Source organism: Nicotiana sylvestris, chromosome 12, assembly GCF_000393655.2.
Source record: "Nicotiana sylvestris chromosome 12, ASM39365v2, whole genome shotgun sequence".
Taxonomy (NCBI): domain Eukaryota; kingdom Viridiplantae; phylum Streptophyta; class Magnoliopsida; order Solanales; family Solanaceae; genus Nicotiana; species Nicotiana sylvestris.
Window position 1 is genome coordinate 704,151 of NC_091068.1, and position 72,089 is coordinate 776,239.

General features: G+C 38.3%; 3 protein-coding genes and 2 non-coding genes across 6 annotated transcripts; 3 read left to right on the forward strand and 2 right to left on the reverse strand.

The window, feature by feature from the left end:
• The first annotated feature begins 18,126 nt into the window (after positions 1 to 18,126).
• Positions 18,127 to 19,635, forward strand: LOC104236186 (uncharacterized). The gene has a single exon (XM_009790067.2). It carries the CDS (start codon positions 18,200 to 18,202, stop codon positions 19,238 to 19,240), a length of 1,041 nt encoding a protein of 346 aa, XP_009788369.1. The 5' UTR covers positions 18,127 to 18,199; the 3' UTR covers positions 19,241 to 19,635.
• Positions 19,636 to 23,410: 3,775 nt separating this feature from the next.
• Positions 23,411 to 25,623, forward strand: LOC104236185 (protein yippee-like At4g27745). Of its 2 annotated transcripts, none has more exons than XM_009790066.2 (4): positions 23,411 to 23,564; positions 24,071 to 24,147; positions 24,252 to 24,387; positions 25,176 to 25,623. In XM_009790066.2, the coding sequence occupies exons 3-4, from the start codon at positions 24,295 to 24,297 to the stop codon at positions 25,401 to 25,403; spliced, it is 321 nt and encodes a 106-aa protein (XP_009788368.1). In that variant the 5' UTR covers positions 23,411 to 23,564; positions 24,071 to 24,147; positions 24,252 to 24,294; the 3' UTR covers positions 25,404 to 25,623. The 2 variants fall into 2 exon arrangements, with proteins under 2 accessions (XP_009788368.1, XP_009788367.1); XM_009790065.2 differs by having other exon boundaries at positions 23,413 to 23,564; positions 24,249 to 24,387.
• A 1,668-nt stretch (positions 25,624 to 27,291) lies between these two features.
• TRNAV-AAC (transfer RNA valine (anticodon AAC)) lies at positions 27,292 to 27,365 on the reverse strand. The gene has a single exon. It is a non-coding gene; the product is annotated as a tRNA-Val (tRNA).
• Positions 27,366 to 27,673: 308 nt separating this feature from the next.
• On the forward strand, positions 27,674 to 27,747 carry TRNAV-AAC (transfer RNA valine (anticodon AAC)). Its single transcript has one exon. It is a non-coding gene; the product is annotated as a tRNA-Val (tRNA).
• Positions 27,748 to 28,343: 596 nt separating this feature from the next.
• On the reverse strand, positions 28,344 to 32,876 carry LOC104236184 (plant UBX domain-containing protein 10-like). Its single transcript, XM_009790064.2, has 4 exons — positions 31,823 to 32,876; positions 29,648 to 29,818; positions 29,344 to 29,547; positions 28,344 to 28,845 (listed from the first exon to the last, which is right to left on the reverse strand). The coding sequence occupies exons 1-4, from the start codon at positions 32,594 to 32,596 to the stop codon at positions 28,615 to 28,617; spliced, it is 1,380 nt and encodes a 459-aa protein (XP_009788366.1). The 5' UTR covers positions 32,597 to 32,876; the 3' UTR covers positions 28,344 to 28,614.
• Between the last annotated feature and the right edge of the window lie 39,213 nt (positions 32,877 to 72,089).

Genomic DNA, 72,089 nt, shown 5'->3' on the forward strand with positions numbered 1-72,089 from the left:
TCTGAACTTAGTATAACAAAGCCACATGCCGGATCCCTAGTAGGAACGTTTATTTGCATCATGTGCATTTGACTTAGGGGACTCAACACAGGGGTTGGGTCCGTCTAGGACAAGCAACCTGAAAATAATAGACCATCTTTTGGCATCCTATGTGCTACATGTTGTACTTATTCAAGGGTGAATTGTTATGTTGATCACGTTTAATAAGAAGGCCGCACGCTTTTCCAGCATGATCTTATTTTAATCAAAAGCATGGGGAACGTTTGTGGAATTCAAGAGGCCTTGGTATTCCCAATGTCCCCCATGCTTCATTTTTGGGAAAAGCACATGGGGAACATTCGCGGAATCCAAGAAGTCTTGGAATTCCCTATGTTCTCCATGCCACATTTTTGAAAAAATACAATAAATATAAAATATATATATATATATATATATATATATATATATATATAAAGAGCATGAAAATTCAAAAGATTTTGTATGTTGTCATCATTTTCCATAAATTAGAAAATCGTGAAAAAGAGGAGAAAATAACAGTGTAGAGATATAACTACTTATTTTTAGAAAAAAAGCAATGTCCAAGTAGTATCGAAACTCTGCCGAAATTTTGAGAAAATAAAAAAAATGTCTTATTAGTTTGTTATATTAAAAGCAAAGGAAAAATAGAAGAAAAAAATCATCATTGTTCTGTCTTGTTTTTTTTTCTTCCAAAAAGAAAATAGTTCGTTGTGCCATTAAATAAAAATCAAAAAAAGTCTGTTTTTTTTTTAAAAAAAATGTTTTTTTAATCTTATTTTGGTTGTCTATGAAAATGCCAAATAAAAATAAAAAGAGTCGGGCGTTAACGTGATTTTATTATCTGTTCCAAAATAAATATATATATATAATCAAAAAAAATTCAAAAGAAAATTCAAAATTAAAAAAAAAATCCGAAAACATTTTGATTCTTCTTTAAAATCCAAAATCCAAAAAAATATTTTTTAAGCAAGGTAAAAATTCCAAATTTTTTTTTTCTTTAGAATAAGAAAAACAAAGGAAAAAGAAGGAATGTTTTATGTTTTTTGTATGTTTTTTTTGTTAATTTGTTTGTTTGTTATGAATGAAAAATAATAGTCTATTTGATTGTTGTGGAAAAAATATAATAAAAAAACATAAAAAATGGAAAAGGGTCTTCTTCAAGTTAGTTTATAACCCGAACTACGCGGGTTTGAATCTCACCGGATGTGAGATACGTAGGCAACCCTCATCGGGTCCAACCCCACCTTTTGCTAAAAAGCCAAAAACAAATAATAATAAAAGAATAATATGTCAAATTTTAATTTTGTCATAAAGAAGTCGGGTGACATTGTTTTATCAAGACATAGCCGAATGTTCCCGAGAGGGACGCCGGAAGGCTGACTTTGCATAAACAACCACCTTTGGGTCATTTTTTTAAGATTTGGTCCAGTTGACCCACACAGGCTTGAAAATCTTCGCCCCCGAGGCGTTGAAAGGCCGTGTTTTCAATATTGACTTTTCTAATTCGAAAAACGATAAAAAGAGTCATAAATAAGTCGGGTGATGCTGTTTTGTCAGAAATAGCCGAATGTTCCCGAAAGGGACGCCGGAAGGCTGACTTTGCATAAACAGCCACTTTTGGGTCATATTTAAGATTTGGTCCAGTTGACCCACACAGCCTTAAAAATCTTCGTCCCCGAGACGTTGAAAGGCCGTGTTTGCAGTATTGAGTTTTCTAATTTGAAAATCGATAAAAAGAGTCATAAATAAGTCAGGTGATGTTGTTTTGTCATAAATAGCCGAATGTTCCCGAAAGGGACGCCGGAAGGCTGACTTTGCATAAACAGCCACCTTTTGGGTCATGTTTAGGAGTTTGGTCCAGTTGACCCGCACAGCCTTAATAATCTTCGTCCCCGAGGCGCTGAAGGGCCGTGTTTGCAACTCCACGTTTTCATTGTAATTTGAAAAAAAAAACAAAGAGTCAGCAGTTAGGTGAATACCGTTCGGATTTTTTGTCATAATAAGCCGAGCCAGCCTCGGCCGCGTCTTAAACCGTTCTTGCCGAAATAGCCTTAGAGTATCTTTCAGTTGTCGAAAGGTTATTTTCGTAAAAGAACGGACAAGTTTGTAAGGTGTCATAAAATAATCCTCCCCGGCCTCAAAATTCATGTGAAATTTGGAAGGGGCCACATTTGCAAAAATAGCCGTTTGGTTGCATTTGTCAAACGGGGAAAGAAACTGGCCGTTTGTAAATCTTTTGATTAGAATATGTGGGTTGTTTGATTTTCGAGTATGTAGGTCATCTTCAAACCTTTGAAACCCAATTTGTTTTAGTATGGAAATTGTGAAAAAATGTTTATTATTGTTTATCTTTTATTGGCCCGAACTACGCAAGGTCTGATTCATGCGGGGTCATGATACGTAGGCAATCTCCATAAGATTCGACCACAACAAAAAGAAAGGCAAAAAAAAAGAGAATGAAAAAAAAAAGAGAATGGAAAAAAAACGAAATGAAAAAAATGAAAAAATGAAAAAGAAAAAAGAAAGAAAAAAAATCGAAAAAAATCGAAAAAAAAGAAAAATGAAAAAAAAAATGTTGTTAATAATGGGGACGGACTGAGTCCATTTTAACCTGTTTCGTTTTGAATCACAAAGTTAAGGTGGTTGGTTTGTGATAAGCCGGACAATGACACCCAGAATCCTTTACTTGCACCTCATGATGCACACTCTGCGGGGATCAGGCCTGATGACAGAAGCATTCGAATCCTGTTGGAAATTTGTTGACAAAGATTGATGATATTGAAGCTGGTAATGGTCTTGACAGTATTGATGCGAAGCTCAGTGGCTAAGATGCCAGTTTTGATAAAGTGGGAGCACGCTCCGTTCCTTGGTTAGCAAAAGAGAAGCTGGTGGTGGCTTATTTTGTTGTCATTTCTGTTGTCCGGATTATTCTTAGAGTTGTAATCCGAGTATTTTCTGGCGTCAAACTTTCTTATCTTTCCATTTTTGTCATATCAGTTTGTTTAAGTTTTGTCGAGGTTGTGTTAGGATTTTATTTTGGTTGTTTTGTTTGTTTTATTATTCAAACCATTTCGCCGGTAGTCTAATGCAAAGCCGGTCTTTTGTTAAGTTCCAGTCGTCTTTTTGTTTAGTCCTTTTATCATTTCGTTAAATGCCGATTCTAGGGACATGACATGCACACAGTTTGGGCCTAATCTTAAAAGTTAATCATAAAACCCTGGGAAGGTGATCAGACCATTTAAAGGAAATAAGAACGGTTTGAGATTATTCAGAGCCCGAGTCATGTGGAACTGGGGCAAGTTAAGCAGAAAGGAAACCGTTCAAAGCAAGATTCGCCAAATTGGCATGAGGGTCGGTCATGATAATGAGAGTGTCGCCCGACGGTGATTTAGAAATGACAAAGGAAAAATAAAACGTTTAACATAATTGTCAAGTCCAGCACCATCAGAAGAGACTACAAGTTTAAATTGTGTTGTTTGCACTTGGCGTGTTTTGAAGACTGGAATGACGAAGGCATTTTGTTCTGCTACCCAAACACTTTATCCTTCGTTACCCCTTTTGAGCCTTATTTATTTTCTTTCATACCCCTCATTCGGAATTAGTAGCAGCGATTAGAATACGCAAGCATGGCAGGTAAGAGAAAAGAAAGAAAAGAAAACAACAAAACGGAAAAGAAGAATAAAAGAAAAAAGAGAGAAAAAAAAACGACAAAAGAAAGGAGAAATGAGAAAAGAAAAAGGCAAAAGAAAAAGAAAACAAAGATAAGAAATGAGTGAAAAGAAAGTCACAAGAAAAAAAGAGGAATTGGGAACTACGTTTGACCTGATTCCTCAAAGAGGATACGTAGGCGCTTCACGGCTCGGTCATAGTTTTGAAAAATGAAAAAAAAATCAATTAAAATATCCCCAAGCAAGAAACTGGGGCAAAAGTTGCGTTTGTTGTAAATAAATCTAATTCCGAAGGTTGTAACTAATAACCCAAAATTAATGCATTTTTGAGCCTTTAATACCCTTTCTTTCTAGCCCTATCCAAAACCCACATTACGGTCCAAAGAAAGACCTTCTGATCAGTCTTCAAAAGATGCCAAGTCAGACAAATGAAGAGTCTTACCGGCGAACATAACATTCTGTTCCACAGCAGAAAGGACTCTAATCTCCAACAGAGAGAGTCATACCGGCAACACTCCAAATCCCCAGCTGGAAAGTGATACAAATGAGAGAGTCTTATCGGTGAAAACCTTCACAGACACCATAAGGCGATGAAAGCTGAGAGAAGAACCAAAAATGAGAGAGACTTGCTAGTGAAAACCCTGCGGGCACTACAAGTCGAATAAGATTGAGAATCAGATGGGGAATCGCCAATTGAAGATCTTGAAAGATGATTGACGGTAGGCCACATACGCATGTCATGGCCATTAGAGTCGGTATCTGCATTTGATAGGTTTTTATTTATAGTTTCTTTTGTTAAAGAGTCATTTTTTTCCTGTCTTTTTATTCTGTTCCCTTTTATCTTTTTCTTTTCATAGAAAAATCCCCAATAGAGTCTGTCTGGTCAGAACAAGTATGAAATGACTTCAAATATGCCATCAGCTTTTCAAGATGAGATCTGACTAGTACATCCAAATGGTATAGTCAGCAAGGAACAAGCGCGAGGCCAGTGTCAATAAAGATATCCCCAGCAAAAGGGAATTGACAAAAGGATTGACGAGCGTCAAGAGGGATATCCTTGCCAAAACCAAGGTTATAAACCTCAAAGACAAGGCCCGTGAACAAAGCAAGGAGAGCAGTGAGCATATTTGGGAAATTCATGCTAGACTAAAAGGTTGGGGAAATACCAGTTTCCGAGCTATGTCACAAAAGAAGAGTGATATCCCCAGCAGGAAGGGATTATCCCCAGCAAATAATATCATCCCCAACAAGTTGTGGAGCGCAGAGCAAGGAAGGAGAAAGGGAAAGCCCTCCCAGTAGGAGTATCACAACCAACCACCATGTTTTAAACTAACAAATTTTGTTTGATTTGAAACAGGTAAAGGAAATGGCATTGATGCAGAAACGCATGCCACAAGGGATATTATCAAACTGGGGCAGAAAATTTTCCTTCCATTTAGAAAATTTTCTGGAAGTCGGGTACCCCCAGCTGATAACATTTTACCCCCCAACAGGTAAGTAAATAATCCCCACCAAGTTTTCCAGATAAGACATTTTCAAGTCTTAAGGATATATTGGGTCCATCCGCCCGCAAAACAGGATATGTTGGGTTCATCCGCCCTCAAATAGGATATGTCGGGTTCATCCGCCCTCAAACAGGATATGTTGGGTTAATCCGCCCTCAAATAGGATATGTCGGGTTCATCCGCCCTCAAACAGGATATGTTGGGTTAATCCGCCCTCAAATAGGATATGTTGGGTTCATCCGCCCTCAAATAGGATATGTTGGGTTCATCCGCCCTCAAATAGGATATGTCGGGTTCATCCGCCCTCAAACAGGATATGTCGGGTTCATCCGCCCTCAAACAGGATATGTTGGGTTAATCCGCCCTCAAATAGGATATGTCGGGTTCATCCGCCCTCAAACAGGATATGTTGGGTTAATCCGCCCTCAAATAGGATATGTTGGGTTCATCCGCCCTCAAATAGGATGTTACTTTCAAAATTATTAATGAAGGCAGGCGCCCACCTGAATAACGAGAGGAATACATTTCTGTCTTTTCATTTCTGTTCTAGGTCACCCACCAGTATAATGCGGGCATATCATTTTTCATGTCTTTACCACCAGGCGCCCACCTGTATAACGAGAGGAATACGTTTCAGTCTTTAAATTTCATACCAGGCGCCCACCTGTATAACGAGAGGAATACATTTCAGTCTTTAAATTTCATACCAGGCGCCCACCTGTATAACGAGAGGAATACTTTTATGTCTTAGTTTAAACAGGCGCCCACCTGAATAACGAGAGGAATACTTTTGTCTGTGCATTTCATATTTTAGGCGCCCACCTGTATAACAAGGGAATACATTCCACGTCTTTACCCATAGGAGATGCATTTCCTCCTAAGTTTGTTTTAGTTTTACCCATAGGAGATGCATTTCCTCCTAAGTTTGTTTTAGTTGCACTCATAGGAGATGCATTTCCTCCTAAGTTTGTTTTAGTTTCACCCATAGGAGATGCATTTCCTCCTAAGTTGGTTTTAGTTTCACCCATAGGAGATGCATTTCCTCCTAAAGTTGTTTTACCCATAGGAGATGCATTTCCTCCTAAGTTTGTTTTAGTTTCACCCATAGGAGATGCATTTCCTCCTAAGTTTGTTTTAGTTTCACCCATAGGAGATGCATTTCCTCCTAAGTCTATTTCACCCAATAGGAGACGCACTTCCTAAAAAGTTTCACCAATAGGAGACGCACATCCTAAGTTGAGTTTCACCGATAGGAGACGCACTTCCTAAGTTAAGTTTTACCAATAGGAGACGCACTTCCTAGATCCATTGTACCAATAGGAGACGCACTTCCTAAGAAGTTTCACCAATAGGAGACGCACTTCCTAAGAATAGTTGTACCAATAGGAGACGCACTTCCTAAATTCAGTTTTACCATAGGAGACGCACTTCCTAAGTTCAGTTTATCATAGGAGACGCACTTCCTAAGTTCAGTTTTACCATAGGAGACGCACTTCCTAAGTTCAGTTCTACCAATAGGAGACGCACTTCCTAAGTTTATTGTACCCAATAGGAGACGCACTTCCTAAGTTCAGTTTTACCAATAGGAGACGCACTTCCTAAGAATAGTCGCACTTCCTAAATTTAGTTTTACCATAGGAGACGCACTTCCTAAGTTCAGTTTATCATAGGAGACGCACTTCCTAAGTTCAGTTTTACAATAGGAGACGCACTTCCTAAAAAGTTTCACCGATAGGAGACGCACATCCTAAGTTAAGTTCACCGATAGGAGACGCACTTCCTAAAAAGTTTCACCGATAGGAGACGCACTTCCTAAGTTAAGTTTTACCAATAGGAGACGCACTTCCTAGATCCATTGTACCAATAGGAGACGCACTTCCTAAGAAGTTTCACCAATAGGAGACGCACTTCCTAAGAACAGTTTTTACCATAGGAGACGCACTTCCTAAATTCGTTTTACCCAATAGGAGACGCACTTCCTAAGTCCATTTTACCCAATAGGAGACGCACTTCCTAAGTTTAGTTTTACCATAGGAGACGCACTTCCTAAGTTCAGTTTTACCATAGGAGACGCACTTCCTGAGGAGACGCACTTCCTAAGCAAGTTTTACCAGTAGGAGACGCACTTCCTAAGACAAGTTTCACCAGTAGGAGACGCACTTCCTAAGTAAGTTTCACTAAGAGGAGACGCACTTCCTAAGATAAGTTTCACCCAGAGGAGACGCACTTCCTAAAAATAATTTCACCAATAGGAGACGCACTTCCTAAGCAAGTTTTACCAGTAGGAGACGCACTTCCTAAGACAAGTTTTACCATAGGAGACGCACTTCCTAAGTTCAGTTCTACCAATAGGAGACGCACTTCCTAAGTTTATTGTACCCAATAGGAGACGCACTTCCTAAAGTTCAGTTTTACCATAGGAGACGCACTTCCTAAGCTCAGTTTTACCATAGGAGACGCACTTCCTAAGTTCAGTTTTACCATAGGAGACGCACTTCCTAAAGTTCAGTTTTACCGATAGGAGACGCACTTCCTAAGGACAGTTTTTCCCAATAGGAGACGCACTTCCTAAGTTTATTGTATCCAATAGGAGACGCACTTCCTTAAGTTTAGTTTTTCCCATAGGAGACGCACTTCCAAAGTTTACTTTTACCCCATAGGAGACGCACTTCCTAAATTTAAGATTTCACGCATAGGAGACGCACTTCCTAAATTATTTTCATTCATAGGAGACACACTTCCTAGTTCAAAATCATAAGGTTTCACCCATAGGAGACGCACTTCCTAAGACTATTTCATTATTAGGAGACACACTTCCTAGTCTGGTTCACTCAGGTTATACTTTTGCTTTAGGAGACGCACTTCCTAGTTTGGCTTTTAGATTATATTTTATTTCAGGAGACGCACTTCCGGAATCGATATTTCGCCCTTAAGAGATGCACTTCTTAGTCTGATTCATTTTAAGTTCGACCATAGGAGACACAATTCCTAGTCCAGTTTTTGAAGTTTACCCGTAGGAGACGCACTTCCTAATCGAGGTCTTTCAAGTTTTTTAGGAGACGCACTTCCTAAATCGAAATTTTATTCATAGGAGACGCACTTCCTAGTTCTAGTCACTGAAGTTTGCACCCTTAGGAGATGCACTTCCTAGTTTAGCTCATTCCGATTCAACCATAGAAGACACACTTTCTAGTTTGATTCATGGAGGTTTTTATTTTAGCAGACACATTTGCTAGCAAGAGTTTTGGTTTTACTCATAGGAGATGCATCCTAGCCTAGTTTAGTTTACTCTCATCATTGCATCAGTAGTGTAAGTGAGTTACAATTTTGCTAACGACTCACAAATCTTCCCAGTACAAACTGGGTTAGGAAATTTTGTTTGTTTTGATTGTCAGGGACCCGCCTGTAGAACGGAGGTTGTTGCATGTCGAAGATAGAAGAAGTCAGGAGTCCGCCTGTAGAACGGAGAAACATTTTTCAAGATCAAGCAGTGACCCACTGGAAAGCAGAAGGTTACAACAAAATCCCCAGCACTCAATCCAAGATAGAAGCAACAAGAAGCTCGCCCCAAGAATGCAAGTCAACAGTCTGGGATGATCAACAGAAGCTGGTCACAAAAAACAAAAACAAAAAGAAAAAAAGAGGAAAAAAAAAGAAAAAGAAAAAGAACCCAAATTACGGAAGTGGAGAACAGATGTGGTCTGCTCAAGAACTAGCACCTACAACTAGCAAGTCAAGGTTCAAATCCAAAGTCTGTATGAAGCACCATTCAAGACTCAAGACCAAGTTTCAGAAGACTTAAAGATAGGAATCCTTGTAACTAGTAGTTGATAGGCTTAGTTAGTCTTTTTCAGTTTTCATTTTTGTTGTAATGACAGGACCGCGGACCAGAACCTCAATGGAACGGCACCTCGATCGGCTCTTCGCCTCGGTACACTTTACCATCTCTCTCATTCCCGAACTACACGTGGCCTGATTCCTGTATAACCAAGGATATGTAGGCAGCTCAGATGCCAGGGCTCGGTCACATTCCCTCCCTTTCCTTAAGTGTAGTCCGTCCAAGTAATGGTCGGGTCAAAAACACGTCTAGTCGTTCTTTGTCGGAAAACTCTTCGTGTTTCCAGTCAAAGAGGGGCAGCTGTAAGCACGTGATTTTTGACCCTCCCCGAGGATTTTCACATTTCTTTTTAGCATAAATATGAAATTGGGTCTAATATAGCCATTTTAACTATTTTACTTTATTTTGTTGCAAAAAGAAAAAAATCACAAAAATATATATATAAATTTTAGTTTATGTATTTCTCATAAACTTGAAAAATACAAAAATTATACTTTATTTTGGTACTTTATATGAATTCGAAAATTACAAAAAAATATAATGCTATTAATGTTTTGTAGTCGTTTTAATTTTGGAAAAATACAAAAAATATTACTTTATATTTTTTATCTTAATATTTAAAAAACGAAAATTACAAAAAAACATAGCAAGGAACCCTAATCCCTCACGTCCAAACCCACCATCCTTCCACTACCAAACACCACCACCAAATGACCCTTCCGGCGAACATCTCCATAACCCACGACCCCTCGTCCTTTTGAGCAGCAACCACCATTGCTGCATCACCGTCACTGCCCCAGTCGGAACTCCCACCTCCGTCACCACCTGCTGAACCAACCAGCCTCACAACCAGCAGAAAACCTTCACCAACCCACGTCCAAACGTCCCTCCATAGCTCCCCTTTCCTCACCTCCAACGACCCCTTATGTTGTAGCTTCACGCAACAGTTGTTGCGTCGAAAAATACAGCAGCTGTTGCTACATCGCTGCGTTGCTGAGCAGCTCAGCCGTTGCTTCAGTCCAGTGAGGTTGTTTTGCTCGTCGAGGTCCGGTACGTCGAGGTCGCTGTCCGAGGCGTCAAGGTCCGCCTACGGTTCGTCGCGTGTCAAGGATAACGCTGCCTCGCGGTTAGTTGTTTTTTTTTCAGATTTGTTTGAGGCATTGTTGGCATTTTCCCTCGTTGCTTCAGTAGACTTTTAGTTGTTCTTGCTCATATGTATATGGTTATTCACTTGCTTCGTTTGATATGAGCCCATGGTTGAGATTCTGGCAAAAGGTGCATAATTATGCCTAGTTTTCTTTTTGTTGTTGTTTTGTTTAAGTTTTGTTTCTGTTACTTTTATTATTAGGGAACATTGAAGTTAGGTTATAGATTTATTTTTACGCGATTTTGCTCAATGGACATAGTCTAGTGCCATGCTCTTAGGAGTTGCGTAAATATGGGCTTAAACCGTTGGTAGGAGTAATCCTTTGAAATCAGAATCCTAAGTGTGTCATTTTAGCAAATTCTATGTCCATCGCAAAGTAAAAAAAAAAAGAAAAAAAAAAGAAAAACGAGGCAAGCTTCGCCAAAAAATAAAAATGCACAGATTGCGGAGCCCTCACAAAATATATGTATTAAATACTTAGATTCCGGGATGGGCCGTTTAGTAAATTTCGCGGCCCTACCAAAAAAAATAATAATGCGCTAGTTGCTTTAGGCGCGCCTTTAATAATGTTATCTCCCTAAACTCGGGTGCACATTTATGTGACCCAAATCCAAATCTCAACGGAGTCGAAATATGTCTCTAGTCACGGGCACATTGATTGTGACGTGGCCCGAGATGCATGTCCATGACGTTGCAAATTCCTTTTAAAAAATAAGAATGAGATGAGCCTCGCCGAATAAAAACACAAATTGCGGGGCCCTCAGTAAATACTTGTTTAAAATTACTTAGAATTCAGGAGGGTCGTTTAGCGAATTTCACGGCCTCCGCAAAATAATAACGCGATAGTCTCTTTAGGCGCGTGTTTAATAATTTACTTTCTTAAGCTCGGGTGTGCATTTCATGCGACCCAAATCCAAATCTCAAAACATCAAATAAAATGCGTTCCGGATTGTGGGTGCATTTCATGTGACGCAGTCCAAAGACGTGTTTTAAGCGATGTTCACATTCTTGTAAAAACAATAATAATAAAGCGGTTAAAAGTTAAAATTTGCACATAAGTTCATATTCGTATAAAATCAGATAATCAAGCCAAATATAACAGTTGAGCGACCGTGCTAGAACCACGGAACTCGGGAATGCCTAACACCTTCTCCCGGGTTAACAGAATTCCTTATCCGGATTTCTGGTACGCAGACTGTAATATGGAGTCATTTATTTCCTCGATTCGGGATTAAAATTGATGACTTGGGACACCCTAAATCTCCCAAGTGGCGACTCTGAAATAAATAAACAAATCCCATTTCGATTGTCCTTTAATTGGAAAAAACTCCTTTGCGCCCTAGCGGGTGCGGAAAAAGGAGGTGTGACAAGTGTGTTCTGTTTTGAAGAGGTCTAAAAGAAATGAAAGGAACTTCAAAAGGTATGCAGACTAGTAAAAGAGATTTCACGAACTTATCAGAAAAAGAGAGTTTCAGAAAATGCCAGTTTGTTTAGGAAATGTTTGTTAAATTACGAGGTTCAGAAAATCATAGAAGACTGCCAGTTTTACCAAAAGTATTTATTAATTAAACGGTTGGTGCTGTCTTGCACAAGAATGAGATAGTTCAAATTCAAAATTCCTATAGGCATGCTTTCTATATGTCAACTGATTTTAACACTTTTTTTAACATAGGAGTCTTACAAACATGATGTCTATATGCAACCTTGTTGTTAAACCTACAGTTTGCCTAATTGTATCATTATGCGCAGAAAATATAAACCCTTATGAGCATGGTATCTATATGCGTAGTTGCAGAAAGTTTAGAAGTTAATCCCTATAGACATGCTTTCTACGTGTAGAGTTGCATAGACCAAAAATTAAATCCTATAGGCATGATATCTATTCTTTGTGCATAAAGTAACCCCCTCCCTTTTCACTAAATCCTCATGAGTTTATACAAATTATTACAGGCCAATAAAAAATAAGACAGAAATTAAAAGTACATCAGAAATCACAGCTACATCCGAGCAGCCTAATTCAGACTTAATGTCTAACAATATGAAATTGAACCACTTCCGAAATCCAGATTTCAAAAGCCTTCTCTTATCTGGGGTGTTTCAGAGATCCAAGGAATTTCAGGAACTCCAGGCAGTGCTTACACCCCAAATATATTGCAGATTTAGATTATAGTGTAGTGTGGAAATGCCAGCTCTCAGATGTCCAAGTTCAGAGGGAACTCAAGGTCCCAAAGCAAGGGTCAAGAGAGAGGGGCAGAACTTAAGATTCTAGGAATAGGTGTAAGTGCACAAGGGGGGAAGGGAATCAAAGAGAGACAGGGCAAGCTAGTGGTCATGCCTAGCAATTGGGATGCTGGAACACCCCTGACCAGCCTGCTAGTCAAGCATTGAGAGTTAGGATCCATTGTGGATCAAGCCAAGGCCTGGACAGTAATTAGGATAATGTCAGGCCAAGAACTTAACTCAGCACATAGAAGAGGATATGGGTAGAGGATTCATAACAGAAATAGAAGCAAGGAAGAAAAATATTTAACACAAATTACTGAACATATGCAGTAGAGTAAACAACAGTCTGAAGCACATAAGGGTGAGGCAGAAAATTAAATAAAGGACATACCAGTTTCAGGGAAACAAGAAAAGAAAAGTAGTAGTCTTGTAAAGCCAACAAATAGGCAGAAGATCTTAGTAGAGAGTTGTGAGATTATGTGTGTAACGTGCTGAATTGAGGGTATGTGTGTAAGAGTATGCAATTCGAAGTGTGTTGTAAAAGTATTGAATTGTAAGTTAAGGATGATCAAAGTGCAGAAGGGTTGTGCCCCTTTTATAGTGTAGAAAACAAGTGAGAAAAGGTAAGGAAATAACATTGAAATCAATCTCCCTTTAGTTAAGGGATTCTGATTTCAATGGGTAAAAGCCAATTAAGGAAAGCAGTTTTGATTAAAACCTTTTCAAAGTAGCACAAAAGGGGTAAATACAGAGAAGTTATTAAAGGAAAGAATTCAATAGTACACGGCTTGGAAAAAATAAGGAAAGGGAATCAATCAAACAGCCAGGGAAATCAAAATTACAATTCAATTCGAATGAACCAAGTCAGGAAAAGGTAAAGGAGGTTCAATTAAAGAAAAATCAGTAACAATCAATCAAACCCCATTAGAGGATTTCAGAATCAATCAAAAACCTTTGAAGGCAGAGTCCTTATATATAAAGCACACAAATATGTGAATACCAGAGGGGTTTGTCAAATTATTTAGAAGAAAGTTTAACAAAGAAAGGTTCAGAATCATAAGCAAGAAGAGGTATAAGTCTAGTTCGTAGACTCACAATGAGTCTGAGAGTCCAGGGTCCCGAAGTGGAACCTAACTCGCACACAAAAGATCAAAATGCCAAGAAATCCCCGAACCTTAGGGCTTCGAGTTGAGTCAGACAATAGAGATGAGAAGGCAAACCATTCAATAGAGGCTCAAGAGTTTTTTCCAAAGACTTATGAGAAACAAACAGATATGATACACAGTCAAAAGCATGGAGAACACGTTTTGAGAAAAACTCAGAACTTAAACAAGTTCAGAAGAAAAAGTGATACAAACTTAAGAAGCAGTAGATGAAACACATTTAGCAAGAACACGAACAAAGTCCAGTAAAGCAAACAAAAATCGAAGAACTTAACAGTAAACGCATATAGTAGAAGAGTAATGAAAATATAATAAGGATAATCATGTGAGCACAGGAGTAACATTTATAAAAGAAAAGTAGAAGGACAATACAGGCGTGGTAGAAAAGAAAACATACGAACATAGTATAGACACGTACATACAAAGAAAAGAAAAGGAAGAGTCAGAAAAACATTTTAAGCTTTTCAGAAACCCTAGATCGGAAAGAAGTAATTTTTGAAAGAAAAATTGGGGAAAGCATTTTAAAACTCCAGTAAAGCACAGATATAGCATAGATTTAAAAGAACAATCAGAGAAACCCTCGAATAGCTAGGGTTTCAGAGGAACCCTAGAATGAGAAAGGCTTGGAAAGAGGTCCGATCTAAGTTGGATGAGGTCAGAAACAGGCTCAGAAGACCAAGAGCCACCGGAGCAAAGTCGGAGATGGCCGGAATCTTCGAATCTGTGAAGGTCTGAGTGAAGACCTTTGAGGTCTGGCCTCGAACCTTCGAGCATCAGGCTTGCAATAGCCGGAGGAGGTGAATATAGGTTGTCCATGGCTTTAGAAGCCATGGATTCCGGTGAAAACACGGTGGAACAAGGCAGGAGGAGGCTAGGGTTTGAGAACCCTTGAGAGAGTTTGAGATAGTGGAGGGTTGCAGAGGCGGCGGTTGGTGAGAATGAGGTAGGGTAAAGGGGTTGTTTGAATTAAAAAAGGAAGGGGATGAGGGGAGCTGTTGATCTAAAAGATCAACGGCTGGGATTAAAAGAAAATTGGGCGGTTGGATAAATGGGTAAAGGGGTTGGGTTAAATCGGAATTGGGCCGGTCCAATTGGGTTTCAGAATTGGGTCAATTAGGGGGGATCAATTTGGCTATGATTGAAATAAAAATGGGCCAGATTTTAAATAGCCAGTTTTCCCCTTTTTATTTTTTTAAAATGGTAAAATGATCTTGAAAGCAAATTAAAGTATTGGGCCAACAAAAAATATATAAATATTAATTTAAAAATATTGGAACCAATTTTACAATTATAAAATGCTATTAATCTTAAAGTAGGCTACAATTGCAATTATATGCAATTTAGCTTTTAACATACCAAATAAATTTGTAAAAATATGCAAAAATTATCTTAACTATATTTTGGTATAAATATGGGAATTAAATAAACTATTTACCAAAATTAATGATTTTGGGAATAATTATGGGTTTTGCACTGCTAAAATAGACAATAAATTGATTTTAAAAATCTTTAAATATTAGGAGGATGGTGGAACAGTACAGAGATAAGAAGAAGGATCTCCACATGGTGTTTATTGATCTGGAGAAAGCGTACGATAAGGTTCCTAGGAAGGTCTTATGGAGCTGCTTAGAGGATAAAGGGGTCCCGAGTAACTATATTAGGGTGATTAAAGACATGTATGATGGAGCTAAGACTCGGGTTAGGACAGTAGGAGGCGACTCTGAACACTTTCCAGTTATTACGGGGTTGCACCAAGGGTCTGCGCTCAGCCCATTCCTATTTGCCCTGGTGATGGATGCACTGACTCATCATATTCAAGGGGAGGTTCCATGGTGCATGCTATTTGCTGATGACATTATTCTAATTGACGAGACAAGAGGCGGCGTCAACGAGAGGCTAGAGATTTGGAGACATGCTCTTGAGTCTAAAGGTTTCAAGTTGAGTAGGACGAAGACGGAATACCTCGAGTGCAAATTTGGAGTTGAGCCGACGGAAGCGGGAGTTGAAGTGAGGCTTGACTCTCAAGTCATTCCCAAGAGAGGTAGTTTCAAGTACCTTGGATCGGTTATTCAGGGGATCGGGGAGATTGACGAGGATGTCACACACCGTATAGGGGTGGGGTGGATGAAGTGGAGGTTAGCGTCGGGAGTCTTGTGTGACAAGAAAGTGCCACCGTTACTAAAAGGTAAGTTTTATAGAGCAGTGGTTAGGCCTGCCATGTTATATGGAACTGAATGTTGGCCGGTAAAGAACTCACACATCCAGAAGATGAAAGTAGCAGAGATGAGGATGTTGAGGTGGATGTGCGGGCATACAAGGATGGATAAGATTAGGAATGAAGATATTCGAGAGAAGGTGGGTGTGGCCCCCATGGAGGACAAGATGCGGGAAGTAAGACTCAGATGGTTCGGGCACATTCAGAGGAGGAGCACTGATGCACCGGTGAGGAGGTGTGAGCGACTGGCTGTAGTGGGCACGCGGAGAGGTAGAGGACGACCTAAGAAGTATTGGGGAGAGGTGATCAGACAGGACATGGCGCGACTTAGGATTACTGAGGACATGGCCCTTGACAGGGAATTATGGAGGTCGAGCATTAAGGTTGTAGGTTAGGGGAGAGTGTGAATATTTCTACAGCACAATAGAGTGAGACTATCCAGTTAGGAGTTAGACTAGGAATGTCATTGGTCGTCTATTGATGCAGGGCTTTACCTTCTAGTTGTACTATACCAACTATCTATTTCGTATTTCGTATTCTGTATTTCATATCTCTTATATATTGTTGTTATTGTTGTTATTTTTATTATGCATTTTTATGGTACTAATATATCATCTCCTATTGCTTTTTTGAGCCGAGGGTCTCCTGGAAACAACCTCTCTACCCTTGGGGGTAGGGGTAAGGTCTGCGTACATATTACCCTCCCCAGACCCCACTTGTGGGATTATACTGTGTCGTTGTTGTTATTGTTGTTGTTGTTGTAAATAATTAAATAAATATTTTGTATCTTACATTTATATTATATTAAAGGAAATAATATTAAAAACGAACAAGATAATAAAGAAAAAAACAAGAAAAATTAAGGTTTGGTGGTTAACAAATTTTAAATAACAACACAAAAAAACGTTGAAAATTAAAAAATGCCAAAAGCTAAAAATTGAAAGATTCGTATCATTTCTTCAGAACTCACACATACAAATTGATTTACCCATGCCTTTTTTAAATATTAGTATTTCATATACATAAAAATTGATTTATTATGATAGTCTTTCCTTACAAAATCTTTATTTAAGCAACTTTTCTTTAGGGTTGGCTTCTTTACATTCCTTAGGGTTTAGCTTCCACACAAACTTCTATAGAGTATGGCTCCAAACTATAACTATATCAGCGAAATATCAATGTCCAAAATGAGTTGGAATTTGAAGGTTCGTGTTGTTAGATTATGGCATTCCAGGCCGCAAGAAACCAGAAAATTCTAATTCAATTGAATTAATTATTCAAGATGAAAAGGTGCATACTCTTTTACATGTTGTTATTTTTTTCGAGTTGTGATATATTTTTTTCAACTTATGCGTCTTACTAACTTAAATTTTTTTCCACATATTTTATTTTAGGGATATCGAATTCATGCAACTATTGGAAGAGATGTTATGCGTATTTTCAAAATAAAAATATATGAAATGGGATTGTACGTTATGAAAAGCTTTGTGGTTGGACCAAACAATCTGAAAATTAAGACCAGCAAGCATAAATTGAAACTGAAAATAACAGGGGTTTCATCAATTTTTGATATTGGGAACAGACTGAGTTCCCAGTTGGTATTCTATTGTTTATATCAATATGAAATATATTATTATTGTTTAAGTTCTCACCTCAGCATAATCAACCTATGATTTGAATAGCTGAATTTATCAGCTCTCCGTAGTTGACCTGTCCCTTTTATAATTCAACTTTGGCTTTAGACAGTGTTAGGATAATAGACAAAGCCTGTGGAATGGTAGAAAGAGTAAAAAGTTTTAATTACCACAAATGCCAGACAATAATAAAGAGAGAGCCTTAGCAGGAAATCAGTTTTTACATATGCATTGCCGCATACATTTTGATTCTAAATAAGTTAATGTTTGACATAATTCATGTTCCTTCATCATTGCCTCAATACAGAGGACAACTTTTGGAAAATGCACTGCAATATATCATAAGCATTTGCTACAAAAATGTTCCGTTAAGCACATGCTTCATATCAAGCAAATTGTATAGTATCATTATTTCTCGTGGAACATTCATATCAAACAAATTGTATAATATCATTATTTTTTATGGAACATTTATTAGGAGATGGAATGAAAGTTTTATTGGAGTCTTAAAATGCTTTTAATATTTGGTTGTAAAGATGGTATTAATACTAACATATTAAACTTTACGATGTAGATCATGTTTTTAATTATACGCGCATCGCCCGGGTACTAATACTAGTTATTAAACTAAAAGTTTATTGGACAAAATTACTCAATATTACCGGACGAATTTGATCATTTTATCTTTTGAATACATTTGATTATTTTACTTATCCTAGTCTTATCAGGAGTCTTACCAAGTATATCTTTTGATAGATCCCACAATTTGACAGCCAAAAATTTCAGTAATGGCCACTCTTTCTTCTCCTCCATCATCTCTCTCAACTCTAAGAAAATCCTTCCTTTCTAATTCTCCAATTTTCCCTTCCTTCCGTTGTCTAGTTCCGCAAATTAAAAAATCCTTAACCCTCAAAACCCTAAACCCCAACTTCAAAATCCTCCAATCCTCCGCCGTACCCGCCGCCGCCACCACCTCCGAAATCCCACTACCCCTCAAAACTCGCCTGAAAAATGGCGAAACCCTCTACGGCATTTTCCTCCTCAGTTTCTCTCCAACTCTGGCGGAAATCGCCGGTCTCGCCGGCTACGACTTCGCCGTCGTCGACATGGAGCATGGCTACGGCGGTATCTCCGATGCCCTCCCGTGCCTCCACGCCTTAGCCGCCACTAACACCCCTGCCATCCTCCGTATCCCAGAATCCTCTGCTACTTGGGCTAAAAAAGCCCTCGATCTCGGCCCGCAGGGTATCATGTTTCCCATGATTGACGGCCCGAAATCTGCCCGAAAGGCCGTCTCTTACTGCCGTTTTCCTCCCAACGGAATCCGGGGATCAGCTCACACTGTCGTTCGAGCCTCGAGCTACGGAATAGACGAAGGGTATCTAAGCAATTATTCCGACGATTTACTAATCATGTGTCAAGTAGAATGCACTGACGGCGTAAAAAATATAAAAGACATCGCGGCTGTTGAAGGGGTTGATTGCATTCAAATGGGGCCGTTGGATTTAAGTGCGAGTTTAGGGTACTTGTGGGACCCAGGGCATAAGAAGGTGAGGGAAGTACTGAATGCAGCTGAAAAGGGAGTGTTAAAGCGCGCCCCAGCTGAAGGTGGAGCCTACTTATCTGGATTTGCAATGCCACACGATGGACCTGAGAAGTTGAAATCAAGAGGGTATCATATGGTTTCGGGTGCAGTGGATATTGGCTTGTTTAGAAATGCTGCTGTGGAGGATGTTAAGAAGTTTAAGATGAGTGTAGTTGATGGTTCTGAAGATGATAGTGATGAAAAAGATCGTAAAGACGGTGAAGAGAAGTACTGGAGTGAATAAAAATGGAGAAGGATAGAGGGGCGAGCTTATTGTTCGCGAGTTTCAAATTCTTAAGGGTTGGCCTAGACAGATTTCTCGGTCATAACAAAAAGAACTTTGTTAGATTTTGTGGTAAATTTTGGAAGATTTTATGTTATGCTTTTCTTTTCTGAAGTAATGGGACTAGCTCAAGTTTAGAATTTGCTCTACTTATGCAATAGAGCAATACTTGGTTAGTTGATTCAGTCTTTTAGCTGATTTTTGGTTAATTGCTTAAGTACTTAGTTGCCAGCTGTGTTGGGTCCCCAACCGATAGCTCGGTCATAAAAAAGTTACTGGAGTGAATAAAAGTTTGAACTTTGTTAGGTTTGTGGTAGATTTTGGAAGAATTTATGTTATGCTTTTTTTCTTCTTGATTTTGGGTAATGGGACTTGGCCTCTTATGCACTAGAGCTCAGACTTTTGGTTAATTGTTTCATATCTATTCAGCTGATTTTTTGTTGATTGTTTAAGTAGTTGTAATTGTTTTAGTTGCTAGCTGTTTTAATTCTACTTCTTTGTTGAGGAATTTTGGTTATATGACAATCAGTCTTGGCTATGGAATTTCGCTTCTTTCTAAAAGTTCTTTACAAAAATCAATGGTGAAGAGAAGTACTTCTTTACTTGATTTTGTGTAACGGGACTACTTTAAGTTTCGAATTTGAGCTACTTATGCAATAGAGCTTTTTCTTTGTCTGATCGAGAGTTGTTTGTTTTCTTCTTCTAAGCTGATTTTTCGTTGATTATTCTAGTAGTTGAAATTGGTTTAGTTGCTAGCTGGTATAATTCTACTTTGTTGAGGAATTTTGGGTGTGGCAATCAGTCTTGGCATGAAAGTTTGCTTCTTTTTTAACAGTTCCTTATGAAATAGGAGTACTCATCTATAGTACTTTAGATTTTGGAAGATTTTATGTTCTGTTTGTTTACTTGATTTTGAGTAATGGGACTAGTTCAATTTTAGATTTTGGTTTATTGTTTCTTACTTTTTAGTTGATTTTTGGTTTATTCTTTTACTACTTGTAATTCAATTGCTAGCTGTTATAATTTAACTCTTGTGGTTGTGGCTATCAGTCTTGTTTTGGATGTTTTTCTTTAGCATTTGTTACAGAAATTTTAACTTTGTTAGTTTTCGTGGTAGATTTTGGATGATTTTATGTTATGCTTTTTTCTTGATTTTGTGTAATTGGACCAACTCAAGTTTAGAATTCGAGCCTCTTATGCAATAGAGGCTTTTCTCTGGCTGAGAAGACTTTTGGTTAATTGTTCCTCCCCTCTCTATTTAGCTGATTTTTCATTGATTACGAGGTGGGTTGCTCTTATGGTAAGCATCCTCCATTTCCAACCCAGAGGTTGTGAGTTCGAGTTACCCCAAGAGCAATGTGGGGAGTTCTTGGAGGGAAGGATGTCGAGGGTCTATTGGAAACAGCCTCTCTACCCCAGGGTAGGGGTAAAGTCTGCGTACACACTACCCTCCCTAGACCCCACTAGTGGGATTATACTGGGTTGTTGTTGTTGTATTTTAGTACTCGTAATTGTTTTAGTTGCTAATGGCTCTAATTCTACTTCTTTTGAGTATGACAATGAGTCTTGGCATGAAAATTTGCTTCTTTAGCAGTTCCTTACAAAATACAAATACTCTATAGCAGTTTAGAATAGCTGCTGTGGAGGGTATGAAGAAGTTTAAGATGAGTTTGGTTGATGGATGTGAAGATGATAATGATCAGAAAGATACTAAGCATGGTGAAGAGAAGTACTGGAGTGAATAAAAATTTGAACTTTGTTAGGTTTAGTGGTAGATTTTGGAAGATTTATGTTTTCTGCCTTTTTGTTGATTTTTGAGTAATGGGACTAGAATTTGAGTTGCTTATATCATTGGCATCCTATATCATTCTTGACCAAATGATCACCTTAGACATATTAGGGTACGACCTTTTAACTTCTTTCTTACAAGCTTTGCAATAGATGTGCTGCTCAATTGATGCTTCAATGTAGCCAAGTTCAAGAAGTTCGAGGGATTGATGCTTCAATGTATCCATAGTATTACATTTTTCACACAATTAGAGACTCATTCAATTGATATTGGAATGAATTAGAGTAAAATGAATATAAAGTATTCGCCATACTTCATATCTCACTTAGTCTTCTATGTTTAGACTTTGACTACTTCAATGTATATACAAAAATCTATTTAATCGCAATTGGTTCCTATCTGCTTCAATGCATAGGTTGGATCCAAGCTAATTGAATCCAAAAGCTTGGTCTAAAACTGATGGACAATACGTGCTTCTGTTGTGTTTTGGTACAAAGATTAGAATAGAACAAGTATAGTTTATACAACAACGACATACCCAGTTTATTCTCGTAAAATGAGATCTGGGGAGAATAATGTGTAGGCAGACCTTACTCTTACCTTGTGCATGTAGAGATGCTATTGATCACAATTGTGATCTTCTCCTTGATCATTAATACGATGTTGATGCACAAGAAGACGCGCACAGATTCAATGGAATGAATGATCAAATACGACTTATTACAGTATTGAGTTTGGGTAGGGCTATCCCTTTTTCATCCATAAACAACAACATATCCACTATAATTCCATATAGTGGGTTTGGGTAGGGTAGTATGTAAGCAGACCTTACCCCTATCTTGTGGAGATAGAGAAGTTGTTTCCAATAGACTCTCGTCTCAGGAAGGCATAAGTATTACATTAATGAAAAGAAAAACAAGAAGGGGCAACAATGAGAAGCCATGTAAAAGTAGCATAAATAACAACAAGATAGTAAGATGACCGAAATGAAAAAAATGACAGATAATCATAGAAACCTAATACCAACAGAATAACGAAAGTGCGTATTAGTATTACCGGTATGACAAGAAAAACACTAGACTACCTAACCTACTATACATTAATCTTCGACCTCCACACTTTCCTATCAAATGTCATGTCCTCGGTCAGCTGGAACTGCGTCATGTCTTGCCTAATCACCTCTCCCCAATTCTTCTTCCGCCTACCTCTCCCCTCCCTAGGCCTTTCAATGCTAACCTCTGATATCTCCTTGTCGGGGTATTTGTACTTCTCCTCCTCACATGTCCAAACCATCTAAACATCGCTTCCCGTATCTTGTCCTCAATAGGAGCCACACCCACTTTGTCCCCAATAACTTCATTCCTAATTCTATCTAACCTGATGTGCTCGCACATCTATCTCAACATTCCCATTTCTGCTACCTTCATTTCCTGGACATGGGAACTCTTGATTAGCCAATATTCAGCCTTATACAACATAGTTGGCATGACCACCATTCTGTTGCCCTTTTTTCATCCAAACTAAATCTTAAAAGGAATGATATTGCACTTGTTTTAGGAAACAACTTAAAAATATCTCCATTTTACCATAAACTTATTGAAACTCGTTTAATATAAAATTTCTTTTTTTATAAGAAGGGGAAAAAAATAATAAAAGACATGAAAATCAGTCATTTCAACAAACAATTTTAATACTTTACATATATCTAATATATACGTTAAATATAAGTCAGACATATGTCAAAAAGTATTTTTTATTTTCTTATGTAAACACCTTGGAACAAAACAAGTAAAAAACAGAGTCCATAATCATTAGTAAATGGCCTTAATGGGAGAAATTCAAAAATAACCAGATTTACAAGTGGTCATTCAAAAATAGTTATAATTTCAAAAGTAATCGAAATTTAGTCACTTATTCTGTAAAGATAAATCTGAACAAAAACACTATTCAAAATCCGAAAAATACTTCAGTAGAATATACTGGAGTTCCAGCATAAGTATACTGGAACTCCAATATAATATACTGGAGTTGCAGTATAATATACTAGTCCAGCATAATATACTGGAGATTGGAACATCGGTGCTCCAATCTCCAGTATATTATACTGGAACTTTCCGCATGTTGGAGTTCCAGCATAATATGCTGGAAGTTCATACACAAGTGCACCGATCTCCAGTATATTATGCTGAAACTTTTTGTGTTGCAGCAAAATAGTGGCTATTTTTTAATGACTTTATAAACGCTAGCTATTTTTGAATTGAGCATGTACTCTCATCAAAATATTAGTCACTTGAAACGTTGTCGTCTATCTTGATGCTTCCAATTCATCTGCTTGTCATCTTTTGTAATCATAAACTCACCAAACTCCGACACCCCTCTTTGCTTTACCCCACTGTACAGACAACCCCCCAACACACACACACACTCTCTCTCTCTCTCTCTCTCTGAAAACCAACTGATCAAATCTGCCATTGCTTACCCTGACACTATGACCAGGTCTTTTCTTGACTCCTTAACTACACAGATAATTATTATAGTAATTAATAACAGGAATATTATTTTGGCACTAATTTTTTTTCTTTCATTTTTTGATTTAGCAAGTGCTAATATCCATAGCTAATCCCTATCTAATTTTGAGCTAGAGAAGTTCTTTCATTAAAAGTTGCAGCCTACACAGATAATTATACTTTTTAGTTGTATTCATTGAATTTATTTTCTTTTTTTCCCCCCTTGAAATGGCAGCATCTTGACTTTTCACCTACTATTTCCAAATGGGGTTTACTTTTTCTCAACTGGGTTGTGCTCTTTTTCTCCTTTTTCTTTCCCCCTCTAAGATAAAAATTGGATCTTTGTTGCTTAGTTTTCCCAAGTTTCCCTTTTTTTTTTCTTGGTATATTATCTAAGATCATCACTTAATGATTATGTCCTAATTGGTTTTCAACAAAACTTGATTTTGATGGTTAAGATCACCACTGTTTAACTGCCTTTTTTTCTTTTTGTAGATAAAAACAGATACACTTTTTTGGTCAAAGAAGAAAGGCTGAGTAGATAGCATATTGTAGTTCTTGAAGATATAAAGGTATAATCTTTTTTTGCTTTGCACTTTGTTTTTGTGGTTAATTTGGTTTTATTGGAACTGTATTCTGCTTGGTAATTAACATATTGCTGTGATGATCTTAGAAGAGTGTCACAGCTATTGAGAAAAGTGTGCTTATTTTGATCATCAATGGCTGAAATTATTGGCCCTAGATTGTACAGTTGCTGCAATTGTAAGAATGAAGTTGCACTACACGATGACATCATTTCTAAGGCTTTTCAGGTTAGGAATTTTGGGATTTTTTCATTTCGCTTTGAATTATATGAATGCGAATATTTTATTAAGCATATGGTGATTGTATATTGTTGGCCTGAGATGAATTTAAGTGGAGAAACATGTTCAGTGAGTATTCATTTAGCCGACCCCAGCTTGTTTGGGATTGAGGCGTAGCTGTTGTTGTGTTGTGTAGTGATAGTTTTTTAGTTAGCCATTGCCACTAGTGTTTACAGTGTCAAAGATAACACTATGAAGTTGGATAATTGGATTGTCACACCTCTTTCTACTCATCTCTAACAGCAAAGCAATGATCTTTCCGTGTATACAAGAAAAGTGGCTCCTATGCTATTGAAATGAGCATTTATGTGTTTGTAGTTCAGATGCATAGCTGAAAAAGAAGGCGGGGTGGCGACCTTGTCGTAAGATAAGATATAGGCAATAAGACTTTAAGCGCACCTGAGTGCCTTTGCCCATAGAGAATACTGGGGAGGAAAGTCTCTTTGGGGGGGTTTCTATGGAGCAAGTCTCCCATTGCTCTCGCAAATCAGGTAGGTTGTATGTTATGTTGCTAGGACTCTCCGAAAATGTTGTTGGGTGCATGTCGGATCCGACACGGTGAAACAACATTTTGGAGAGTCCGTGCGACATAGCTGAAAAGGAAACAAGTTGGAAAAATGTGGCTTAATGGGGAATATATCTTCGTCTTTTCTATGTTATCTATTTCAGTTCAAAATCTATCCTTTTGTTAACTTGAGATATTATCATGAATATATTGTTGCCTAATTTGACATTAGGGAAGAAATGGTCGAGCATTTTTGTTTTCTCATGCAATGAACATAGTCGTGGGGCCAAAAGAGGATAGACAGCTAATGACGGGCCTCCATACAGTTGCTGATGTCCATTGCTGCGACTGTCGTGAGGTTCTTGGCTGGAAATACGAACGAGCTTATGAAGAGACGCAGAAGTACAAGGAAGGGAAATTCGTGCTTGAGAAGTCAAAGATTGTCAAGGATAACTGGTAGTCCACTGTGAAGTCTGTGAAAGTGTGTTGATGTTCATACATGTTAGATGTTAAATCAATTCTCATCAATTCAAAATGTCAATTCATTGATCTGTAAATTTCTTATGTTTATTGTCCAATTGGATTGAACATCCTGAACAATCTTGTAAATATTTTATCTCCAAAATCATAATTTGTAAATATCACAAAATTATAATATCTGCTCCTCTTGGTTTCTGCTATAGACTGCGTGAATTCTTTGTCATGGATAATTCTTCAATTCTCTTCTTTGCTTTTCTTGTTTACACTTGGAAAAGTCTATCAGATTGACATTGTGACATGATGAAAGATGTTTGATAATAACTCGGGAAACGTTGCAGCTGTACTCGATAGATGTAGCAGTTGAAGTTCTTATGAACTTGTTCAGAAGTTCAGTTGAACTATGGTTTCTTAGAAAGAATGTGTTTGGCTGTTGAGTGAGATTTGGCTCCTATATGTAGACGGTTGTTTCTTTGATGAATAGAGAGGAAGTGTGAAGGAAAATGAAGTGAATGTGGTTGCTTTGTCCACAGTTTAATTTTTGCTACTTTTGTTATCTATATTTGTATTTTACGATGCTGATACTATTTTTCTGGTTTCTGTTGTGGTTATCTATTGTCTCTGAGCCAAGGGTCTCCCAGAAACAGCCTCTCTATCCCTTCGGGGTACGGGTAAGATTTGCGTACATTCTACCCTCCCCAAACCCCACTAGTGGGATTCTACTGGGTTGTTGTTGCTCTTCTGTTATCTATATTTGTTGCTGGAAAGGAAATGCCTCGCTGGGATTTTCTTTCATACGATGGTTGACGTCCTTCAACTTGTTTACTTCACATAACTCATGTCTCTTTGACCTTTTGGTTACAAGAACAATAATATACCCAGTATTATCCCACACCATGGGGTCTGAGGAGGATTGTGTATCCGCAGACCTTTTGGTTGTAACACACTCCCTCTGTTCCAGTTTATGTGAACTTATTTCCTTTTTGGTCCGTTCAAAAAAGAATGACCCTTTTCTATATTTGGAAATAATTTAGCTAAAATTTTTAATTCTACCTTAAACGAGAAACTTTTATAACCACACAAATATTTTGACATGTTTACCACCACAAGTTTCAAAAAATTATAGCCATACATATGCTGACTTGTTCTAAAAGTCTTCATCTTTTTCTTAAACTCCTTGCCCAACCAAACATGTTTACATAAATTGGAACGGAAGGAGTAATATTTTCTATCCCGGTAAAACCAGTACAGCTTTTGAATATACAGCAAAACATCCCATAAACTCTTCATGTACTAAGAAACAGAACACTAAAACTCAGGGTTGACAGGGCAGCTCGGCTGGTAAAAAAGGAGATGGTACCGAAGCGGGAGGCTCGTAGACGCTACTAGTGCAATGACTAGTCTAATCTCTTTTCTCTACGTGAACTTTTTCTTATGTAAACCTGTAACTGAGAGAGAACACAGAACCTCTACGACTCAAAAGCAAACACTTCTCCTTATGAAGACTCACTTAATGAGCATGTATGTAAAAATCAATTCATTCTCATGATACCGCAGAAAGAATTGTTTACATAATTTCGCGGCAATAACATATTCTAAGTGCAGCAGAGGATGTACTTAATTTCCGGCATTTTCAATTTTCACGTGAAGATTGCTAATAATACTGCACATTTGATGGCAAAATTTAAACCTGAAGCGTCGGGCTACTCTTTGTCATTCTTTCCAAATGAAAAGAAACAGAGAAGTTCAAGATAATAACAAAAAGACAATAGGATTAGTAGTTATTACACTGTAAATACCTGAAATATCCAAACCATGAGTTATGTGCAAACACCAAACTGAACAATTTGCCAAAAATACAAGCAAAATACTGGCTTCGCCCGGACTCGAACCGGAGACCTTCAGTGTGTTAGACTGACGTGATAACCAACTACACCACGAAACCATTTTTGAAATCAATTTGCTCATTAATATTCATATTAGTTATATGTCCAGTGGATTTCTAGCAATCTTACGTTAATAACGTTGTTTTTTTCCATTGAACTTTCATTTTCAATTTTTTAAACACGATTTAACATTTCCAGCAAACTCTTCGTCTGCCAAGAAACTGAACTGAGAGTTTCGTAAGAGAATGAATATATAGAATCTTAGCAATTCATAGCTCAAAAACGAAAACTTTTGCTTATGAGAACTATTACTAGAAGATTCATAGCATCTAAATATATACTTAATGAGCAAATTGATTTCAAAAATGGTTTCGTGGTGTAGTTGGTTATCACGTCAGTCTAACACACTGAAGGTCTCCGGTTCGAGTCCGGGCGAAGCCAAATTTTTACCGATTTTTTGGCAACTTGTTCAGTTTCGTTTTTGCACATAATCATGGTTTGGATATTTCAGGTTTTTACAGTATGATAAGTACTATCCTAATGTCTTTTTTCTACATTATTTTTTGTGTGTAGGATCTTTGCATAGATTATAGGGCTAATTGTTATTGGTTTATTGCTTGTTTATTCTATAATGTCGAAAAACAAAACTTGTGAACTGATAGGGCTCCGGTTAGCTGTGTCTATTATGGGGATACTTTGGTGGCTAGTCTTTCTTCATCACTTTAAGTTATTCATGTCAATGACAGCTTAACAGCAACTAAAGGGCAGATGCACAAAGCATTCCGCATTGATGCAGAGCCCGTAATGCAAATATTAGCAGCTGCTTCCACGGCTCAAACTCCTGACCTACATGCATGGAAACAACTTTACAGGTGCTCTAAGGCTCCACTTCTACTTAGTCTTAGCAACTGCTGGACTAAATTGTTAGAGCAAGAAACTGGAGAACATTTGTGTAAAGACCAACGTTACGAAGGTGAAATTGGACAAGAAGACTTGACTCCATGTTAGTAAAGGCTTGAAGAAATTGACAAGCAGAATACATTGTTGTCTCTCCCTTCTTGCCGTAAAAGCGCAGTTGCTTTAATACTGAATGGTAAAACAGGCTTCTTTACAATTTGTATTTGAATTTGCTAATGAAGTATCATCCCATTCACTTATTTCCTACTGTTATCAGAGAAAGCAGTAGAATAGTATAGGCAACAATATGTCTAATGAATGCATTTGCTAACTATGGCTGAGTACAAATATTTCAGAAGGAAATTTTCTAGAACAAGACTTCTAACTGGAACCATCAGTCTAATGCTGTTCTCATGAGCTCAACTCAATAAAAAGGCTGGCCTGAGGATGTAATCCAGCATCTTTGAGGGACAGAGAAAGTTTCTCTGCGCCATACACAGTGCGGGGGAAGTTGGATACCAGGCTGTAATTGTCAACCTCAAGGCATCCCAGAGAATCAACATAGTCATACAGCGATTGTATTGTTGTTGTACAATGAAATCTCCGGTCCTTGCGCTCTCCAGTAGGAAACCGTACCAAAACCTGAATGACCAAAACAAGATTAAGAAACATCAACATCAAAATCTTTCTGATCACTGAGAATCACATATAAAATTTAAAGATTCTGCAGTTTTTATATTGCCCTCTGTTTCCCCTTTAATCATCTGCATTTAACATGTACATTTTGCTCAACCTTAAGAAACCAGTTAACCAGTACAAGATAATTTTCAGGATTCCATATGCTTTCTGATAGATCCCTTTACTGGACAACTTCTATTAGCACTATATCTTCTCTATTCAAAATCTTTCCAGATGAAATCGTTCAAGACAGAACTGAACGAGACTCTACAAACAATGGTTTACCTCCATGTATATGTTCTTCGAAGCTAGGACAATCAAATGAATGAAATGAAATTATGAAAGGAGAATCATGAAATAAGACTCGAGCAGTTAAAGTTTCTATCTTACAGGAAAAACCATGCCTTTCACAAATTTTGTAAAATAGACTTATAATATCAGAATAAAGAGCAAGATGATTACTTGAGTAACATCAGGACCCTTCTCAGGTTCAGTTCCCAGTGCCAAAAGTTTCTCCTGGCGCATTTTAGCTAATGTAGCTTCTCTTTCAGCAGCTTCATGGGCAGCTCTTTCCCGGGCCTCTTCTTCCTCCTTTCTTTTACTTTCAGCTTCAGCAGCTTCCCTTTCCAGCCGCTCTTGCTCTTCTTTCCTCTGGCGCTCTCTAGCCTAATAAAGGGCAAAGAGTTCAGCTATGCAAAGCATTTTACCCACTTGCAAAAATAACTTGAAGAGGGGAAAGGCATATTCGGAACCTAAAAGCACTTACCTGATCAGCTTCTAGCGCAGCGCGATAAGCAGCATCTTGCTCCTCTCTCAAACGCATATTGTTTCTTCTTTCTTCTGCCTCAACCCTGGCCGTGACAAGCACAGGGGCACTTTCCTCGATCACTCTTTGCAGTACTGTAAGCAATTCTTCAGGAGATTTTGGCCCTTCCACCTGCAGCGTTGATCACCAAAATAAGCATATAAGTCATCGGACTAGGAAGAAGATCAATGAAGCTGGTCTATTTTTCTACACAAAAAAAAGGGTCATCAAGACAAGTGTGCTTCCTTCAGAAGTAGTAGCAATTACGGGATGACAGCTCTAGTATGCTCCCTTTTTTTTCCTTCTCTTTTTTGTGGGACTCTTATGTGGCGACTGGGGAATATAACATCATTGGTTTTTAACACCTTAGGCTATAAGCCTAATAACGTTTTCTGCAAAGTTAGGTTTGCAGGTAAAAAAGGCAAAAAAGCACCAATAGAAAGCTGGAGGACAATGTTGTTTTCCAAGTTGACTATCCCCCTTCAAACAATAAAGTCCACACTTAACCATTCTGATAATAGTAGCATCAAAAATCATGGAAGGCTTTCAAGTTCACTATGAATAAATTAGTTGCATTCTCCTATTATCCCCTTAATGTCATTCCTTTGTACAGCCATGTGTCTTGTAATCTTACTTTTTGGAACCTTTACATCTATGGCATATACTCTTGCATTTCACCTTTACTCTTCTATTATTCATGTTTAGGTTCATACAATTTATTTTGATACAAGTACCAATTATTTCAAGTCATTGCGCATACTTAACCAAAAGAATGTAAAATTGTTCATTCAAAAATGAAGAAAGGTAATGTTGTGATTAGAGCCCATTTTAGTAAAAAGAAGATAAATTACTCTCTTGATACATACATTCAGCAGAAGTCACGCTGACATAGAGACACTCAACTGCTTGGGTAGCGAAAGGGTGAGGAGTACGACAGGGATCAACCATGTTTTCCTCTATTTCATCAAATATTACAATTTCAACAACAACAAAAGAGGGAAAATGACAATAACCATGCCCTTTTTCCTTATAACCAACAACCATAGGCCTTCGTCATGTTTAAATCACTAAAATAATCCCACTTAAGCATTCAACAATCAGATGTGCTCGAAGAACTCTCGAAGGAGTACACATAATGCATAAGTCACTTCTAGATACAATTTTAATGATACGACAAAAGTTCAAAATAATAGCATATAAACTTTGTTGGAATTAGATAAGCAGCTGAACTAATGTTCCAAAATCCTAATTTAACATCTTGAAACTACCAATACTTCAAGTACAAAAAATTCTCTGAGTTTCCTTTTTGTCTGTTTGATTAGAAGTTATTTTTAAAGGAGTGAGAAGACAGATCATATGCCTTGTTTGTGGACAACATAAAATTATAAGCCAACTATGATAAGCCACATATGTCATAGATTGCTATGCTGCTTTAGTTATTAAGAAGACATGTTAGCAAATCAAAATACTAATGGAGAATTCCACATCTAAGCTGGTGGGGGTAAACCAGTTGTGCAATGTTGTAACTAGAGCAATCTTTGCCTCAATCATATTATGTCACAAGAAACAAAGTTCTCAAATCCAATCAAACATGTCAGCCACCGCTACGTCAAATTTTGGCATGCATTACCTCACACAGCAATAAACATTGGTCATCCATAAAGTCCAAAAACTATAAAGGGGCAATCTCTTCACCCTTTATTTAATATCATGTTCAGTTCAACCAAATATCTCTAGGAGAACAACTGATAATATACAAGCAATTCATGCATCAAATGGTGTGCTTAGTGGCCAATGGAGCTGGAATGAGAAGCATTGGAGACAAGGGATCAATTCCTAACAAAGGAAAAAAATTAAGGTGATTTTTTCTATCTATCTTAGCCTAACCTTGAGCATAGTTTCCCATTACCTATACTGATGGAAAGATGCATGAACCAAAGGAGTAGTCGAGGTGCGAATAAGCAGACACGAACTATTATGACCAAAATATACACACACGCAAACACCAACCTACACATTATTTCCATAAATGAACATTCAATCCATCATATACTATACCAGCAATTTGCAGTAAACAAAACAATAATATAACTGTCGTGTAAATTTCCAATTCTAAATGACTATAAATTGTTAAACCTGCTGAAGCAAAGCGATCCTCTGGTTCGTCGCAGCCATTACAACAGCACAAAAAGGAAACCTTGAAGCCTTCAAACTATTACTCATCTTAAAACCTTCGCTAGCTCTAATACTTCCACCCCAAGCAACAAAATTCTCATTAATAAACGCCACCAAATCCTCATTACAAAGTGTCCTTTCACAAAACACAGGCGTATCCTGATGATCCGGTGAATGCAAATAAACAAACAGTAGCTTATACTCATTCCTAGACCTTTGTAACGCGTCCATAAAACCCTCAACTACAAAATTCGGCCTTATATTACCAAAATCCCTCTCAAAACTCGCTACGAAATCCATAGCCTCTGATACTGCTGCGGGTACGGACACTAAACGGGCCGACGACTCACCATTTCGGCCCGAATTCAGCCCGATCATGCTTAATCCATACGATAGAACTCCACTAGCAGCCCACACACCAAATCCAACAGCTCCTGAAATTAACCCTAGACTACCAGAGATAATTGAAAAAGGCAGCGTAATAATCTTCCAAGCGAGTCCTGGCGGCTGTCCGACAACAAGTCCGGTTTCGACTTCTTCGGGAATTGTACTGGTGGTAGCTTCAGAAGCAGTGACAGTGGCAGAACGGTAATTTTCGGTGGAACTGGAGGTGAAATTTGAGATCGCTAGTTCGAAATCCCAATTATGTGCGGAGAGAATTTCAGTGCATAAATCGGAGTCTTCAAGTCCAGTTATTGCTTGAAAATTAGCTACTTTATCAGCTACATCATCCATTCTGATTTCTCCTTTTCAAATTCTCACTATAGTGGTATAATTTTCAGAAGAAGTTTAAGGAAGTTAGGGGTTTTTGACTACTACCTGTTCGATGAAATGACAAATGAGAGTATGAGATTGAGAAAAATAGATATTATTGATTCTATTTTATGGCCAAAATTGCCTCTGGCTATCTTGGGAATAACAAATCTGCCATTCCCATGTTTTTCAGACGGAGCAGAGCTATCAATTTACAACTACCAAGAATAATGTGATGTCATTGGCGCACTCCGACGACGACTCGGGGCCCCGGCTACTAATACGGTTGTTTTGAGCAAATTAGCAAAACAAATGCGTCACAAAAGATGTACACTATGTTAGTATCATTGTTGCCCATTATTTTATAATGTATTGTATTGTACTGTATCGTATCGTATCGTTTTATAAATACAATATTTGGATATATGGTATTGTTTGATATTGTTAAATAACATTTTGTTATTCGACGTAGTGGAGGAGCACTTTTAAGACGTACCCTACAGCATCTAGTCTTTAGACAAGTTTTTATTTTATTGGAGACGGCGGAGCCTCTTTGAAATTACATCCCTGCCTCTCGTCTAACTCGAGTTACCGAGGGTCGAGCTACCACGCTCTTGAAACCTCGTAAATTCGCTTTTCTTCAATGAGAATATAAAGAAAACTAGCAATTTCGCTCCCCAACCCCACTTGGTGTTTGAGCACCACCACCTTCACATATGGTTTGATTGTATCATGTTATACTGTAACCGATAAGTTTACTAAAATACCCTCAATTGTCAGATGGTTCAGACACATTCAGAGGAGGAGTACTGATGCACCAGTGAGGAGGTGTGAGCGACTGGCTATGGTGGGCACGAGGAGAGGTAGATGGCGACCTAAGAAATATTGGGGAGAGATGATCAGACAGAACATGGTGCGCCTTAGGATTACGGAGGACATGACCCTTGACAGGGAATTGTGGAGGTCGAGCATTAAGATTGTAGGTTAGGGGAAAGTTGTGAATATTTCTATGGTGCACCAGAGTAAGACTAGCCAGTTAGGATTTAGTTCTAGGATCCTAGTGGTTATCTACTAATGTAGGGCTTTATCTGATAGTTATTATTGTACTTTGAATGTAGGGCTATATTGATGGTACTAATATATCGTCTCTTGTTGCCTTCTTGAGCCGAGGGTCTCCTGGAAACAGCCTCTCTGCCCCTCGAGGTAGGGGTAAGGTCTACATACATATTACCCTCCCCAGACCCCATTTGTGGAATTACACTGGGCCGTTGTTGTTGTTGTATCACCAAATATGTCTTATAAATAGATTAAGCAATTAAATTCATGCAAATTCTAACAAAATCAGTGGAACAAGTTAATATTATTAAAAACAATGATAAATACACTCCATTCCTAATAAAATCAAAATAATAATAATAAAACAAAAAAATAAAATGTTAAAGAACTATGATAAAGAAAGGAACAAGAATTGGCAGAATAAAGATAATTAGAATTGGAGATAAAATCAAATTAGGAGAAAAAACGAAACAAAAGAAGGCATAACACCTTTGACATTATAGTTGGAAGTGACAGAAGTTCTTGGAAAAAAGGGGCAAAGACAAAGTAGGTTATAGGTTGGAGATTTGGAGTTGAAATAAAAAAAAAAAAAAAAGGTAAGAGGCAAAATAAAATTATGGAGTAATAAGTTCGGGCATAATTGGAAAGAAAAATAGGAAATAATTCTACCACACCAAATCGGTATTTTAAAAAAATGAGACTTTTTATTGTTTCGGAACAATGAATTTAACAATACAATACAATCAATTTTAACGAAACAATTAAAACAAACATTATTCTAGGATAACAATACAATACGATACAATAAACAACAACCATCCAAACAAGCTGTTAAGTAATCCCGACTACCTTAGTGGCAACCAAAGAAGTCGCCACAGAAGGTCGTCCACTGAAAATCTAATGTGAAATGAGATAATTAATTTTTTCTCTATATACTTTAATATTCTACTCTTTTTCCTTTTTAATTTCGAGCATTGTTGTATTTAAGTTTTTTGTTTTTTTTTGTTCATATAAGCAAGAAGGACGTGGTAAAAAGTTAAGTGGTAGAAATGGACTTATGAGATTATGGAATATTTTTAGGATGTTGGATTGTTTATTGGAGGAAAAAGAATTTTGCTACTAATATTTAGAGCAATGATTTTAGTTACTACTGAATAAATGACAAAAAGGAGAAGTGTGAAAAATGAAAACAATGAAAAAAGAAACAGGAAGGAAGAGAAAAATTGGAAAAAAAATGAAGAACCAAAAGTAATATTATTAGAACAAGGATCAAGAATTATTTGAAATTAACATACCATAATATCATAAATTAGTTCTTCGCAGCCTAATATTTTAATTATTTAACCATCTGAATATTAGAAAAAGATTATTCCGAAAATATTATGAAATTTTTTAGGCATAATATATAAATTGGCCCTAAAACTTAGCATCAGCTGGCAAGTGCACGTTCCAACTTTCGGTGTGTACAAGTAGCTAGGCACCTCAACTTATATAAAGTTTGAACACATAAATACAAATGCTGACATGGTGCTGACTTAACACAAAAATTTTGGAGGTGTCTAGATGATCATTTCGTAAGTTGGAGTGTTCAATTGATAAAGTGGAGACAAGTTGAGGTGCCTACTTATGCACACCCAAAATTAGAGGACGTACTTGCCTGAGGCCAAGTTTGAGGGCGTGTCTATAAATTATACCAATTTTTTTATAATCGCGCAAAGGGCAGCAAGTTCACTAGCACTTGATATAAATATAAATCACTATGTAGTAACTGATATAAGTAACGTACACTGAATGATCTTACTTCAAATACATTTAACTGATTAATTGCATTAATCTACTTGTCCATTAACTATTTCAAGAGACAAAAAACTTACTGAACAAAACTCTAACCCCTATATTTTAATAAGCTTTTCCTCCCGAAGTTTTATCAAAGAACAAGATAAAAATTGAACTTAAAAACAAGATCAACAAATGGACAACAGGGAGCTCTTGTTCTATATTTTTCTTCTCATTTCCTCTGCACAACTTATACCTTATGTGCATGGCGATTTCCTATGGGGGCAAGACGTAGACGTAATACTGAAAAACGAACTGCACGTAGCAGCAACAGTCCGATGCAAATCGAGCGACGACGATTTAGGAGAACATCAGGTTTCGCCTAGTAACACGTACAAGTTTTCATTCAGAACAAATTTTTGGGGCACAACTTTGTTCTGGTGCAAAGTATGGTACAAGAAATATCCTGAGTCCAATTCTTATACTGAAGCTAGCTTTGAGGTTTATAGTGCAGAGAAGCATCCTGAGCATTGTGATCGTATTTGTACGTGGGAACTCTTAGATAGCGGCATATATTCGTATGATCCTTACAACAATAGATCGATTAAAGAATATGACTGGAATAATTAATGAAATTATATATATATATATATATATGCAGCCTATTCAATATATAGCCTGTCTTTTCAATTTAGATCTCTCCATATTCGGTTAGAGATCTTATATTCAAGCCTCGGGAACATAGGTGTCTCTAGAATTTTGGGAGAATATGTGCACCATTACAAAAAGATAGATCCAGAATATACATTTTATGGGTTCAATCTTATTGCACCCATTATGCTTTTGGAATTATAAGTTCAAATTTTTTTAATAATAAATTTCTTACATATATATCTTAATCTATTTTTAAAATATTGGGATCAGTTGAACCTTTTGACTATATATTATACATCTCCATTGCAACTAGTTTTAATATATATATTTAGTTTAATTATATAAAATTTACGATGACAAGAAGAGAATAGAAATCTCAATGTGATAGACCCAAAAATTTCAAAAGAATAAACCAAACAAAAAAAAAAGAAAAAAAGAACTTAATTAATTCGGAAGAAGTGATATTCATACATGCCCATCTTCCGTGGATGCGCTCAATTCTAGAAAACGAAAAAAAATTAACAAGATAGACGTAAAATTTGAACTCCCAACCTCAGAGAGGTGCACCTAATAGCCATCAGAGCGCGCAAATACTTTATACACACACACATAATTTAGGGAGTGGACCATGTGTTCACGTGACCCTAGGAATCCCATAGATACGCTCCTAAATTAGTCATAGTGAGTATCGTTCACAAGGTCGTATCCAATGGTTCCATCAATTTTTAGGCAATCAGAGTTCGTCAGCCGAATTCAAGAAAATTATCATTTATATAAACACTGAAAAAATGGACATAATCATTAATTCTCGTTTCATGACCCCGAAATGCCAGAAAATGATGTTAATCATCGCGAGAATTGCCCACAAAGCCGTTTTATGGACCCACCAAATTCAAGTCAATTATTTAAACACTAGTAGGATCCAAGTGGCCATGCATAGCAAAGGTAGTTTCTATGTGACCTACATAATATTCTTATAACCCTGAAATGTCAAAAAATAACGTTAGCCGTAGTGAGTATTGCTCAAAAGATTGTATTCGATGGTTTTACCAATTTTTAGGCCAATCAACATCTGTCAACCAAATTCAAAAAAAATCATCATATATATAAACACACAAAAATGGACATAATTAGTAATTCCTATTTCATAATCCCGAAACACCAAAAAATGATGTTAGTCATGGCGAGTATTGGTCATAAGAGAGTTTGTTATGGACCCACTAAATTTTAAGTCAACTGGAGTCCGTCAACACCTGTAGGATCCAAGTGACCGTTCATAACACAGGTAGATTTGATTTGGCCGTACAGAGTATTCTTATAATCCCGAAATGCCAAAAAACTATGTTAGTCATGGTGAGTATTGCTTATAAGGTTATATTTGTTGGATCCACTAGTTTTTAGGCCCATTAGAGTTCGTCAACTAAATTCAAGAAAATTATTATGTATATAAATGCATAAAAAAGACTTAATCATTAATTTCAATTTCATGACCCCAAAATGTCAAAAACTGGATATAATTACAAATTCGTATTGCATGACCATGAAATACCATAAAATAAACCCGAAAGTTATGGCGAAGCAATGAGTATTGGTCAATAGACAGTTTTCTATGGGCCTACAATATTTTAGGTCAATTGGAGTCCTTACAAAGAATTCTACAAAATCATAATGTACTAATACACACAAAAAAGTGATATCATCATAAATTCATATTACATGACCATGAAACGCCATAAAAAGAACCCGAAAGTTATGGCGAAGCTATGAATATTGGTCATTTAGTCACTTTCTATAGACCTACAATTTAGGCCAGCCGGAGTCTGTCAATTCTTTTTTTACAAAATCAACATGTACTAATATATAGCCTTTAAACGCCCAAAAAAAAATGAGTGTTAGATATGGCAAGACGATGACCATTGTTCCTTAGATAAATTTGGTGGGCTGGAAAATTTTTAGGCAATCCAGGTCTGGTCTCCCTGGCCCATGCAGAAGGCTTGGGCTATAGCACACAAAAATTGGAGAATCAGTCGGAATTCTAGTTTTATGAGCCTAAAATGCTAAAAACAAAGAACGCTCTTGGAGAGAAGATGATTAATGTTTCTTAGGTTATTATTATTGGGCTGGAAAAAATTTAGGCGATCCAGGTACGGGCATTCGGTCCCATGTAGATGGCGTGAGCTATAGCACATGAAAATCTAGAAGTCGGGCGGAATTCCAGTTTTATGGCCCTAAAATACCAAAACATGAGGAAAAGTCATGGCAAGACGATGACTAATGTTCCTTGGGTCATTTTTATGGGTCGGCAAAATATTAGGTGATCCGGGTCTGGGCACCCGGTCCCATGCAGATGGCATGGGTTATAACACATGAAAATCTGAGAATCGGGCGGAATTCCAATTTTATGGCCCTAAAATGCTAGAAAACGAGGAACAGTCATGGCGAGATGATAAATAATGTTCCTTAGGTCATTTTTTATAGTCCGGTAAAATTTTAGTCGATTCAGGTTCAAGCTCCAAGGCCCATGTAGATGGCGTGAGCTATAGAACACAAAAATTTAGGAATTGGGCGCAATTCCTGCCCTCTCCCTAAAATGCCAAAAACACGAGGAACGGTCATTGTAGGGCAGTGACTAATGTTCCTTAGGTCATCTTTGATGGGCCGAAAATTTTTTAGGTGATCCGGGTCGGGGCGCGTGGGCCCAAGTAGATGGTGTGGGCTATAGCATACGAAAATCTGGGAATCAGGAGGAATTTTAATTTTATGACTCTAAAACGCTAAAAACCGAGGAACGATCATGAAGAGGTGATGACCGATGTTCATTTGGTCGTTTTTTATGAGTCGGCAAAATTTTAGATGATCCGTATCTGGGCGCTCGGGCCAAAGTAGTTGGCATGGGCTATAGCATACGAAAATCTGGAAATCAGGAGGAATTCCAATTTTATGATTCCAAAATGTCAATAAGCGAAGAACGATCATGGAGAGGCGATGACTAACGTTCATTAGGTCGTATTTGCTGGGCTGGCAAAATTTTAGGCGATCCGAGTTTGAGTGCTTAGGCCATGTAGATGGCATAGGCCATAGCACACGAAAATCTGAGAATTGGGCGGTATTCCAATTTTATGGATTTAAAACGCTAAAACGAGGAATGGTCTTGGCGAGGTGGTGGCGATTGATCCTTTGGTCATTGGTGATGGACTGGAAAAATATTAGGCAATCTGGGTTCAGTACCCCTGGCCTATACCGAAGGCGTGGGCTATAACACACGAAAATAGGGAAATAAGTTGGAATTCTAATTTTATGAGCCTAAAACGCTAAAAACTAAGGAACGGTCATGGAGAGGTGATGATTAATGTTTCTTAGGTCATTTTTTTTGTGGGGAAACAAAAATTTAGGCGATCCGGGTCCGGGAACTGGCCCATGCAGATGGCGTAGGCTTTAGCACATGAAAATCTCGGAACTCGGCAGAATTCCAGTTTTATGGCCCTAAAATACCAAAAAACAAGGAACGATCATAGCGAAACGATAAATAATGTTCCTTAGGTCATTTTTTATGGGCTAAATTTTTTTTAGATAATCTGGGTCCGAGCGACCAGGCCTATAAAGATGGCATGGGCTATAACATACGAAAATCTGAGAATCAAGAGGAATTGCAAATTTATAACCCTAAAATGCCAAAAATGAGGAACGGTCATGGCAGAGTGATAACTAATATTCCTTAGGTGGTTTTTGATGGGCCAACAAAATTTTTAGGCAAACCAAGTCTGGGCACCCGTGCCCATGGAGATGGCGTAGGCTATAGCACACAAAAATTTGAAAATCGGACAGAATTCTAATTTTATGGCCCTCAAGTTCTAAAAAATGAGGAACGATCATGGCAAGGCGATGAATAATGTTCGTTATATCTTTTTGATGGTCTGGCAAAATTTTATGTGATCCAGAGCCGGATGGCGTGGTCTATAGCATACGAAAATCTGGGAATCGGATGGAATTCCATCTTTACAACCCTAAAATGCCAAAAAAGAGGAACGGTAATGGAGAGGCAATGACTAATGTTCCTTATGTCATTTTTTATGGGCTGAAATTTTTTTAGAAGATCCGGGTTCGGGTGTCCGAGCCCATTCAAACATGGACTATAGCACATAAAATCTGGAAACCGGTCGGAATTCTAATTTTATGGCCCTAAAATACCAAAAACGAGGAATGGTCATGGCAAGGCGATGACTAATTTTCATTAGGTCATTTTTTCTGGGCCGACAAAAATTTAGGTAATCTGGGTCACGGAACCTGGACCCATGCAGATGGCGTAGGCTATTTCACATGAAAATCTGAGAATTGGACGGAATTCTAGTTTTATAGCCGTTAAACGCCAAAAAATAAGTATTAGATATGGAAAGCCGGTGACTATTGTTCCTTAGGTAATTTTTGATGGGCCGGTAAAATTTTAGGCAATCCAGGCCTAGTCTTCCTGGCCTATTCAGAAGGCCTGGCTATAGCACACGAAAATCAGTAAATCAGTCGGAATTCTAATTTTATGAGCCTAAAATGAAAAAAAAGGAACGGTCATGAAGAGAAGATGATTAATATTTCTTAGGTCCTTTTTTATGGTCCGGCAAAATTTTAGGAGATCCGGGTACAGGTTCCCGATCCCAAGCAAATGGCGTGGGCTATAGCACATGAAATTTTGGAAATCGGGCGGAATTCCAGTTTTATGGCCCTAAAATGCCAAAAAATGAGGAACGGTCATGGCTAGGTGATGACTAATGTGCCTTAGCTAGTTTCTTCTAGGCCGGTTAAATTTCAAGTGATCCAGGTCCGGGCGCTGGGCCCATGCAGATGGTGTGGTAGTATAACACACGAAAATCTTGAAATCGGGCAGGATTCCGATTTTGAGGCCCCTAAAATGCCAAAAAATGATGAATTGTCATGGAGAGGCGATGAATAATATTTCTTAGGCCATTTTTGATAGGTCAAAATGTTTTTATTTGGGTCCGGGCACTCGGGCCCATACGGATGGTGTGGCTAGCAAACGAAATTCTAGGAATCGGGTGGAATTATAGTTTTACAATCCTAAATGTTCCTTAAGTCGTTTTTGATGGGCTGACAAAATTTTAGGCGATACGGGTCTGAGCGCCCGAGCCCTTGTAGATGGTGTGGGCTATAACACACGAGAATCTGAGAATCAGGTAAAACTCCAGTTTTATGGCTCTAAAACACTAAAAATGAGGAACGGTCATGGTGAGACGATGACTAATATTCATTAGGTCATTTTTGACGGGACCAAATTTTTTTTAGGTGATTTGAGGCTGGTGCTCGGGCCCATGCAGATGGCGTAGGCTATAGAACACGAAAATCTGAGAATCGCGCCAATAAAATTTGGCTATAAATTTCCAAAAAAAGGAATGGTCATGGAGAGGCGATGGTTAATTTTCCTTAGGTCTTTTTTGATGGGTCGACAAATATGTATGCGATCTGGGCTCCCATGCCCATGCAGATGGCTTGGGTTATAGCACACGAAAATTTGGGAATCGAGTAGAATTCTAATTTTATTGCCCTAATACACCAGAAAACAAGGAACGGTCATGGCGAGCTTATGGCTAATGTTCCTTAGATAATTTTTGATGGGCCAGCAAAAGTTTTGGCAATCCGAGTCCGGTCGTCCGGGCCCATGCATATGGCGTGGGCTAAAGCACACGAAAATTTTGGAATCGAGTGAAATTCCAGTTTTATGGCCCTAAAACGCCAAAAACATGAGGAATGGTCATTGCGAGGTGATGACTAATGCTTCTTAGGTCTTTTTTGATGAGTTAGTAAAATTTATGCGATCCGGTCCGGCACCCATGCCCAAGCAGATGGCGTGGGCTATATGAGACGAAAATCTAGTAATCGGGAAGCATTCCAATTTTATGACACTAAAACACCAAAAATGAGGAACGGTCATGGCGAGGTGATGAATAATGTTCATTAGGTCGTTTTTGCTTGGCTGGCAAAATTTTAAGCGATCCGGGTCAGGTCGCCTTGGCCCATGTAGATGGCGTGGGCCATAACACATGAAAATCTAGGAATTGGGTAGAATTCCAGTTTTATAGCCTTAAAATGCAAAAAAAATGAGGAACAGTGACGGCGAGGCAGTGACTATTGTTCCTTTGGTTATTATTAATGGGCCAGCAACATCTTAAACAATCCGGGTCTGGTCACCTTGGCCCATGCAGAAGGCCCTAAAGCGCCAAAAAACGAGGAACGGACATGGTAAAGCGATGATTAATGTTCCTTAAGTCATTTTTGATGGGCTAGAAAAATTTTGACAATCCAAATCCGAGCTCTCGGGACCTTATAAATGGCGTCAGCTATAGCATACTAAAATTTAAGAATAAGGCAGAATTCCAGTTTTATGGCCCTAAAATGCTAAAAAACGAGGAACGATCATGGAAAGGCGATGAATTATTTTTCTTAGGTCGTTTTTAATGGGCTTGCAAAATTTTAGGTGATTCAGATCTGAGCGCCTGGGCCCATGCAGATGGCATGGGCCATAGCACATAAAAGTTTGAGAATCAGGCGAAATTCTATTTTATGGCCATAAAATGCCAAAAAATGAGAAATGGTCACGGCGACACAATGATTAATGTTCCTTAGGTGGTTTTTGATGGGTCGACAATATTGAATGCAATCCGGGCCACCATTCCCATGCATATGGCATGGGCTATAACACACGAAAATTTGAGAATCGGGTAGAATTCTAATTTTATGATCCTAAAATGCCAGAACGTTCATGGTGAGCCGATGACTAATGTTCCTTAGGTCGTATTTGATTGGCCGGCAAAATTTTTGGTGATCTGAGTCCGGGCGCTAAGGCCCATGCAGATGGCGTGCGCTAAAGCACATGCAAATCTGGAAATCGGGCAAAATTCCAATTTTATGGCACTAAAATACTAAACAAAAGAGGAACAATCATGGCTAGGTGATGACTAATGTTCCTTAGGTTATTTTTGATGAGCTGACAAAATTTTCAACGATCCAGGTCCGACGCCTGGGCCCAAGCAGATAGCGTGGGCTATAGCACGCGAAAATCTTAAAATTGAAAGGAATTCCAATTTTATGACTCTAAAATGCTAAAAATGAGAAACGACCACGGCGAGGTGATGACTATTATTCATTATGTCTTTTTTGCTGGGCCGGAAAAATATTAAGCGATCCGGTTCTGGCACCTGTGCCAAGCAAATGATGTGGGCCATAGCACAAGAAAATTTGGGAGCCGGACAAAATTTCGGTTCTATAGCCTAAAATGCCAAAAACGAAGAATAGTCATGAAAATGCTATGACTAATGTCCCTTATGTCATTTTTGATGGGCCGATAAATATTTTGGCAATCCAGGTTCGGCGCCCGGGCCCATGCAGATGGCATGGGCTATAGCACACGTAAACTTGAAAATCGGGCGGAAATCCAGTTTTATGGCCCTAAAATGCCAACAAAATGAGGAACACACATGGAGCGGTGATGACTAATGTTCCTTAGGTCATTTTTGATGGGCCGACAAAATTTTAAGTGATCTAGGTCCAGGCCCATGCAAATGGCGTGGGCTATAACACGAAAATCTGGGAATCGGACAAAATTCCAATTTTATGGCCCTAAAATGCCAATAAATGAGGAACTATCATGGCTAGGAGGTGAATATTATTCGTTAGGTCACTTTTTATAGGCCGGTAAAATTTTAGGCAATACGGGTCTAGTCGCAAGGGCCCATGTAGAAGGCGTGGGCTATAGCACACGGAAAATGGGGAATCGGTCAGCATTCCAGTTTTATGAGCCTAAAACGCCAAAAAACAAGGAACGATCATGGAGAGGCAATGATTAACATTTCATAGGTCATTGTTGATGGGCCGACAAAATTTGAGGTGATCCGGGACCCGACACCCAGGCCCGTGTAGATAGCTTGAGCTATAGCACACGAAAATATGGGAACCATGCGGAATTCCAATTTTAAGGCCCTAAAAATGGCCAAAAATAAGGAACGGTCATTGCGAGATGATGACTTATGTTCCTTAGGTCGTATTTGTTAGGCCGGCAAAATTTTAAGCGATCCGGATCCGGGCGGCTAGGCTCTTATAGATGGCATGGGCTATAGCACACGGAAATCTGGGAATCAGAAGGAATTCCAATTTAAATGCCCTAAAATGCTAAAAACGATGAATGGTCATAGCAAGGCGATGACTAATGTTCCTTAGGTTGTTTTTTATAGGCTGACAAAATTTTAGGTGATTTGGGCGCAAGCGCCCGGGCCTATGCAAGTGGCGTAAGCTATAGCACAAGAAAATCTAGAAATCCAATTTTATAGTTCTAATATGCCAAAAAATGAGGAACAGTTATGGAGAGGCGATGACTAATAATCCTTAAGTCATTTTTTATGGAGTGACAAACTTTAAGGCAATCAGGGACCGAGTGCCCGGTCCCATATAGGTGGCATGAGTTATAACACACGATAATTTAAGAATCAAGCAGGATTTTAGTTATATGGCTTTTAAATGCCAAAAAACGAATATCGGTCATGGCAATGTGATGAATCATGTTCGTTAAGTTGTTTCTGAAGGGTCGACAAAATTTTAGGCGATTTGGGTCCAGGTGCCCGGGCCCATGCATATGGCGTAGGCTATAGCACACGTAAATTTGGAAAATAGGTGGAAATCCAGTTGCATGGCCCTAAAACATCAAAAAATGAGTAGCGATCATGGAGACACGATGAATAATGTTCCTTAGGTCATTTTTGATGGGCTGGCAAAATTTTAGGCGATCTGGGTCCAAGCGCCTGGGCCTATGCAGATGGCGTGGGCAATAACGCAAGAAAATCTAGAAATCGGGCGAAATTCTAGTTTTATGGCCCTAAAAATGACAAAAATGAAGAACGGTCATGTCGAGGCGATGACTAATGTTCATTCGGTCGTTTTTGATGAGCTAGCAAAATTTTAGACGATCCAGGTCCGGGTGCCCAGGCCCATGCAGATGGCGCGGTCTATAGCACATAAAAATCTGTAATTGGGAGGAATTCAAATTTTATGACTATAAATCGCCAAAAAACGAGGAACGATCATGGCAGTGTGATGGCTTATGTTAATTAGGTCATATTTGTGGGTTGGCAAAATTTAGGAGATCCGGGTCAGGGCGCCTGGGCACATGCAGATGGTGTGGGCTGTAGCACACGAAAATGTGAGAAATGGGCGGAATTCCTGTTTTATTGCCTTAAAACGCAAAAAAGGAACGGTCATGGAGAGGCGGTGATGATTGTTCCTTTCATCATTTTTATGGGCCAACAAAATATTAGGCAATCCGGGTCTGGTCGCCCTAGCCCATGTTGAAGGCGTGAGCTATAGCACACGAAAATCGGGGAATCAATCGGAATTCCAGTTTTATGAGCCTAAAACGCTAAAAACAAGGAACAGTCATGGCAAGGTGATGATTAGTGTTTCTTAGGTCATTTTTTATGATGGCGTGGGCTATAACACACAAAAATTTGGGAATCATACGAAAATACAGTTGTATAGCCCTAAAACGCCAAAAAATGAGTAACGATCATGGCGAGGAAATGACTAATGTTCCTTAGGTCATTTTTGATAGGCCAGAAAAATATTAGGTGATCCAGGTTCTGGCGCCCGGGCCCATGTAGATGGTAGAATTCCAGTCTTATGGCCCTAAAACGCCAAAAATAAGGAACGATCATGGTGAGACGAAAACTAATTTTCCTTAGGTCCTTTTTGATAGACCATCAAAATTTTTGGTGATGCCGCGCCCAGGTCCATGCAGATAGATTGGGCTATAACACACAAAAAATCTAGGAATCAGGCGAAATTCTGTTTTTATGGCCCTAAAATGCCAAAAAACGAGGAAAGGTCATGGAGAGGCGATAAATAATGTTCCTTATGTAGTTTTTTGTGGGCCTAAAAAATTTTAGACGATCCGGGTCTGTACGCCCGGGACCACGCAGATGGCGTGGGTTATAGCACAAGAAAATGTGAGAATCGGGTCCAGTTTTATAGTCCTAAAATACCAAAAACAAGGAATGGTCATGGTAAGGCAATGATTAATTTAGATGGGCCAAAACAATATTAGGCGATTAACCCGGGCCTATGCAGATGGCATGGGCTATAATACAAAAATCTGGGAATCAGGTGAAATTCTAGTTTTATGGCACTAAAATGCCAAAAATAAGGGACGGTCATGCGAGGCGATGATTAATGTTCTTTAAGTCATTTTTTATGTGCATACAAAATTTTAGGTGAGCTATATCACAAAAAAATCTAGGAATAGTGCGAATATCCAGCTGAATGGTCCTAAAATACTAAAAAATGAGTAAATGTCATAGCGAGGCGATGCCTAATGTTCCTTAAATTATTTTTTATTGGCTGGTAAAATTTTAGGGGATCCGGATCCGGATGCCTGAGCCCATGCTGATGGCGGAATTCTTGTTTTATGGCCCTAAATCGCCAAAATATGAGAAACGTTCATGACGAGTTGATGACTCATTTTTCTTTGGTCTTTTTGATGGACAAAATTTTTTAGGCGATCCAAGTCCAGGCCCTAGCCCATGCAGATGGCGTGGGCTACAATACATAAAAATCTGGGAATCGGGCAAAATTTCAATTTTGTGGCCCTAAGATGCCAAAAAATGAGGAACGGTCATGGAGAGGCAATGACCAATTTTACTTAGTTATTTTTTATGGGTCGGCAAAATTTTAGGCGGTCCGGATATAGCCACCTAGGACCATGCAGATAGAGTGGGCTATAGCACATAAACATTTAGGAATCGGGCGGAATTCTGATTTTATGGCCCTAAAATGCCAAAACACTTGGAACGGTCGCAGCAAGGGGATGACTAGTATTCCTTAGGTTGTTTTTGATGGGCAGAAAAAATTTTAGGCGATCTGGGTCTAGGTGCCCGGGTCTATACAGATGGCGTGGGTTATAGCACATGAAAATCTAGGAGTCGGGCGAAATTCCAGTTTTATAGCCCTAAAATGCCAAAAAATAATGAACGGTCATGGCAAGACGATGACTAATGTTCCATAGATTGTTTTTGATTGGCCTGTAAAATTTTAGGTGATCAAGGTCTGGACGCCTGGGCCCATTAGATGATGTGGGCTATAGCACACGAAAATCTCGGAATCAAGAGGAATTTCAGTTTTATGGCCCTTTAATGCCAAAAAATGAGGAACGATCATGGCATGGCGATGACTAATGTTCCTTAGGTCATTTTGATGGGTCGTAAAAATTTTAGGCGATCCAGGTCCGGGCGCGCGGGCTCATGTATATTATGTGGGCTATAGTATACAAAAATCTGGAAATCGAGCAGAATTACAGTTTTATGGCCCTAAAAGGCCAAAAACGAAGAACGGTCATGGAGAGACAATTACTAATGATCCTTAGGTCATTTATGATGGACCGGTAGAATTTTAGGTGATCCGGGTTCGGACAACCGGGACCATGCAAATGGCTAGGGCAATAGCACACGAAAATCTAGGAATCAAGCAAAATTCCAGTTTTGTGTCCCTACAAAGTCAAAAAAAGAGGAACGGTTATGGTGAGGCGATGATTAGTGTTCCTAGGTTTTTTTTGACGGGCAGGCATAATTTTAGTCGATCTGGGTCCCTGCGCCCGGGACTATGTTGATGGCATGGGCTATAGAACAAGAAAATTTAAAAATGGGGAAGAGTTCCAGTCATACGACCCTAAAATTCCAAAAACAAGGAATGGTCATGGCGAGGCGATGAATAATGTTCCTTAGGTCATTTTCTGTCACGACCCAAATCAGAGGGACGCAACAGGCACCCAGTACTTTACTCAACCGAGTACCCACGTAATGTATCTTTCTTATCATGCATCATGGGTAAATGGGCCAGAAGGGCCGTCATGAAATAACTAGAATAAAACATAAGGGAATACTTGACATAGGACGACCCAACATGTAATACAAACTTATACATGTGACATACGGTCTTATGAGACCAAAATGAACACTCGTACACTGAACATAGGCTGACAAGGCCATACAATCTTTCATATACATGGCATCTGTATACAAGCCTCTAAGAGTACATACACATCATAAAGGTCGGGACATGGCCCGCCATACCAATCAATACATGTCTAAAGCATACTGACCAAATAGGTAACTCCGGAGTAAGTGGAGTGCACCAACACCTTCCGCTGAGCTGATAGCCTACTAGGAGGACTATCAACCTGTCAATTGGGACCTGCGGGAATGAAACGCAGCGTCCCCAGGCAAAAGGGACGTCAGTACGAATAAAGTACCGAGTATGTAAGGCAGAAAAGCATAAACAAGAATAATAATGTAAAGAGAGATAGAGGAGATACAACCTGTAACATTTTAGTGCCTCTGGGGTCTACTGGCATGAAATGCATAATACATATATATACATAAAATTTAAAGAACATACGCCTCTGTGGGCATCATCATCATCATATCGTACCCGACCTCTTAGAGGACTCAGTAAAAATGTACCCGGCCATCATAAGGCTCGGTAGAATCGTACCCGACCACGTGGAGCCCGATAAACCCAACTGATCAGTGGTTGCACAATAGGTGTCGTACCCGGCTGACTATAGCGTGGCTCGGTAGAGTAAAATAAATACTATATATAATGCATGCTAGACTCATGGAATCACGTTCTAAACATTTTAGAGTGACTTAAAGTTGTTGCACCTTCGATTAACATTATGGACATCTATACCCTCAATATCAACCTTAGTAGGATTTAAGGATCATACACACTTGCTTAGAATAACTTTATAAGGAAAGAAAGAAGGAAGTGCCTTAATACACCTTTGAAATCTTCTATCCAATCTCAATATGATCTTCTTACGTCTACAATAAGTAAATCGACTTCGTCGTCATCATATAAGCGTTGTAACTCTCATATTTGGAAACAAACATTCTACTTATATTTGGAAACTAATATTCTACAAGAAAATGGACAATACCTCCCCTATTTGTACTACATCCCATATGTTACCAAAAGTCAAAACAGCCCAAACAACAACAATATAATTCACAAGAAGCTCTCTGATTAGTTCAACAACCATTTTGAGCAGCAAGCTCGATTTACAATTAACAAAATATGATTTGAATCCAATTCCTTTTCCATGAATCTGTGTACAACATATATAACATCATAATTATGCTTACCATATCATTTTCAACCCAAAACATCATAAGCATAATCTTCAAATATAGTCCACACGCTTAGCACCTTAACCTTTATCGTCAACATCTTATTTTTCATGTTATCTTCTTCAATCTACTGAATTAGCACCTAGATAAGCTTAAAAACAGTATCCACAACATAACATAACTATTTATAACAATTTTCAGCCACAACAAACCATATATATAGCTTTAACACATCCCACAAAAAGATAACGATTCCTTATGCCATGTCAATTACTATCTTGTAGATTTTCACTCAAACAACTCAACCAATACGTGATTGAGCTTAAGCACAACCAAGAACATGATTTACTTACCTTAGGAATTAGATAAAACTTGAAATACCCAGCTGGTATAGCTCACAACGACCCTCAATCACAACACAACACAACACTATAGGAGTTGTATTATTTTCTTAAATCAACTTTGTGTTCAAGTTGGTGTGTAAACACTTGTATTTAGTTTGAAACTCTAATATATATGAAGGAGGGACTGATTATTAGCTTAAACATAAATAATAACACGAAATTTGAGGTTACTTACCTTTGAATAACCCTCCAAAACAGCCACAAGATGAAGAACTACGATCTAGCAAGCACTACGGGATTTCTAGCGTTGGATTCATGTTTTTATCTTATATTGTCACCCTAGAATCATGGAGGAACCCTTGGAGAGAATTTAGGAGGGTTTATAAACTGTTTTGGATGAGAAAAATGAGTTAAAACGACATATAGATGACTTAAATACAAGCTGAAGTTTAAACCAACTTTGTGGGTCCCATGGGAGCTGTTTGCGCACTCTCTCAAAAACGTGAATATCTCTCTATTCCTATGTCATATCAATTAACAATTTAATGCATTAGAAACTAAACTCATAGATATTCAATTTGATATGTAGATCATCCCTTGGTTTCAAGTATATTGGGAGAAAGTGTAGCTACATTTGACCTAAATTTCAGCACCTTATGAATGCAACTTGTGATGACATTTGCCAACTTTTGTTCCACAACTCGTTTGACTTAAAAACATAACACACGACTATCATATGACTAAAATAACTCATAATGTAACCTCCTCATCATGTTAATCACCCTAGTCTCACCCTAAAAGTATCTGTTATAACATTCTAAACTTGTCGACTTTCGACAAAACTTATTTTCTTCAATTCGTTTAGCGTCTAAGATTTCCAACCCTTTTGGTACTTGTTATTCATGATCTTAAAGATTTGTAACATCCAAGATAAAATGGTGAACTTACGTTATGTACTTTCAAAAACGATCTCATTTCCGAGCTTACATCAATTGGCTTACAACGTACTCTCACGTACGAAAACATGGGATGTAACATCATTCCCCCCTTTAGAACATTCGTCCTCGAATGTTGACTGATGCATTTATCAGTCTCATAACCTGTAGCTCTTACGAATTCTTTAATATTATCCTTGACATCTAGGAAATTAATCTGTAAATAAATCCAAAGGCCAGGGTATTCCCCCCCTTTAGGCCTCTTTCTCATACCACGACCTGTGGTTGGAATTCTTCCAATCTCGTAACTGTTGTTACCTTCAGTCATGCATTATGTACAACCGTGTACTTGTATGTGTGCTTATACGACTCTTCCCTTCTTTTTCTTCTAGCTTTTATCCAATACACTTTGTGAATATATACAGAACTATGACAAGATGTCCCTCTAGGTATCTATAGGTGTACTAAAGTTCCTCTCTAGGTACTTTGTCAAACTTAAGACTATTGCTATACCTTGCTTCATAGACTCGATTATCTATGCTTATGGTTTTACTATATCTTGGTAGGTCATACTATATTCTAACTCTTACTTCGGTTTATTATTGTCGAGGTCTGCCACCCAACTCCGGGTTACTCATTCGCTGCTTGTCCTATATGTATAAATCTGAGTCCTTTAATGCTTCCTCATTACTATTCATCTTAATAATGATGGTCTAATCTCATCTCATACTTTGTAACTTTTATCCATCCATTGGTGTTTCACCTTAATGTTGATCCATAATCTACCACTGATAACTTGAAACCTCTTACGTAATACATTGTCACTAGGGCTCACGTCTCATTGGGGAACATCTGAAGTGATTTTCCCGATCCACCTAGGGACGATACTATACTTCAATAACCGTATTTCATAGCAACCCAACATGATTCATCTTATGGGGGTATTTCAATCCCGTGAAATTCATAAAATCCCTTTTCTTTAAATTATTCCTCAATCAAAGGCCTAAATGTCATTCTCTTATCTATCACAATTACTCCCTTATTCTACTACTGGGGCAGCATTTCATCTCTTCTAATTGCTCCTAGTCTTAGACTCCTTTGTGTTCATTCAGGCTGTACTGAGATTTTTATTATATATGGAAATCATCAGCTCCATTGTTTTGATGGGTTTAATCCCGAGGACTTGCATATTCTCGTCACCTTCTCACTCACCTTTTCATATCCTTACTCCTATCTACCTAAAACCTTGTTGCTCTACGATACTTTACCTTACGATCTACTCTTGTGTATTTATACTACTCACAACCTTCCTTTAACTTGCTAGCACCATAAATTTCCTTTCGTGCCTTCTCAGTTGTCCTTAAATGTAAGAAATTACTTTTCTTGGTTGTTCTATCACTTGTTGCATGAATACTTGTCTTGTCTTATTGCCCATGAATACTGTAATTTCCTATACCTCATATGATCTCAAACATCACCTTTGATTTTTTTCCCCATTCATTAGCCACGATAGGTTCCACTTTCTTATGGAGTGTATACAATATTGTAGTGAGACTGTTGTTACAAGATCATTTACTCTTTAGCTCATTATGCTTAGGTGGAAACCTTCTTCCTTATTTCCTCAGCTAGTTTTTCGTTGTAGCACTTAAGGAGACCTTCTGGCTTTTGTAAAGGTGCGAGCTTGTTATATCGTACACCCGCAGGAAATTTTCATTGTTCTTACTCGCCTATAATAATCCTTAGTTACATAACTTCGTGCCCTTATGCTCGTAGGGTTACTTCTAAGATCAAATTCTGATTGTCTCCTTGGTGACACTCTCTCTTATTTTCATAAAACATAAACGGTATCTTTAACTGCCTCAACTCCTATCTGAATTTTTTTAGATGATTGCGATATCGTATCTACGAGATTGAATTCCCTATGTTGTGGTTCACTACATTTATCTTGAATGATCTATTGATTTATCTGTGACCTCTTGTCCAGCCATAACCGGGCTCTTCCTGAATCAACTACTAATTACTCGTTGGTCCATTCTCATATATATATTCTGCATAATCTCTCTTGGGATATATCCTTTGTCCTAACTTACCTCTCGTCAGTATCTCCTGATGTATCAAATGTCGATTCACACTTATTTATCAATAACATCCTGGCCGGAAGCTTTTACTGCCTCTCCCCGGTGTCGTGCTTGTATAATGTTTTAGAGTCGCAACATATCTGTAGGAACTGAATAAATACAACATCATCTCTTTTTCCTTTTTACCACATTCTTCCTTTACCATTCCATAGTTACCTGAAACGCTTAACTCCGACTTAATACCATATTCCCCCCCTTTAGGGGAGTACTAAGATTTAGTCTATGATGATCTACCTATAGATGTTTTACCTCTTCATCTTTGGTGTCTTTTCACATCATCAATGGACTTTAATCGCCTTATGATAACCTTCTGTACCAGGGATAACTAAATTTCTTACGCACGAAGGTGACACCTAGTGTAATTGTCACACTTAGTACCTTAAGATTAACTCTGCTTAGAATGCTTGCTTTAGGTAAGACACTTCCTAAATGACCTTTAAAGGTTATTCGTCTGTTGTCTATTCTATTATTGTTGGAAAACGATCTCTGAAATTCTCATGATGTCGACCATTATCAAATCCTCCGGTCCCTAATTCATGTTCAGTTTTATCTTATTTACTAGACCATACTAATTTCTGCTACTACAGGGGGTCTAACTTAGCCTTCTGGTAATCGCGCTGGACTTACCAACTCATTTCTCAAAATGAGGATATGACCCTTGGCCTATACTCTATTATTGTCTCAAGGCCTGTCACCTCTTGTCTTTTCCTTCACTTGACTATAAACTCTATCATCGTGTCATATTTTGATTTGCCGTTATCACCTATTTATCACATCTTACTCATAATACTTTATTTACTCTCTTCTTATTCTCCTGCTAATATTTTTGTTTATCACCTTATTTAAAAACTTCAACAAAATATTCTTTCGCTTTTAGCTCCCCTTGCTCTATCCACTGGCTCTTCGGGTCGCCTAACATTCTCTCTTTCCTATGGACGGAAGCCAGACAAAGATAAATGTTTATCTCTTCTAGGATTGTGCCAATCATCTAAATTTTCTGGACATTCTAGTATTTCATATCTAAATGTACTATTGTAGAGTGCACCATCGAGCTGTCTCACAAGGAGAACTATTACCGCATTTGTAATATCCTTCGGAAATGTCAGCTAATGCTAATAATCCATCCACCATTTTGGGTTACTTTAACTCCAACCGGATCCTGATATCCCATATTTCTCTTAAATAATATCTGTTAGCTCCCATAGGGCATAACTGAGATGGATGTGGCCAATTGTATAGATCTCTATTATTGTTGAAAGTAACTCATAATACTTATGTTTCTCTATCTGAATTGTAAAAACTGATAATCTTCACTAACTGGATACCTCGTACCCTTCTTCACCTGCTTCTTTTGTTGTTGAAACTTGTATCTACCTTCTGATTCTCTTATTGATTTTTAACATATGGGTGGATAGATATTCATGCTTTACGGCTCCTTATCAAGAAGCTTACACGTCATAGTACACACATAATCTACTGAAGACCTTACATTTACTCATCATAAGCACGATGCAAAATCGAGTTCCTCTAACTCAGCTCTTCCAGAGCCACATTAAATCTCTTACCAAGTGTCTTTGTGGATGTAGGTATCATTGTATTACAACTAAAGTCAAATTTAGGGGTTTGAATTCTTACAACGGAGCTCTACCATATGATCTAGAATAAGAAGAAAGAGTGACAGTCCTAAATGCCTTATAGCCTCCTACTTATAAGTGTGGTACAAAACACACTCATAAACAAGACTCTACTAGACATGGCTTGTAGACTCCCTAAGAAAGAATTGCTCTGATACCACTTCTGTCACGACCCAAATCGAAGGCCGCAACAGGCGCCCAGTACTTTACTCAACCGAGTACCAACATAACGTATCTTTCTTATCATACCATCATGGGTAAATGGGCCGGAAGGGCCATCATGATATAACCAGAATAAAATATAAGGGAATAATTGACATAGGACGACCCAACATTTAATACAAACTTATAATGTGACATACGGTCCTATAAGACCAAAATGAACACTCGTACACTGAACATAGGCCGACAAGGCCATACAATCTTTCATATACATGACATCTGTCTACAAGCCTCTAAGAGTACATACACATCATAAAGGTCGGGACAGGGCCCTGCCATACCAATCAATACATGTCTAAAGCATACTGACAAAATAGGCCACTCCGTAGCAAGTAGAGTGCACCAACACCTTCCGTTGAGCTGATAGCCTACTAGGAGGACTGTCAACCTATCAATTGGGACCTGCGGGAATGAAACGCAGCGTCCCCAGGCAAAAGGGACGTCAGTATGAATAAAGTACCTAGTATGTAAGGCAGAAAAGCATAAACAAGAACAGTAATATAAAGAGAGAGAGGAGATACAACCTGTAACATCTAAGTGACTCTGGGGGCTACTGGCATGAAATACATATATATATATATATATATATATATATATATATATATATATATATATATATATATATATATTTCATATTCAAAACATATGAAATATATATATATATATATATATATATATTAAACTTTTAGGAACATACGCCTCTGTGGGCATCATCATCATCATCATCATCATCATATCGTACCCGGCCTCAAAGAAGACTCGGTAAAAACGTACCCGGCCATCATAAGGCTTGGTAAAATCGTACTCGACCACGTGGAGCACGGTAAATCCAATTGATTAGTGGTTGCACAATAGGTGTCATACCCGACCGACTATAGAGCGACTCGGTAGAGTAAAATAAATACTATATATAATGCATGCTAGACTCATGGAATCACATTCTAAATATTTCGGAGTGACTTAAGGTTGTTGCACCTTCGATTAACATTATGGACATCTATACCCTCAATATGAACCTTGGTAAGATTTAAGGATCATACACACTTGCTTAGAATAACTTTATAAGGAAAGAATAACATGGACAACCTTAGTTGCTAGGAGTAGATCCGTTATGAAATAGCATATTTGTTTGACTTTAGATCATGCCAAAATAAAGAAGTAAGTGCCTTAACATACCTTTGAAATATTCTATCCAACCGTCAAGCAATATCAATATGATCTTCTTACGTCTACAATGAGTAAACTGACTTCGTCATCATCATATAAGCGTTGTAACTCTCATATTTGGAAACCAATATTCTACTTATATTTGGAAACTAATATTCTACAAGAAAATGTACAGCACCTCCCCTATTTGTACTACATCTCATATGTTACCAAAATTCACCAAACAGCCCAAACAACAACAACATAATTCACAAGAAGCTCTCCGATTAGTTCAACAACCATTTTGAGCGGCAAGCTCGATTTACAATTAATAAAATATGGTTTGAATCCAATTCCTTTTCCATGAATCTGCCTACAACAAATATAACATCATAATTATGCTTACCATATCATTTTCAACCCAAAATATCATAAGCATATTCTTTAAATATAGTCCGCACACCTAGCACCTTAACATTTATCGTCAATATCTTATTTTTCATGTTATCTTCTTCAATCTACTGAATAGCACCTGGATAAGCTTAACAACAGCAGACAAAACATAATAAAACTAATTATAACAATTTCCAACCACAACAAACCGTATATATAGCCTCAACACAGCCTACAAAAAAGATAACGATTCCTTGTACCATGTTAATTACTATCTTGTAGATTATCACTCAACCAACACATGATTGAACTTAAGCACAACCAAGAACATGATTTACTTACCTTAGGCATTAGATACAAATTGAAATACCCAGCTAGTGTAGCTCACAACGACCCTCAATCACAACACAACACTATTAGGAGTTGTATTCTCTTCTTGAATCAACTTTTGTGTTCAAGTTGGTGTGTAAACACTTGTATTTCATCTTGAAACTCTAATATATATGAAGGAGGGACTGATTATTAGCTTAATCATAAATAACAACACGAAATCTGAGATTACTTACCTTTGAATAACCCTACAAAATAGCCACAAGATGAAGAACTACGATCTAGCAAGCACCAACACATGATTGAACTTAAGCACAATCAAGAACATGATTTACTTACCTTAGGAATTAGATACAAATTAAAATACCCATCTGGTGTACAACGACCCTCAATCACAGCACAACACTATAGGAGTTGTATTCTCTTCTTGAATCAACTTTTGTGTTCAAGTTGGTGTGTAAACACTTCTATTTCGTCTTGAAACTCTAATATATATGAAGGAGGGACTCATTATTAGCTTAACCATAAATAAAAACATGAAATCTAATGTTACTTACCTTTGAATAACCCTCCAAAACAGCCACAAGATGAAGAACTACGATCTAGCAAGCACCACGGGATTTACTTATCACTCTTATAGTGTTGTGTTGTGATTGAGGATCGTTGTGAGCTACACCAGCTGGGTATTTCAATTTGTATCTAATGCCTAAGGTAAGTAAATCATGTTTTACATGATTTGGGTTCTGGCCCCTGTGCCCATGCACATGGCATGGACTATATCATACGAAAATCTAGGAATCGGGTAGAATTCCAGTTTTATGGCCCTAAAATGCCAAAAAACTAGGAACAGTCATGGAGAGGCAATGACTAATGTTACGTAGGTCGTTTTTTATGGGCCAAAAGAATTTAGGCGGTCAAGGACTAGATGCTTGGGCCCGTGCAGATGGCGTGGGTTATTGCATATAAAACTCTAGAAATCGAGCAAATTTCTATTTTATGGCCATAAAATGCAAAACAACGAGGAACAAATATGGCGAGACGATGAATAATGTTCCTTAGGTAGTCCTTGATGGACAGGCATTCCGGGTATTGGCGTCCGGGCCTATGCAGATGGCTTAGGCTATATAGCACACGAAAATCTAGGAATGAGGAATAATTCCAGATTTATGGCCCTAAAACGCCAGAAAATGAAGAACGATCATGGCGAGGCAATAACTAATGTTCCTTGGGTAATTTTTGATAGGCCAAAGAATTTTTAGGCAATCCGGGTTGGGGCGTCCGGGTCCATACAAATGGCGTGGGCTATAGCATACGAAAATGTAGGAATCAGGTGGCATTCCAGTTTTATGGCCCTAAAACGCCAAAGAACAAAGATCGGTCATAGCGAGGTGGTAATATTTGTTCCTTAGGTCATTTTTTATGGGCTGACAAAACTTTACGCAATCCGGGTCTGAACGCCCGAGCCCATGTAGATGGCATGGGCTATAGCACTCGAAAATATGGGAATCGGGCGGAATTCCAGATTTATGACCCTAAAGCGCTAAAAAATGAGGAACAGTCATAGAGAGGCGATGACTAATATTCCTTAGATCGTTTTTATGGGCTAGAAAATATTTAGGTGATCCAGGTCCGAGCACCAGGGCCCATGCAGATGGAGTGGGCTATTACACATGAAAATCTGAGAATCAGGCAGAATTATAGTTTGTGGCCATAAAACGCAAAATAACGAGGAACAGTCATGGTGAGCCAATGACTAATGTTCCTTAGCTTGTTTTTGATGGGCAGGCAAAATTTAAGCAGATCTGGGTCACGGCGCCCGGGGCCATGCAGATAGTGTGGGCTATATAGCACGTAAAAATTTGGGATCGGGGCAAATTTCAGGTTTATGGCTCTAAAATGCAAGAAAATGAGGAAACTTTATGGAGAGGTAATGACTTATTTTCCTAAGTCATTTTGATGGACCAGATAAATTTCAGGCGATCTTGGTCCGAGTGCCCGTGTCCATACAGATGGCGTGAGCTTTAACATATTAAAACTTGGGCATCGGGCGGAATTCTATTTTTATGGCCCTACAACACCAAAAATCGAGGAATGGTCATGGAGAGGCAATGACTAATGTTCATTAGGTTATTTTTTATGGGTCGACAAATTTTAGGAAATTCGGGTCCGGGCGCCTAGTCCTTGTAGATGGCGTGGGCTATAGCGTACGAAAATCTAGGAATCAGGCGGAATTCAAGTTTTTTTGTCCCTAAAACGCCAAAAAATAAGGAACGGTCATGGCGAGGCGATTACCAATGTTCCTTAGGTCATTTTTTATGGGCCAGTAAAATTATAGACAATCCGGGTCCGGACGCCTTGGCCCATGCAGACGGCATGGCCTATAACACAGAAAAATATGGGAATCGAGAAGAATTTTAGTCTTATGGTCCTTAAACGTCAAAAAACGAGGAACGATCATGGCAAGGCGATTACTAATCACTTCAAAAAAAAATTGAAATTATCTACGAACATCGTCGCTAATCTATCGCTAAAACGCTCATAGCTAGAAGAGTTTCTTGATAATCTATCGCTAAATGAGTTTACCGACGGATTTTTCTGTTTAGCTACAGAATTTGTCCGTCGCTAAAACCCAATTTATTAGTAGTGAATGTTGATTTGGTCTTTTTTGATGGGCCGATGAAATTTTAGGCGATCCGGGTCAGGGCGCTTGGGCCTATGTAGATGACATGGGCTATAGCACACAAAAATCTGGCAATCGGGCATAATTCCTATTTTATGGCCCTAAAGCGCTAAAAAAAGAGGAATAGGCATGGCGAGGTGATGATTATTGTTTCTTATATTGTTTTTGATGGGCCAGAAAAAAATTAGGCAATCCGAGTCTGGGCATCCGGTCCCATGCATATGGCGTGGGCTTTAGCACATGAAAATCTGGGAACTAGGCGAAATTCCAGTTTTATGGCCCCAAAATACCAAAAAACAAGGAACAATCATAGCATGACGATAAATAATGTTCCTTAGGTCATTTTTGATGGGCCGACAAAATTTTAGGCGACCCGGGTTCGAGCGCCTGAGCTTATGCAGATGACGTCGCTATAGCACACAAAAATCTGGGAATGTGGTAGAATTCTAATTTTATGGCCCTAAAATGCCAAAAACGAGAAACAGTCATGTTAAGGTGATGACTAGTGTTCCTTAGGTCATTTTAGATGGTCCGGCAAAATTTAGGCGATCTGGGTCCTAGCACTTGGGCCCATGCAGATGACATAAGCTATAGCACTCAAAAATATGAGAATAGGACGGAATTCCTCTTTTATGGTTCTAAAATGCCAAAAAATCAGGGATAGTCATGGAAAGGCGATGACGAATGTTCCTTAGGTGGTTTTTGATGGGCCGACGATCTTTTAGGTGATCTGGGTGCGGGCGCCCGGGCCTATGTAGGTGGCGGAGCTATAGCACACAAGAAATCTGAGAATCGGACAAAATTCTAGTTTTATGGCCCTTAGACACCAAAAATGAGGAGCGGTCATGGAAAGGCGATGACTAATATTACTTAGGTTGTCTTTGATGGGACGGCAAAATCTTAGGTGATCCGGGTCCAAGCGCTCGGGACCATGTAGATGGCATGGGCTATATAACTCAAAAATCTGAAAATCGGGCGGGATTCCAATTTTATGGCTCTACAATGCCAAAAAAGGAGGAACGATCATGGGTAGGCGATGACTAATATTCCTTACTCATTTTTAATGGGCCAAAAACATTTTATGTTATTCGAGTCCGGGTGCCTGGGCTCATGCAGATGGCGTGAACCATAGCACAGAAAATTTGAGAATCGGGCAAAATTTCAATTATATGGACCTTTGACACCAAAAATGAGGATTGATCATGGCGAGTCTATGATTAATGATTCTTAGGTCATTTTGATGGGCTTGCAAAATTTTAGGCAATCCGGGTCCGGACATTAGGGCCCATGCAGATGGCGAGGGTTATAGCTCACAAAAATATAGAAATCGACCAAAATTCAAGTTTTATAGACTTAAAATGCCCAAAAACTGGAACAGTCATGGTGAGGCAATGAATAATGTTCCTTAGGTTGTTTTTTATCTGCCGGCAAAAGTTTAGACGATAGGGTATGGGCGCCCGAGCCCATGCAGATGGAATGGGCTATAACGCATGAAAATCTGAAAATCGGACGGAATTCAGAATTTATTGCCTTAAATACCAAAATCGAGGAATAGTCGAGGTGATGACTAATTTTCCTTAGGTCATTTTGATGGACCGGTAAAATTTTAGGCGATCCGGGTCCTGGCGCTCGAGACCATGTAGATGGCGTGGGTTATAGCACTCTGGGAATTAGGGGTGTGCATTTGATTTATCGATTCGATTTTGACCCTTATTGATAATTACTTATCGATTATCGATTTGTACATATGCTTATCGTTATCGTTTCAATAAGGTTTCGATTTTTTCGATTTCGATTTATCGATTTTTGGGGCTTATCGATTCGGTTATCGATTACACCAATTCCATGGAAAGTATATCGCTATAAACACGCCTAACTAATATGGACAAAAAGAAGCTAAAATAAGACAAACACCGTTTATAACATAAAAATTGTGTCAACAAGCACATGCAACGAAACTAAAGTAAGGGATCAAATGTATGCCACCGACACTCCCAACGGTATATAAAAAATATACATCATCACGGCTAATTCTATTTTTCATTAATTTGAACTTCATTCCCTTGAGCTTTAAATATGATCATTCCTTAAATATGGTAGATGAAATAATAGGGTTAAAAAAATTCTTATAGTATATCTTATTGGTTTATCGATAAACTGATAACCAAAGAGGACAAAATCGAAATCGATAACTCGATAAGGAAAATTACGAAATCGAAATCGAAATCGATAAATCGATAAACCAATAATAAATAATCGATTCGATTTGTCGATAAACCGATTCGAATGTGCACCCCTACTGGGAATCGAGCTGAATTCCAATTTTATGGTCCTAAAATGCCACAAAATGAGGAACAATCATGGAGAGGTGATGACCAATGTTCCTTAGGTCATTATTGATGGACCGACAAAATTTGAGGTTCGGGTCCTGGCTCTCGGGCCCATGCAGATGAAGTGGGGTATAGCATATGAAAATCTAGTAATCGGGCGGAATTCCAGTTTTATAGTTCTAAAATACCAAGAAATGAGGAACAGTCATGGTGAGGAGATGAATAATGTTCCTTAGGTTATTTTTTATGGGCCAGCAAAATTTTAGGTGATCCGGGTCCGAGCGCCCAGGCCCATACAGATGATGTTGGCTATAGCACACAAAAAATTAGGAATCGTGCGGAATTCCTATTTTATAGTCTTAAAATGCCAAAAAATATAGAAAGCTCATGGAGAGGGGATGACTAATGTTCTTTAGGTTGTGTTTGATAATCAAGCAAACCATACAGATGGCGTGGACTATAGCACCCGAAAATCCAAAAATCGGATGAAATTTTAGTTTTATAGATTTAAAAGGTTAATAAACGAGGAACGGTCATGGAGAGGCGATGAATATTGGTCCTTAGGTCATTTATGATGGGGCAGCAAAATTTTAGGCGATCTGGGTCCGGTCGCTCGGTCCCATGTAGATGGCGATGGGTTATAACACACGAAAATCTGGGAATCAGATGAAAATACAGTTGTATGACCCTAAAACGCCAAAAGACGAGTAACGGTCATGGAGAGGCGATGACTAATGTTCCTTAGGTCATTTTTGACTGGCCGAAAAAATATTAGGTGATTCAGGTTCTGGCGACCGGGCCAATCCAAATGGAGGAATTCCAATCTTATGGCCCTACAATGCCAAAAATAAGAAACGGTCATGGAGAGGCGAAAACTAATTTTTCATAGGTCGTTTTTGAAGGACCGGAAAATTTTTAGGCGATGCAGGTCTAGGTGCCCAGGCCTATGTAGATAGATTGGGCAATAACACAAAAAAAAAATCTAGGAATCAAGTAAAATTCCAGTTTTATGGCCCTAAAACGCCAAAAAATGAGGAAAGGTCTTGGAGAGGCAATGAATAATGTTCCTTATATCATTTTTGATGGGCCGGCAAAATTTTAGACTATTCGGGTCCGTACGCCCAGGGCCATGCAGATGGCGTGGGCTATAGCACACGAAAATATGAGAATCAGGCAAAATTCTAGTTTTATGGCCTTAAACACCAAAAATGAGGAACGGTCATGGTGAGACGATGATTAATGTTCCTTAGGTCATTTTCGATGGGCCAAAATAATATTATGCAATCCGGGTCCAGGCGCCTGGGCCCATGCAGATGGCATGGGCTAGAGCACAAAAAATCTGAGAATCAGGCGGAATTCGAGTTTTATGGCCCTAAAACGCCAAAAAATGAGGAAAAATCATGCGAGGAGTTGATTAACGTTCATTAGGTCGTTTTTGATGTGCATACAGAATTTTAGGCGACCTGGGTCCGTGCGCCTGGGCCAATACAGATGGCGTGGGCGCATACAAAAATCTGGATCGGGCGAATATCCAACTGAATAGTCCTAAAATGCCAAAAAACGAGTAACGGTCATGGCGAGGCGATGACTAATGTTCCTTAGATCATTTTTTATTGGGCGGTAAAATTTTAGGCGATCCGGGTCCGAACGCCCGGGCCCATACAGATGGCAAAATTCTAGTTTTATGGTGCTAAATTGCCATAAAATGAGAAACCATCATGACAAGTTTATGACTAATTTTTCTTAGGTCGTTTTTGATGGGCCGACAAAATTTTAGGCAATCCGGGTCCATGACCATGCCCATGCAGATGGCGTGGGCTACAACACACGAAAATCTGAGAATCGGGCAAAATGCCAGTTTTATGGTCCTTAAATGCCAAAAAATGAGGAACGGTCATGGAGTTGCGATGACTAATTTACTTTGTTGTTTTCGACGGGTTGGCAAAATTTTAGGCGATCCGGGTATGGCCACCTAGGCCCATGAAGATGGCGTGGGCTATAACATATAAAAATCCCAAAATCGGGCAGAATTCCCATTTTATAGCCCTAAAATGCCAAAATACTTGGAAAGGTCATGGCGAGGCGATGACTAATGTTCCATAGATCGTTTTTAATTGGCCGGAGAAATTTTATGCGATCAAGGTCTGGACGCCCGGGCCCATTTAGATGTTGTGGGCTATAGCACACGAAAATCTGGTAATCAAGAGGAGTTCTAGTTTTATGGCCCTTAAACGCCAAAAAATGAGGAATAATCACGGAGTGGCGATGACTAATGTTCTTTAAGTCATTTTTGATGGGTCGTAAAAATTTTAGGCGATCCAGGTCCGGGCGCGCGGGCTCATATAAATGACGTGGTCTATAGCATACAAAAATCTAAATATCGGGCAGATTTATAGTTTTATAGCCCTAAAAGGCCAAAAAACTAGGAATGGTCATGGAAAGGTGATTACTAATGGTCCTTGTGTCATTTTTGATGGGCCGGAAAAATTTTAGGCAATCCGAGTCCGGATGCCTGGGCCCATTTAGTCGTGGGCTATAGCATACGAAAATCTAGAAATCAAGAGGAATTTAAGTTTTATGGCCCTTAAACAACAAAAAACGAGTAACAGTCATGGCGTGGCGATGACTAATGTTCCTTAGGTCGCTTTTTATGGGTCTTAAAATTTTTAGGTGATCTGGGCCATGGCGCACGGGCTTATATAAATGATGTGGGTTATAGCATACAAAAATCTGGAAATCGGGCAAAATTATTATTTTATGGCCCTAAAAGGCCAAAAAATGAGGAACAGTCATGGAGAAGCGATTACTAATGGTCCTTAAGTCATTTTCCATGGGGCTACAAAATTTTAGGAGATACAGGTCCAGACACCTGGGACCATGAAGATAGCATGGGCTATAGCACACAAAAATCTGGGAATCAAGCGGAATTCCAGTTTTTGTACCAAATAAGTAAAAAAAATGAGGAACAGTCATGGTGAGGAGATAACTAGTGTCCCTAGGTTGCTTTTGATGGATAAGCATAATTTTAGGCGATCTGGGTCCCTACGCTCTGGCCCATGCTGATGGCATAGGCTATAGAACATGAAAATTTAAGAATCTGGGCAGAATTCCAGTCATATGATCCTAAAATACCAAAAATGAAGAACGATCATGGCGAGATGATGACTAATGTTCCTTACGTTATTTTTTATGGGCTGGTAAAATTTTAGGCGATCAGAGTCCGGGCGCTCGTGCCCATTTAGATGGCATGGGATATAGCACACGAAAATTTTGGAATCGCGCGGAATAAGTTTGATAGCCCTAAAATTCCAAAAAATGAGGAAAGATCATGATAGGGCGATGACTAATGTTCCTTAGGTCGTTTTTGATGGGCCGATAAAATTTTACGCGATTTAGGTTCAGACGCCTAGGCCCATGCACATGGCATGGGCTAAAGCATATGAAAATCTAGGAATCGGGTAGAATTTCAGTTTTATGGCCCTAAAATGCATAAAACAAGAAACAGTCACGGAGAGGCGATGACTATGTTCCATAGGTCATTTTTTATTAGCCCTTAAATGCCAAAATACGTGTAACGGTCATGGAGAGGCGATGATTAGTGGTCTTAGATCATTTTTTATGAGAAGAAAATTTTTTTGGTGATCCGGGTCCTAGCGCCCGAGCCCATGCAGATGGCGTGGGCTACAGCATACAAAAATTTGGGAATCGGGTAGAATTCCAACTTTATGGCCTTAAAACGCCTAAAATGAGGAGCAGTCATGGCGAGGCGATGACTAATATTCTTTAGGTCATTTTTGATGGGCTGATAAAGTTTAGGGGATCATAGCTCAGGCGCCTGTGTCCATTCAGATGGTGTGGGCTATATCACACTATAATTTGGGAATTGTGCAGAATTACAGTTTTATAGCCTTAAAATGCCAAAAAAGAGGACCGATCATGACGAGACGATGGCTAATGTTCCTTTGGTCATTTTTGATGGGCCAATAAAATTTTAGGCGATCTGGGTCCGGGCCCTGGGCCCATACGGATGGCAAGATCTATAGCACACGAAAATATGGAAATCGAGTAGAATTCCCGTTTTATGGCCCTAAAACACCAAAAAATAAGGAACGGTCATGGAGAGGTGATGATTGATGTTCCTTAGGTCATTTTTTATGGGCTGAAAAATTTTAGACGATGTAGGTCCTAGCACCAGGGCCCCTGCAGATAGCGTGGGTATAACACATGAAAATCTGAGAATCGGGCATAATTCTAGTTTGTGGCGATAAAGCGCAAAAAAATGAGGAACAATCATAGTGAAGCGATGACTAATGTTCCTTAGGTCGTTTTTTATGGCATGTAAAATTTAAGGCGATCTGGGTCCCAACTCCCAGAGCCATGCAAATGGTGTGGGCTATATAGCACACAAAAATTTGGAATCGGGTAGAATTTCATGTTTATGGCCCTAAAATGCAAGAAAATGAGGAACAGACATGGAGAGGCAATGACTAATTTTCCGTAGGTAATTTTTTATGTGCTGGATAAATTTTACGTGACTGGGTCCAGGCCTAGGCCCATGCAGATGGCGTGGGCTGTAGCACACGAAAATCTCAAAATCGAGCAGAATTCCAGTTTTATGGCCCTTAAATGCCAAAATACGAGGAATGATCATGGCAAGGTGATAACTAGTGTTCCTTAGATCGTTTTTGATGGGAAGGCAAAATTTTAGGCGATCTGGGTCCCGGCCCTCGGGCCAATGCAGATGGTGTGAGCTATAACATACGAAAATTTGGGAATCGGGTAGAATTCCAGTTTTATGGCCTTAAAACGCCTAAAAATGAGGAACGATCATGGCGAGGCGATGACTAATATTCCTTAGGTCAGTTTTGATAGGCCGACAATATTTTAGAGGATCATAGTGTTAGGTTTTAGTTTTAATGATGAAAAATAATATATTTGCTTTTAGTATAGGAACTTAAGGAAAGCATCCAAGATTAAAGAAATCAAAAGAAGGAATCAATCAGCCAACTAGAGATTCAGAAAGGGAATCAATTAGAGATTGATTGAAGCGAAAAAGAAGCATCGAAGATCTTGCAAGATGATCAATCAAGTTGTTATTTTCGGAAGGACCAACAATCAAGGAGTAAACCCACGTTATCAAGATCTGTAGAAGGAAAGCTATCAATGCCATCTCATTAAGAAAGAGCAACGACAAGCTGCTATTTCCGGAAGGACCAATAATCAAGGAGTAAAACCGCGTCATCAACATCTGTAGAAGGAAAGCTATCAATGCCCTCTCATCAAGGAAGAGCAATGACAAATAACCTTATTCTTGGAAAGAATCAATCTCTTTCCAAGGATCAAATCTCTTGGGTTGTCAAATCTCTTCATCAAACAGCCTCCTACAAAGTATTTATACACATCCTTAAGACTTAGAGAAATATACTTTGATCGAACCAAATACCCTCTCTTTGTTCTACTACAAACAAACAATGTAGTTCTACTAGGTCTGCTATATAACAAGTTAGAGAAGAAAGAGAGAAAAATACTGGTGAGGAATTGTATCATAAAGAAACGAGTGATATAGGAACTGAGCCATTGGTGTAAACCACACCATTCACTTTGTACTCGAGAAACTCATTCACTGAAAGAGAACTCCCTTGCAACCCAAGGGATACTGGACTAGGATTCACATTGAATCCGAACCATTATAAAAATTCCGATATCTTTAATTCCTGCACTTTATTTCTGCATCTTACATTATGCTCTTACTATTACCACGTTATTACATCTAGTCGACTAATTAGAAAACTAGTCAACTTGTAGTGATTAAAATATAAAAATAAATAATTCACCCCCTCTTGTACTTTCAATTGGTATCAGAGCAAAGCTCATATGTTTCTTTTGCTTAACAGCTTGTGAGAAAAGATCATGGTAAATCAAGTTATTATCGGAGCACTCTTCCAAGAAGGAATATCGCAAGTGAGGCCATCGTACTTCAATGGACAACATTTCTCTCACTAGAAAGTGCATATTGAAATATACGCAAAGGCCTATGATGTTAAAGTCTGGAGAGCTATCAAAAAGGGGAACTATCCTCTACCGGTCGCCGCTCAACCACTTACTGATCCTGAAGATATAGATTCATATATAGATGAGAAAATGGCAATTGTGCAAGGTAACAATAAGGCAAAGAATTTTCTCTACAATGCTATAAGTGGTGAGGAGTATGAGAAAATCTCTAGTTGCGATACAGCCAAAGAGATGTAAGATAAACTTGAAGTTACGTATGAAAGAACCAGCAAAGTAAAGGAAACACATATCAACATGTTGGTTTATGACTATGAATTCTTTCAGATGAAAGAAGAAAAATATATTGAAGAGATGTTTGCCAGATTCAGCAAAATCATTAGCGATCTAAAAGCTTTTGGCAAACCATACTCAAGTGGTGATCAATATAGGAAGATTCTTATAAGCCTACCCACTACTTGGCAGACAAAAGTGGTTACACTTGAATCACAGGATCTGAATAAGCTACCATATGATGAACTTCGAGAAGAACTCATAGCATACGAGAAAACTCATCTCAAGAAAACAAACCAGGAAGAAAAGAAGAAAACAGTTGCATTCAAGGCCACAACTGAAAAAGCAGAAAATGATATCGATGGTGACCCTAAATCTCTTCAAGAAGAGATTTCCATGGTGTCAAGGAACATGGAAGGTTTAATGAGAATATACAGGAATGCGAGAAGAGGAAGGATGCCACCCAGGCGATCCATGCAATATAATGAACAAGACAAAAATAATGGCAAATGCTATGAGTGTGGAAGATTTGGACATGTTCAAGTTGAATGTCCTGATCTAAGAAGAACAATTTCCAGAGGCTTCAACAAGAACAAATCATTTGGAAGCTGGAGTGGTAAAGACAACTCAGAACACGAAGAGATAGAAAATTTTTGCTTCATGATAATTCTGGAAAATGACATGAACAAACTCTCAGGGTGTTGGATAGATGAGGACACTTCAGACGATGAATGCAAAGATAACAATGAGAGTTGTTGCATGGAACAAGGTGAAACAAGCGAGGTAAGATCTTATAACTATGAAAGGTGTAATGAATTGCAGGATATTCTTGACCTTACTTTGAAAGATTCTCAAAAAATGATGAATGAACTAAAGAGACTCAACAAAGAAGTAAAAGACTGGAGACTCAAACATGAAATATGTGAAATTGAAAAAGAAGTACTTCAACAAGAGTTTGAGGAATTACAAATGCAACTTAATGGCATGCACAAATCCACCAGTCATAGTTTTGTCGGGTCAAACCAGGCGACTTACAAGTCAACTGGAGGAGGACCAGCCAGAACAGAGTCCACTAGTACTAACACTAATGAAAGATCCAAAATGGATCAGGAGTTACGTGTCACTACTATAACAAAAGTGGACATAAATATTCCTTTTGTTAATTTCGTAAATCAAATGTTTCAGGATGGATTTGGAAACCCAAAAACAATCCTGAGTCGAGTAATACTAATCAACCAGGACCCAAGCAAGCTTGGGTACCTAAAAGAAAGTAATCACTATGTTTTGCAGGAACACCACATGAGGAGTTGCAAAGGAAAATGGTACTTAGATAGTGTGTGTTCCAGTCACATGACAGGTGATAAAACCCCGTTTAAGGAAGTTACAAAAATAGATGAAGGAAATGTTAAGTTCGGTTATGATTCAAAAGGAAAAATAGTCTATACCGGACAGTACCTCTCAATAATAATTGTGATATCACTGAGGTCTATCTTGTTGACGGACTTAACTACAATCTTCTGAGTATAAGTCTGTTATGTGACTCAGGGTATGAAGTAAAGTTCAAGAAAACAGGTTGTGCTATTGAAGATGAAATATGTAAAATAATTCTCTCAGGTAAAAGGTATGGAAATATTTATATTCTTGATGGATTTGAAAATATAGATGGTCATATCTATTTAACATCCATATTTGATGATCCATGATTATGACATAAGAAACTTGGTCATGCAAGCATGCATTTGATAGAAAACCTTTCCAAGCATAATTTAGTTATTGGTTTGCCTAAACTAATTTCTCTATAAATCATATATGTGATGCTTGTCAATTTTGAAAACAAACTAGAAACTCTTTCAAAAACAAGGACATTGTATCTACTTCTAAGCCTTTGCAACTGCTTTATATGGACTTATTTGAACATACTAGAACTGCTAGCATAGGAGGGAAATGATATACTTTTGTTATTGTTGATGATTACTCATGTTTTACTTGGGTGATTTTCTTATCTCATAAAGATGAAGTGTTGAATTGTTTTGAGATTTTCTGTAAGAAGATTGAATGAGAAAAGGGGTATCTAATTATAACAATCCAAAGTGATCATGGAGGAGAATTTTAAAGCAGAGCATTTGAAGATTTCTGTAATGATCAAGGATATACTCACAACTTCTCTGCACTGAGATCACCCCAACAAAACGGAGTCATTGAGCAGAAAAATAGGACCCTACAAGATATGACAAGAACTATGATACTAGAATATTCACTGCCAAATCACTTCTGGGCAGAAGGAGTAAGTACTGCATGTCATATTCTCAACCGACTTCTCATAAGGCCCATTTTGAAGAAAACACCTTATGAATTGTGAAAAGGTAAATAACCCAATATTAGTTACTTTAATCCGTTTGGAAGCAAGTGTTTCATCACATTAATGGTAAGGAATATCAATATCTTGGAAAATTCGATCCAAGAAATGGCAAATGTATTTTTCTGGGTTATTCATTAAATAGTAGATCTTTTAGAGTCTATAATAAACTCACACTGTGCATGTAAGAATCAGTACATGTTATATTTGATGAGAATAACAATTCGACAGAGAAAGGAATTATTGTAGGTGATGAAGATCAAACTCAAGAAATTCAGGAGACAAGCAAATCTCAAAAGTCGACTAATAAATCTGATGGTGTGATAGAGTCAACTAATGAAACCAACAACAATCAACCAAAATCTCCAAAGGAGTCAACTACTCATATAGTTCATCCAAATGAATAGAGAAGTGAACCTGAATATCCTTAAAAATTCATCATAGGAGATCCAAACAAAGGAAGAAAACAAGGGGAGATCTTAAGAAGAAAATAAAGGAAGCTCTGAAAGACTCAAGCTGGTTGCAAGCAATACAGGAAGAGCTAGACCAATTCGACAAAAATCAAGTATGGAAACTGATGCCCAAACCTGAAAATGTTCCTGTAATTGGAACAAAATGGGTCTTCAGAAATAAGCTGAATGACGATGGAAAAGTTATGAGAAACAAATCCAGATTAGTTGCTCAAGGATACTTACAACAAGAAGGAGTCGACTATGACGAAACCTTTGCCCCAGTAGCTCGATTGGAATCTATACCAATTCTTCTTGCATATGAATCCTTTAAGAGATTCAGGCTATTCCAAATGGATGTTAAAAGTGCCCTTTTGAATGATTTCATTGAAGAGGAAGTATATGTGAAACCTCCTGGATTTGTAGATTCAAAGTTTCCCTACCATGTGTATAAACTGACCAAACTACTGTACGGACTGAAATAAGCTCCACGGGCATGGTACGAAAAACTCAGCTCATTTCTTATTGGTCACAGATTTACAGGAGGTAAAGTAGACACTACCCTATTTATTAAAAGATCATTAGAAGGTAATCTCATTATTCAAATTTACGTTGATGATATTATCTTTGGTAGTGCTAATCCTCTTCTGTGCAAGGAATTTTCAAATCTTATGCAAAGAAAGTTTGAAATGAGTATGATGGGAGAACTAACGTTCTTTCTTGGACTTCAAATTCAACAATCTAAAGAAGGAACGTTCATATGTCAGACAAAATATACAAAGGAGTTGATTTAAAAACTAGGTATAAGCAATGCTAAAGCTATTGGCACACCAATGAGTCCTTCAACAAGTCTTGACAAAGACGAACAAGGAATTCCTATTGATGAAACTAAGTATCGTGGAATGATTGGCTTACTTCTTTATCTAACTGCTAGTCGACCGGATATTATGTTTAGTGTCTATAAATGTGCCAGGTTTTAGTCAGCTCCTAAGGAATCACATTTGACTACAGTAAAAAGAATTATTCAATATCTCATTGGAACTGTCTCTCACGGATTATGGTATCCACAATCTAACAATTTTAAATTAGAAGGTTTTTCAGATGATGATCTTGTAGGTGATAAGGAAGACAGAAAAAGCACCAGTGGGACATGCCAATTACTTGGAAAGGCACTAATATCTTGGAACAATAAAAGCAAGGACCGGTCGCATTATCCACGACTAAGGCTGAGTATATCGCCATTAGACAATGTTGTGCACAATTACTATGGATGTCTTATCAATTGGGTGACTATGAATTATTCTTTAAACCTATTCCAATTTTCTGTGATAACTCTAGTGTTACATGTCTATCTAAAAATCTTGTGCATCATTCTAGGGCTAAGCATATAGATATCAAGCATCATTTTATAAGAGATCATGTTCTTAAGAGAAATATAGAACTAACTTTTGTTGGAACTACTGATCAATTAGCGGATATCTTTACTAAGCTATTACTAGAGGAAATTTTTTGCTTTTTAAGAGAATTACATGGTATTGTTTGCATTAATCATTAATGTTAAGACCTATGTGTTAC

What these genes read in the sequence shown, in the direction of transcription:
- LOC104236186 (XM_009790067.2), top strand. Translation starts at nt 18,200, where the DNA reads ATGGCCACTCTTTCTTCTCCTCCATCATCTCTCTCAACTCTAAGAAAA.
- LOC104236184 (XM_009790064.2), bottom strand. Translation starts at nt 32,596, where the DNA reads ATGGATGATGTAGCTGATAAAGTAGCTAATTTTCAAGCAATAACTGGA. An exon ending in CTGCGCTAGAAGCTGATCAG is followed by an intron (nt 29,548 to 29,647) that starts GTAAGTGCTTTT and finishes GCCCTTTATTAG; the next exon opens with GCTAGAGAGCGCCAGAGGAA. An exon ending in AGGGTCCTGATGTTACTCAA is followed by an intron (nt 28,846 to 29,343) that starts GTAATCATCTTG and finishes TTGGTCATTCAG; the next exon opens with GTTTTGGTACGGTTTCCTAC.
- LOC104236185 (XM_009790066.2), top strand. Translation starts at nt 24,295, where the DNA reads ATGGCTGAAATTATTGGCCCTAGATTGTACAGTTGCTGCAATTGTAAG. An exon ending in TCATTTCTAAGGCTTTTCAG is followed by an intron (nt 24,388 to 25,175) that starts GTTAGGAATTTT and finishes ATTTGACATTAG; the next exon opens with GGAAGAAATGGTCGAGCATT.